We start from the raw sequence: 72,089 nt of genomic DNA on the forward strand, positions 1-72,089 counted from the left end.
ACCTTACAGTAATCCCACATGCCCTGCCACCTACCTACAGTAGGAGCAATTTATAACAGCCAATTTACCTACCACCTGCAAGACTTTTGGCAGTGGGCGGAAACCGGAGCACCCAGCGGTAACCCACGCAGACACAGAGAGAACTTGCAAACTCCACACAGACAGAACCCAGAATTAGACCCGGGTCCCTGGCGCTGTGAGGCTGTGGTGCTAACCACTGCTTCACTGTGTTATTAATGCTGTTACTGTGCATGTATTATCACACTGTTATCACGGTGTACATGCAGTTCTATTATGTTATTGACACTGTTACTGTGGGTGAATGATCACAGTATTAGCAAGATGCAAATGTAAGTTCTATTGTGCTATTGACACTGTTATTGTGGTGAAATATCACACTGTTAGCACGGTGTATATGCACATCTATTGTGTTATTAACACTGTGGTTGAATTATCACACTATGATCGCGGTGTAAATGGAATTCCATTGTACTTTTGACGCTGTTACTGTGGTTGAATTGTCATTACGTTAGCACATGTTGTAAATGCAGCACTACTGTGTTGCTGACATTGTAACTGTGGGTGAATTACGAACATACGAATTAGGAACAGAAGTAGGCCAGTCAGCCCCCCGAGGCTGCTCCACCATTCAATAAGAACATGGCTGATCTGTTTGTGTTTCGTATTCCACAATCCCATCTACCTCTGATAACCTTTGATTCGCTTGCCTGACAAGAATCTATCGACCTCCCCCTTAAAAATATTCAATGACCCCGCCTGCAACACCTTCAGAGGCAAAGAGGTCCAAAGTCGCACAACCGTCTGAGAGAAAAATAATTCTCCTCATCTCTGTCCTAAAAGGGCAACCCTTAATTTTAAAACAGTGGCCATTAGTTCTGGACTCAGGCAGAAGAGGAAACATCCTTTCCACATCCACTTTGTCAAGACCATTCGGGATCTTATATACTTCAATTAAAGCTCCCTTCACTCTTCTAAACTCCAATGGTGAAGGCAGAGGCAAAATATTTGTTCATTTCATCCATCCGCCATTTCCTTATTATCTACCATTAACTCCCCATTTTCACTCTCTGGAGGGCCAACAATCCCTTTACTTCATCTTTTTCTGTTTGAATACTTGTAGAAACTCATGCTATCCGTTTTAAATTTCTAGCCAGCTTCCTCTCACACTCTAATTTCTTTCTCCTGATTAACCTTTTAGTCATTCTCTGCTGCTCTTTATATTCTGGTCAATCATAAGACCTGCCACTCATCTTTGCCCAATTATAGGCTTTTTCCTTAAGTTTGGTGCTTTCCTAAACTTGTTTAGTTAACCACGGATGGTGGGTCCTCCCCATAGAATTTGTCTTTATAATAGGAATATACTCATTCTGACTATTCCTAAATATCCCCTTAAATGTCTGCCACTGCTTCTCTGTTGTTCTATCTCATAGCCTAGTAATCCAGTTCACTTCAGCTAGCTCAGTTTTCAAGACCACACAGTTGCCTTTATTTATGTTTAAAGTAATAGTCTTAGATCCGCTCTTCTGTCTTTCAAACTGTATGTAAAATTCAATCATATTGTGGTCACTTCGACCTAGAGGTGCCTTTACTCGGAGCTCATTAACTAATCCTGTCACATTACACAATGCCAAATCTAATATACCCTGCTCTCTGGTTGGTTCCAGAACGTTGTGTTGTAAGAAACTAACTCGAAAGTATTCTATGATCTCCCCATCCAGGTTGCTGTTGCCAATCTGATTTTTCCAGTTGATATGTAGATGAAAAGCACCCATGATTATTGCCATCCCTTTATCGCAAACACCTAATATTTCTTCTTGTGTACTTCGTCCTCCATTCTGTTTACTGTTAGGAGGCATGTAAATCATTCCCACCAGTTATTGTCTTCCCCTCGTATTCCTCATCTCCACCCAAACCGATTCTATATCCTGATCTCCTGAACCAATGTCATCTCTAACCATTGCACCAATGCCATCCTTGATTTACATTGCTACCCTCCCGCGCCCCCACCCCCCCCCCCCCCCCCCCGCAACCATTACCTAGCTTCCTATTCTTTCTCGAATGTCATATAACCCTCAATATTCAGGACCCAATCCTTGTCATCCTGCAGCCACATCTCCATAATGGCTATCAGATCATATTTATCAATTTCAATGTGCACTATCAGTTCGTCTACTTTGTTATGAATGCTACATGCATTCAGACTGTTATCATGGTGTAAATGTAATTCCGTTGTGTCAGTGTAACTGTTACTTTGGGTGAATTGCAGTTGTATTGTATTGACACTGGTGCTGCAAGTGAATTATCACATTGTTATCACGGTGTAAATATTTTTCTATTGAGTAATTGTCGGTGGTACTCTGGGTGAATTGTCACACTGTTATCATGGTGCACATTGAGTTCTACTGCATTAACGATATTGACAGAGCCTGTCAGATTTGCAGAAATGGTTGGCTGATTGAAATTATTCAAAAAATAAATAATCCCTGACTAAATGTAATGAATGGATTCATTGAAGGAATATTATCAGGCATCGAGCTGTCAAGGGAAATATAAGGAATGCTACAAGTGGCCGTTTTGTGAATGCATCTGCACTTACCCCAAACTAACAGCATGCAGTGTTTCTGCTCTCAGTCTCTAACTCGCTCAGTTGGGTGCTCCTATTGCACATTAGCTGCTGCTGACTTTTTAAAATTCGTTCATGGGATGTGCTGTCGCTGGCTAGGCCAGCATTTATTGCCCATCATTAATTGCCCTTGAGAAAGTGGTGGTGAGCTGCCTTCTTGAACCACGCCTGTCCTGGGGATACAGGTACACCAACAGTGCTGTTCGAAAGGGAGTGCCAGGATTTTGACCCAGCGACAGTGAAGGAATGGTGATATGGTTCCAAAACAGGATGATGTGTGGCTTGGAGGGGAACTTGCAGGTGGTGATGTTCCTTGCAGCTGTTATCCTTGTCCTTCGAGGTGGGAGACGTCGTGGGTTTGGACAGTGCTTTCGAAGGAGCCTTGGTGAGTTGCTGCAGTGCATGATATAGATGGTACACAGTGCTGCCACTGTGCATCAGTGGTGAAGGGAATGAATGTTGAAGGTGGTGGATGGGGTGCTAATCAAGCGGGATACTTTGTCCTGGATGGTGTCGAGCTTCTTGAGTGCTCTTGGAGCTGCACCCATCCAGGCAAGTGGAGAGTATTAAATCACACTCCTGACTTGTGCGTTGTATATGGTGGACAGGCATTGGGCAGTCAGGAGCTGAGTAACTCGCCACAGAATTCCCAGCTTCTGACCTGCTCTTGTAACCACAGCATTTCTGCGGCTGGTCCAGTTCAGTTTCTGGTCAATGGTATCAGCCCATGATGTAAATTGGGGGATTCAGCGATGGTAATGCCATTGAACATCAAGGGAAAATGGTCAGATACTCTCTTGTTTGAGGTGGTCATTGCCTGGCACTTGTGTGGTGCGAATGTTACTTACCACTTGTCAGCCCAAGCCTGGATGTTGTCCAGATCTTGCTGCATATGGACACGGGCTGCTTCAGTATCTGAGGAGTCGCAAATGTTGCTGAACATTGTGCAAATATCAGGGAACATCCCCACTTCTGACCTCAGGGTCGAGGCAAGGTCATTGATGAAGCAGTTGAAGATGATTGGCCCTTAGGGCACTACCTTGAGGAAGTCCTGCATCGATGTTCTGGGACTGAGATGATTGACCTCCAACAACCACAACCATCTTCCTTTGTGCTAGGTATGACTCCAACCAGAGGAGCATTTTCCCCCGATTCCCATTGACTTCAGTTTTGCTCCTTGATGCCTTACTCAGTCAAATGCTGCCTTGATGTCAAGGGAAGCACTCTTACCTCACCTCTGGTGTTCAGCTCTTTCGTCCTGGTTAGAACCAAGGCTGTAATGAGGTCAGGAGCTGAGTAGCCCTGGCGGAACACAAACTGACTCTCACTGAGCAGGTTATTGCTGAGCAAGTGCCACTTGATATCACTGTTGATGACACCTTCCATCACTTTACTGATGATCAAGAGTTGCCTGATAGGGCAGTAACTGGTTGGATTGGAATTGTCCTGTATTTTTTGTACAGGACATACTTGAGCAATTTTCCACATTGCCAGGTAGATGCCAGTGTTTTAACTGTGCTGGTACATCTTGGCTAGTAGACACGGGCAATTCTGGAGCACAGGTCTTCAGTATATTGACGGAATGTTGTTGGGGCCCATAGCCTTTGCAGTATCCACTGCCTTCAGGCAATTCTTGATATCACGTGGAGTGAATCGGATTGGCTGAAGACTGGCATCTGTGATGCTGGGGACTTCAGGAGGAGACCGAGTTGGATCATGCACTTGGCACTTCCAGCTAAAGATGGATGCAAGTTCTTCAGCCTTGTCTTTTGCACCGATGTGCTGGGCTCCCCCACCGTTGAGGATGGGAATATTTGTGCAGCGTCCACCTCCTGTTAGTTGTTTAATTGTCCACCACCATTCACGACTGGATGTGGCAGGACTGCAGAGCTTGGATCTGATCCATTAGTTGTGGGATGGCTTAGCCCTGTCTGTGGCATGCTGCTTACGCTGTTTGGCATGCAAGTTGTCCTGTGTTGTAGCTTCACAGCATCACAGTGACCACTACTGAGTGCAGATATTCCTTCTTCTCTAAGCCCCTGACAATGTCCTGGACTGTTCCTGTCTTCAATCGTTTCTGCATATTTTGTATTACTTGTGGCATCTCTCGCATCTGAGTCAAAAAGTTTTAATTTCAATACCCACTGTAGGACTAAGCTGATCATCCATGACAGACAGCACAGATCAGTACTGAGGAACTGCTGCACTGTCAGAAGGACCTTTCTTCGAATGCGACCTCATAATCCACCACTTGTGCGAGTCCAGATCAACAAGAACGTTCATAGCTGAGGAACGGGAGAATTGGCCAGAGTTAAGACCACACCTTCAACAACATCCCCTCCACAGTCAGGAAACACTAACTGTCCATTGCTCAATTTCTATGTCTATTCCAAACAAGTTGACCTTCCAATCTAACAATAATTTTACAGTAATTCTTTGGATGAGGGTCTTTTAGGTCCTCAGCAGGTTATAATCCATTGTAAATGCATGTCTTCTCTAATTCCCTGTTAGTTTCCGCTTTTAATATCGGTTATTGCATTATTTACCCTCCTAAATATCTTTTAGAATATGTTACTGATGTCATTTTCCTTGTCTGTTTGATGTTCCCATTTTAGGTTTCAATGGATTTCCGATGTCTTCTTGCTCTCCATTATGTTTGACTGCATGATTTTACATTCCGATGTTGTTGACATGTCATATTTTCAAACTGGATGATTATTTTAAACACAGAAACAAATGCCCGGAGGTTAAGAGAGGTTCTCCACTCTGGATCAGGTGTCAAAACTGAATTTCACACAAAATCCTGTGAAATGAATGATTTTGTTGGATCTTGGACCAGTAACTTTCCTGTTCACAATTGCTCACATAAATGCCTCTCCACGGGTCGGCAACATGCTGGTACACCAGTGTCCCTTGTAAAAATAGTGAGGTCCCCGATTGGTAATTTCAGGAATGAGAAATTTCCCATTGAATTCTTTGCAGACAAGTCCAACTTTAAAATAAAAATTCACAGTCGTCTGTTTTCCAGCTGACAGGGGCGGTAACAGCGGCTTCCGAGCTCAGGACAAGTTATTGGCTTTTTGGCAGGCTGAAAAACAAATCGGAACTCGCCGGAAAAACCCGTTCGGAAGACACGGTTCCAGATCCTGTCAGCTGTGAAACTAATGGATGCGATTTTCCTTACAAACTGACCAATCACAAAGCTGCATTGGGGAGAGTTCCCGCTCTCTGCAACTGTCACAGGGAGAGAGGAAGGGAGAGGGAGAGTGTGGGAGGGGGCGGAAGGGAGGGGGAGGGGGGAGGAGAGAGAGAGATGGACAGAGGGGAGAGAGAAGGAAGAGGGATGGACACAGAGACGGGAGAGAGAGCAAGAAGGGAGAGAAAGAGATCAAGATCACACCTGACAGATGGACATCTATCTGCATTCTCTGCATCGTTACATTAAGTGTGTAGACAGACATTGACTGCTTGTGCAAGCACAAACAATGCCAGGTACTCACTAAGTAGGGAGAAATGCGTTTTAAATCGGACTGTGTTTTGATGGTATGAGGTTGGCAATGCACTTTACATACAAATTAATTGCCCCCATGCCCGTGGCTGAGTCAATAACTTTGTCAAATGTCCACGATGCAGCAAGTTGGTGCCTATCCCTGGCACACTCCCTCTTTCTCTTACTCTCTCTGTCTCTATTACAGCTAACTTGGCAGTGATTGTGATCCTGCCCCGAAGAAGATGCGGTCTCTCCACATGCATCACTTACTACCTGGTGTCCATGGCAGTGTCGGATCTCCTGCTCATGATCACTACTGTGATATTAAACCGAATTGTTGGTATTTATTTCCCAGGCAGTTTCATGTCTATCACACCGGTATGCAGACTCCATCTTGCAATAAGCTATGCGATTATAGACTGTTCTGTCTGGTTAACGGTCGCTTTCACCTTTGATCGATATGTGGCCATTTGTTACCAGAAGCTGAAAATAAAATACTGCACCGAGAAAACGGCAGCACGGGTTATAGGAACGGTGATCACACTGTGCTGTGTGAAAAATACTTTCTGGTATTTTATATATGAACCTTTGTACATAATTAACAATATACCCTGGTTCTGCAGTGTAAAATTAACATTTTACACGTCATCTGCATGGGCCACATTTGACTGGATTCACCGCATTTCGACCCCTTGTCTCCCGTTCTTTCTGATTTTGATGCTCAATGCTCTGACCATCAGACACATTCTGGCGGCCAGTAGAGGTCGCAGGAGACTCCGGGCCCACAGCAATGCAGAGAGTAAGAGTGACCCAGAGATGGAGAAGCGGAGAAATTCCATTGTTTTACTCTTCTGTATCTCGGGCAGTTTCATCCTGTTATATTTGTTATTTGTTATAAATTTCATGTATGTGCGAATTGCGAAATTTCGTTATTTTTCCGGTTCCAATTTCAATAGATCAAATTATATTCTGGACCAAAGTGGATTTATGCTTCAGCTTTTGAGTTCCTGCGTCAATCCATTTATTTATGCTGGGACCCAGAGAATATTCAGAGAGGAGTTAAAAAATGGAATGAAGTATCCACTGAGTCTAATCGTTAAATTGTTTAAGTGATGAACATAGTACAATCCAACATCAATTGCACATTTTTTGCCAAACATTGCTGTCCTTGTGCTTTTCACAAACTGCCTCCCCTGCCACATTCCCACAGTTCCTCCATTTTGAGGGTGTCCTTGTGTCTCTCCACGTTGGACATCAGTTGAAACCTCATCCACACACAGAACACGTGCACGGGTTCTCCCTGTAGTATATGTGTTTCTTGGTGCTTTTCCAGTCACACTGATGCTTGAATTCTTTTCCCACAGATAGAACATCCAAACTGCTTGGTTCAGTAGTACACTCAGGATTCCCCTCCATCTCCTTCCCCTGAAGGTACTGTTATGAAGGAACATAGGAATAGAAGGAGGCCATTTAACCCCTAGAGCATTCAATTAGATCATGGATGGTCAGTATATTAAATCGGTTTACAAGCCTTGCTTTCCTTCATATCCTGTGTTCAAATTTTCAATCGACCACCAGTCTCAAAAGCTGTTTGGAGAGAGAATTCCAGATATCCGCTACCTTTTGTGTGAAGGAGTGCTTTTGGAAATCACCCTTGACTGAGTTAACTTTAATGGTACATTAAGCTCCCTTATTGTGGACTCTACAATCAGAAGAACGAGTTTCTTTCTATCTACCCCATCAAATCCATGAATATTCTGAAACACTGTAGCTGGGTTCCGTTCAACGCTCAGTGATTCCCCTCTATTTCCCCTGAAGGTGCTGACTCTAACTGGTTTCAGTGCTGCACTCACTGGTTCCCCTCTCTCTCCTCCCCTGAAGGTGCTGACTCTAGCTGGTTTCAGTGCTGCACTCACTGGTTCCCCTCTCTCTCCTCCCCTGAAGGTGCTGACTCTAACTGGTTTCAGTGCTGCACTCACTGGTTCCCCTCTCTCTCCTCCCCTGAAGGTGCTGACTCTGACTGGTTTCAGTGCTGCACTCACTGGTTCCCCTCTCTCTCCTCCCCTGAAGGTGCTGACTCTAACTGGTTTCAGTGCTGCACTCACTGGTTCCCCTCTCTCTCCTCCCCTGAAGGTGCTGACTCTAACTGGTTTCAGTGCTGCACTCACTGGTTCCCCTCTCTCTCCTCCCCTGAAGGTGCTGACTCTAACTGGTTTCAGTGCTGCACTCACTGGTTCCCCTCTCTCTCCTCCCCTGAAGGTGCTGACTCTGGCTGGGTTCTGTTGCACAATCGCTATTTCCACTCCCTCTCCTCCCTTAAAGGTGTTGACACATAGAAAGAAACATATTATAGTAGGAGAAGTCCATTCAGCCCCTCCAGCCTGTCTCCCATTCAATCAGATCATTGATAATCTGCATATTATTTTCATCTACCTTCCTTCCGTCACCATTGATACACTTGCCTAACAAAAGTCTTCGTTTGGAATATTTTCCTTGACGCTCAGACTCAAAAGCTTTTTCTGTGAGTAGATTATGTAAGGGCGGTTATGTTAGTGGATGTGCAATCGTGACACCTGGATGAATGTTCCAAATGCATGAGATCAAATTCCTCCGTTCTATTTGACCTCGTCGTCAGAAATCTGTCTGTTAATTAAATAAAGCTGGAATTTTTAAAAAAAAACACAAAACGACGGGTTTGTTACCAAAAAAAAAAACCCACTTGTTCACTATGTTCTTTGGAGGAGAAAATCTGACGTCCTTAACCAGTCTGGTCTATGTGTGATTTCAGAGAAAGTGCAATGGGGTTGACTCTTCACTAATCTCGCAAATGGCCGAGCATGACGTTCACTTGCATCATATCTATGAATCAGTAATTCTCCATGTTGAACACCAGTCAGAGGAAGCACTGAGAATGGGGGAATTTCAATGTCTATCAGCAAGAGTAGCTCGGTAGTACCACTACTGGCGGAACCCTGAAGGACGTAACTACCAGACCGGGCTTGCGGCAGGTGGAGAATTAACTAATAAGAGAGAACTGTCTATTAGACCTCGTCCTCAGAAATCTGCCTGTCGTAGATGCCTCTGTCAGTGACGGTATAGGTAAGAGTGACCACCACACAGTTCTTGTGAGACAATGTCCGGTCTTCACATGGAGGACATCCTCCATTGTATTGTGTGGCAATACCACCATGCTAAATGGGATAGATCCAGCTCAGAACCGGGCACTGTGAGGCACGATGGGCCATCAGGAGCAGCAGAATTTTATTGCCCCACAATTTGACACCTTGTAATGCAGCATATCCCTGACACTACCACGACCCGGAAGACATGGCCCTAACCCTTGTTAAATGAGGAGTGCAGAAGAGAATGGCAGGTGTACCTGAAAATGAGATGCCAACCTGGTGAAGCTGCAACACATGACGACATTCATGCAAAACAATGGAAGCAATATGCTAGTGACAGAGCTAAGCGATCCCACAGCCAACAGATCAGATCAAAGTCCAGTCACATCCAGTTTTGAATGGTGTTGGACAATAAAACAACAAGTGGAAGGAGGAGAAGGCTCCAAGAACATTCCCATCATAAATGATGGCGGAGGCCAGTAAGTCTCCGCAATAGACAAGGTTGAAGCATTTATGCAACTATCAACAGCCATAAATGCTGAATGGATGATCCGTCTTCGCCTCCTCCTGAGGTCCCTACTACCATAGATTCCAATCTTCAGCCAGCTCAATTCGCTTTGCGTGATGTCAAGAAATGGTTGAAGGCACTGGATACAGCTAGGATTATGGGCCCTGGCAAGATCCTGGCAGTAGCAGTGACCACTCGTGGTCCATAACTAGACCCGCCCTTAGGAAAGATGCTCCAGAAAAGGTACAAGACCGGCATTTACCCGACAATGTGGAAAACTACCCAGGAATGTCCCAAACACAAACAAGGAGGACAATTTCAATCCCGTCAATTATCACCACATCCGTCTGCCCTCAAAGTGACAGAAGGTGCTATCGATAGTGCTATCAAGTGGTTCCTACTCACCAATAACCAATAACATTGCTGCCAATTGAATTAAATATCAGGTACTGCGTAGAAAGGGTGCCCGTTTTGTGCCACTGCTAAAAACGGATTTCTCGCCCTTTATCTCCTCTATATAACATGATTTGAACATTTAGTGTGGTCATTTTCATTTTAAGCATGCTTGATGGGGTTGCTTTGTCGTTTTTATTGTCTTTCTTCCTGCATAAGGTCTGAATCACTTAAGTAATTTAAGGGCAGCCGTATATTCTCGGCAGGTGTAAGTTCAGCTACAACAGCACTTCCATAAGCTCAATTAAATAGTTATTTTCCCTTTCAAGCGGAGACAATTCTAAATGTCAGCTTCTAGATGATTATTTTCACGCTTGTTTATTCACAGATATTTTACAGTTTGCTTATGAGCAATTCTACTGATATTTCTGTATTTAAGAACCTTTTCCGAGTATGAAAGCTCTCCCTTCCCTAATTCCTATGAATGGACTCGGGTCCAATCCTCCACCCGCCATCTCTCTAACAGAGTGAGATCTTTAAGGATGAACTGGAAGGTGTTGAAGTCAACCGCTGTGATTCGTGAATTAATTTGCTGATATCAGACTTCTGGGCTCAGGGAACACCGGCTCCAGCTCTGATATGAGGAGTTGGGTACAAGAGGGTTGGAAGCTGCGAACTGCGTTATATTTTATTGAAATGGCTCCATATGTTCCGAGTAGATTTTGGATGATGGGATTGATATTTTACAGCGATTAGTTTTGGGGTGTGGCAGAGACACAGAGAAATGATTCGACTTTTTATTTCCAACTGAACATTCAGCTAGTCACTGTTTCATCACCAACAACACAGCGATTTACAAGAATGTCATTGGCGATTGAATTCATTCCTACAATGAAAGCACTTTTTAAATATCAATGCATCGCTTCATCATAAAACAAACCGTATCGGCTAATAACTCCACCTGATAACGGTGCTGCTCTCCAACCACAGTCATTCTGTTTTATGACAAGGAGCTGTCAGTTGCAGAGGGAAGCACTGACCAGTTTAGTGCTGTACTAATCGAAGCTGTCACTGAGATGTACACGTGATCCTTGCCAGTGCTGGTTAGTCATTTAAGCGCTGGTCGATTTTAACTCTCCCTCACCCAGCAACACCCAAGCCAAATGCAACGCGTTTTTACGCCCCTTCCACTGGAGGAGATGAACTCAGCACAAATTTGGGATTTCACGTGTCAATTTGCCTTTCCTTTCCTTTTTGGCCTCCTTGTCTCGACAGACAATGGGTAAGCAACTGGAGGTGGTCAGTGGTTTGTGGAGCAGCGCCCGGAGTAGCTATAAAGGCCAATTCTAGAGTGACAGACTCTTCCACTGGCGCTGCAGATGAAGTTGGTTGTCGGGGTTGTTTTACAGTTGGCTCTCTTACACTTCTGTCTCTTTTCCTGCCAACTGCTGGGTCTCTTCGTCCCGCCTCTGTTCAGACCCGTCTTTATAGCTGTGGAGATCGCAGGCTCCCATGAATGGTGCTCATTGTCGCAGGACTCCGCGTTGCGTTGGCAAATGTCTTTAAAGTGGAGACATGGATGGCCGCTGGGTCTGATACCAGTGACAAGCTCGCTCTCCAATACGTCCTTGGGATCCTGACATCTTCCATGTGGCTCTCATGGCCAAGCTATCTCAAGCACCGCTGGCTGCTCGGGGGAACATGCTGGGGCTGTTGGCTGCCTCGAAGACTTCTGCGTTGGAGATGTGGTCCTGCCACCTGATGTCAATTTTCCATTCGTTCCTCAGTGGGGATCAAATTGCGGCAGTGGAAAGCAAGTCAGAATGGAGCTGAAGAGAAGCTGCTGAGTTTGGGTCCAAAGTTAAGAAAATTCCTCAACGTCGGCTGATACACCCCAGATGGGACTCGAACCCACAATCCCTGGCTTAGGAGGCCAGTGCCTTATCCATTAGGCCACTGGGGCCGCTTGCGTAGGTTGCAAGGATGCGAACAATAAATACCATCACCCTGCAGTTAGCCCATTGCACACTCTGAACGTGCTGGATGCTGCTCCAGGCATTAAAGTGTCTGCTCAATAATGTGTCAGTGCCTAAGTCTGCAGACCATAATAAGCTGAATCTATTTTCATATCTAAAATCAAGAAAATTAATCCCAGCTTCAACACCATAAAGACATTAAAATATTGTTATAGTACTTCAAATCCAAATCTGTGAAGTTTGCAACAGTCCAGCAAACACTTAGTGCAGCTGAATATTCGAGTTTAACCAGGCTAATATTGGAGAACACGAAGGACTAGATTGGAGAATTAGATGTGTTCATTAGATTGCAGTGTTGCCCCTGTGATGGAGCTTATGCTACATTTGAAGTCAATTCCAATCAGAATGTTTGCAGATTTGCAAGTTTAAATGTAGGAAAATACCGGGGTATGCTGCCTACAGTAAATGAATCTGGAGACCTTGAGAGTTATTGTGAGTCACATCAGAGTAAGAAGCAAAGACTGGACTGTGTCAGTAAATGTGTGTGTACGTTTGTGTGGGTGTGTGTATCTGTGTGTAATGTGTGTGGGTGGGTGTTCACATTTCCTACGCATGTTCCCTACAATTTATCATCCTCCATATAACCACTGGTGCAGGGAGCAAGAAACAAATCTTCCATCTACATGGACTCGAATTAGATAATGGCAGCAGCTCTCGTTTTGGCTTCCACTCGATCTTTCTGTATCCTCTATAACTCGGCCCTGAACCGTGCCCTGATCTGTTTTCTCCCATCATCATAAATGATGGGAATGGAGAGCGGGGGAGATAATATCGTGATAATCACAATCAACATGTGGGTATTGCGCGACAGCGATTTAAATCTGTCGGATACAACATTGAGACAAATGGACACAGAATATGGACAGGAAACACACATGTCCGAGACGCAGGTCTGGATCTTCAATCCGCCACCCGACCTATGAATTAATCTTCAGAGCAGCAAACCCGATCTTACAAGAACTGGAGGCAATGAAACAGAGAACAGCCGAGCAGTCAGTGACCGTCTCACATGTGTAGAACGTGCTCTTCAGTGAGATATCCCCACATGATAACCTGCCCACTGTCATGTGGGAGCAGATTATAATCTCAATCACCATTGATCTGTAAAAGGGCAGCCGCAGAGTGAGTCCAACGGGCGCTAAAGCAACGGAGCAGTTTATGTCGAGAGAATGAAGTGGCTCTTTTTCAGAATTTCTGCTGTGACTCTGGTTGAATATCGCAGTGGGTTGCAAAGAGCAACATCGCGATCATTAGCCATGATACATAAAGATATAAACTCGCCATTCAGGAGGCTGGGCAGGAAGAATGTTTGGCTCATGCAGTGAAAGTATGAAATGCTTTTCTCGTTGCTCACACTATATTCGCCAATATATTCGGTACACTGACTGTGATGTGACAAATATCCACAGCCGCCAGTATACAGATTAACAGGTACATGGGAGTGTGCAGGCTTCACTCCGCCTGGATAACCAATATAATGGCACCGTTACCAACCATCACAGTGATATCAGCCGATAAAAACAGAACGAACAACAGATTTAAGCATTAATCTGAACCGGTGAAACCAGGCAGAACAATCTCAGCGGGGCGGGGAGTCTGTGAGATTGGTAAGGGTTATGGTGTGGGGAGGAAATCCTCGAGTTCATCTCTGAGAGCAGAGAGTCTGGAAAAGAGAAGCGGCGGCACTCTTAATAGCACCAAAAGCTGCAGATGTGCAAGTTTCAATTTCCAAATTTCACCAACCTAATCAAAGTGGCTCCTGTGAAACGTGCAATGCAACATAAAAAATAGAAACATAGAAAATAGGAGCAGGAGTAGGCCATTCAGCCCTTCCATCCTGCACCGCCATTCAATGCGATCATGGCCGATTAACAAACTCAGCACCCTGTTTGCGCTTTCCCCCCCGTATCCCTCGATTCCTTTAGCCCTAAAAATTGCATATAATTCTTTCTTGAATATATTTAATGATTTGGCCTCAACTGCTTTCTGTGGTAGAGAATTCCACAGGTTCACTACTCTCTGGGTGAAGAAATCCCTCCTCACCTCAGTCCAAAATGGCTTGCCCCTTATGCTTAGATTGTGACCCCTGGTCCGGGACTCCCCCGCCATCGGGAGCATCCTTCCTGCATCTAGTCTGTCCAGTCCTGTTAGAATGTTGTAGGTTTCTATGAGAACCCCGCTCATTCTTCTAAACTCTAGCGAATACAAGCCTCATTGACCCAATCGCTCTTCATACGTCATTCCTGCCATCCCAGGAATCAGTCTGGTGAACCTTCGCTGCACTCCCTCCATAGCAAGAACATCCTTCCTCAGATAAGGAGACCAAAACTGCACACAATACTCCAGATGTGGTCTCACCAAGGCCTTGTATAATTGCAGCAAGACATCCTTGCTCCTGTACTCGAATCCTCTCGCTATGAAGGCCAACATATCATTTACCTTCTTAACTGCCTGCTGCACCTGCTTGCTTACTTTCAGGGACTGCTGCACAAGGACACCCAGATCTTGCTGCACCTCCCCCTTTCCCAATCTATCGCCGTTCAGATAATAATCTGTCTTTCTGTTTTTTGCCACCAAAGCGGATAACCTCACATTTACCCACATTATACTGCATCTGCCATGTATTTGCCCACTCACACAACCTGTCCAAATGACACTGGAGCTTCTCTGCATCCTCCTCACAGCTCACACCCCCACCCAGCAGTGTGTCATCTGCAAACGTGCAACCGTGCAACGCACGGCCTTCATACATCAACAGAAACAACTGGCACGCATAAAATTCTGCCCGATTCATGTGGCATCTCCTTCTGCTTCTGTCGCTGCCTCTACGCCATCTCTCTGCACTCGTCCCGTTCCCAGGTGAATTAGCTGCCCGATTCAAACACAGCGAATTCATGAAACCCAGCTTTACCACGAAAGCAGGGAGTGGAAATGAAAAATGCAGGACATTGAGAAGCGATGGGTTTTCAGTTAACATAATAAATAGGCTTCAGGATCTCACCTTCCTGCTTCTTCCAGATACTGAATGCATGAATGTGAAAGAGCTGTTCCCACTGTCCATTATCCACAGTCACACTCTTCTTCCAATCTGCTACACGTTGCTTAGCTTTGAAATTGTGCACATTTTCACACTGTGTTTCAATGTGAGGAAAGCAGAGGTTCGATACATTGATGTTGCTCAGCAGATATAGAAAAAGATGTGCCGGTCTTTAGGCAGAGTTTAGGGAACTAGAAAAGAAACAAGCAAGCAGAATCTCAAAGGTAATACCCTCCATAGTACTCATGGTAACACGTGCAAGTGAGGATCTAAATAGGAGGATAGAGCAGAGGAATATGTGGCTATACAGATAGTGCTGGAGGGAGGGCTTCAGATTCTGGGGCTAGTTCTGGAGACCGGTACTGAACTGGTTGGTTACGCTGAACAGAACTGGGACTAATGTCCTTGTGGGGCGATATGCCAGTACTGTTGGTGAAGGTTTAAACCTGGGGAGTGGAGACCTGGAGGCAATATTTGAAAATAAAGGTCTACAGAGAATTGAGAGAGACATACAATACACAGTGGCGCAGTGGGTAGCACCGCAGCCTCACAGGGACCCGGGTTCGATTCTGGGTACTGCCTGTGCGGAGTTTGCAAGTTCTCCCTGTGTCTGCGTGGGTTTTCACCGGGTGCTCCGGTTTCCTCCCACATCCAATAGACTTGCAGGTGATAGGTAAATTGGCCGTTGTAAATTGCCCCGAGTGTAGGGAGGTGATAGGGAATATGGGATTACTGTAGGGTTAGTATAAATGGGTGGTTGTTGGTCGGCACAGACTCGGTGGGCTGAAGGGCCTGTTTCAGTGCTGTATCTCTCAAATAAAGTAGGAAATAGCAAGATATTAGGTGGGATCAGAGTGATAGGGAATGTAATCATGGTCTCCATTCCGTTCACTATGCACGGTGCCAAATCGTACAGTATGAAAAATAAGGTGTGTTGATAGGTTCGGTGGCCGGCAGGCGCAGATAACAGGTGGAATTATGTTATTGTGGGGATAACGGATACCTGGCTCTGAAAAGGAGAGGACTGGGTACAGAATATTTCTGTATATAAGGTGCTCAGGAAAGGTAGGGAAGGAAAAAAAAGAGGAGGAGTGGCAGCACTGATGAAGGAGAACATAATTGTGCTGGCAAGAGAGGATGTTCTAGACATGTCAAGTGCAGAATCTATTTGGGTAGAGCTAAGAAATAATAGTGTACCTTTATATTGCTAGATGTATTCTATCGGCCACCAACTAGTGAGAAATATATAGAGGAGCAATTTTGCAGGGAAATTACAGAAACCTGTAAGAATTATAGAATAGTTATAATGTGGGAATTGATCCTTAAATAGACTAGGATAGTAATCGTGAGGGGGGGGGGCAATATTTTCGAGAGTGTGTTCATGAAAATTTACCACATCAATATGTTACAGTCCAATGAGGAAACAGACATTGTTAGATTGGTTCTGGGGAATGCGGTGGGTCAAGTGGAATCAATTGTCAGTCGGGGAATATTTAGGGGACAGTGATCACAGTAGCAGAAGGTTTACGTTAGCTATGGAAAAGGCAAAGGAGAAATGCAAAGTGAAAATAATCCATTGGGGGAGGGCCAACTTCACTGGAGCAAGAATGGATCAGTCCCAAGTAAATTGAAATCAAAGATTGACAAATCTGCAACCAAACAATGGGCTCCCTTGAAAGAAGGTGACAGTCAAAGTACCTTTCCGTGGGGGGGGGGGGGGGGCGGGGAGTCAGGCAAACGAATCCAGAGCTCCTTGGACAACGAATGCGATAGAGAGTAAGATGAAGCTGCAAAAGAACGCATGTGACAGCTGGCAGGTGGTAATACAAATGAGAACCATGCTCAATATAAAAGCTTCACAGGGAAATGAAAAAATAAGAGATACAAAGAGAGAGCACGAGAAGAGACCAGCAGCTAACATAAAGGGGAATCCAAAAGTCTTTCATTGGCATATAAATAGTAAAAGGGTGTTAAAACGAGGAGAGCGGCCAATTGGGAACTTAAAAACGGATTTACACATGGTATCAGGGGGATTCTTTGCTGAGATTCTTTGCATTTGATTATCAAAGGAAGAAGATGCTGCCCAAGTCATGGTGAAAGAGGAGGTAGTTGAGACATTGGATTGGGAAAAGCTTGATAAAGCGGAACTGTTAGATAGGGTGGCTGCACTCATAGTTGATAAGTCAGCAGGATTGGATGAGATGCATCCAAGGATACTGAGGGTGGAAATTGCTGAGGCACTAACCATAATCTTCCAATCCACATAGGTGAAGGGTATTGCCAGAGGACTGGAGAATTGCAAACGTTACACCCTTGTTTAAAAAGGGTATAAGGATAGTCCCAGCGACTACAGTGTAGTCTGTTTAACCTCTTAACGATACTTCAGGGCAAAATTAACATTCACTTGGACAAATGGGGATTATTTAAAGAAAGCCAGCATGGATTTTCAAAGGCTGAATCATGTTAAACTAAGTTGCTTGTGGTTTTTGATGAGGTAAAAAAGAGGGTAGTTGAGGGTAATGCAGTCGATGTGGTTTATATGGACTTCCAAAAAGCAGTTGATAAAGTGCCACATAGCAGGCTTTTCAGCAAAGCTCTCGCCCATGCAACAGAATTAACAGTAGCAGCATGGATGCGAAATTGACTGTGAAAAGAAACAGAGGGTAGTGGTGAACAGTTATTTTTCAGACCAGAGGAAGGTACAGCATGGTGTTCCCCAGTCTGGTTTTAGGACATTGTGATATATTATTAATCACCTAATTGGGGATAAAGGGCACAATTGCAAAATTTGAAACTGTGAACTGTGAGGAGAATAATGATAAACTTCAATATGGCATAGAGAGTCTGGCAGAATGGGTGGACAAATGATAGACAAAATTTAATGACAGAGAGAAATGTGAAGTGGTAAGACGAACGAGGCGAGGCAATATTAAATGAAGGGTACAATTCTTAATGTGGTTCAGGAGCAGAGGAATCTGGGGATATAGGCACATAAATCATTGAAGATGGTAGGGCAGGTCGAGAAAGGGGGTAAAAAAGTGTACGGGATCCTGGGCTTTATAAATAGCAGCATAGAGCGATAAAGCAAGGAAGTTATGATAAATCTGTATAAAACACTACTCCGGCCTCAACCTGAACACTGTGTGGTTGTGGGACTAGGTGAGTTACATTTGCAGGGAGCTGGGACGGACATGATGGGCCGGATGGCCTCCTTTTGTGCTGTAACCATTCTATGATTCTGTGATTCTAGGTATATTCTGTCGACAGGAAGCAGGACAAATGCATTCCAGACATTCCCGCTCCATCATCAACACAGCCCCAGGACATCGCTGCTGGCGTTCCACGGGGCAATGTCGAAGACCACCGATCTTTAGCTGTTTTATAAATGATCCTCATTCCATAATAAGTTCCAACAAGACAGAGTGTAACCATCTCCTTTGACATTCCACACTATTGCTATCGTCCTACTTCCCACATCAATATCATTGGCAACACCATTGGTGGCCGTGCCTTCAGCTGCCGGGGCTGTAAACACTGGAATTCCCTCTTTGCCTCTGTCACTGTCTTTCCACCTTGAGACCCTCCTGAAACATTACCCCGTTTAACAAGCTTCTGGTCATCTGCCCTAATATCTCCTAATGTGGGCCAGTGTCAACTTTTGTTTGCTAGTGCTCCTGTGAAGCGCTTTGGGACTTTTCATTGCGTTTTAAGTTCGTATATAATGTGCATTTATTATGTTTTTGCTTGGCTCGATACGATAGGAATGAATGGTGCTGAGGTCACAGAGAGGTTACATTTCAGTCACTGGGATGTTACCTCGTGTGTGGAAATATAGATAGGGTGCATTTACAGGCAGGAGAAATAGTTTTGCACAGAGGGTTGTGAGGCTGTGAAAGGTATGAGCAGATCCAGTGATTGAAGCAGAAACCATGTCAATATTGAAAAACTGGTTCGAATAGTGTTTGAATGACAGGGAGATAAATAGGGTGGGGAATTAGCGGGCGTGTGGGATTAGGACTAATTCTAATCTGGGTCATAAACAGCAAAATGGATTTGTTGGCTGACACAACCTTTCTCTACGTGGTAATATCTATGAAAATTCCAGGATGACAACAATGCATCAGCAAACAAGTGGCACCATTTAATATAAGAAAATAAGAAATAGGGGCAAGAGTAGGCCATTCGGCCCCTCAAACCTGCCCCGCCATTCAATAAGATCAGGGGTGATCTGCCCCAGACCTCAACTGCACTTTCCTGCCAGCTCATCATAGCCCTCAACTCCCCGATAGTTTAAAAATCTATCTACCTCCTCTTTAAATACTTTCAGTGATCTAGCCTCCTCAACTCTCTGGGGTAGAGAATTACAGACATTCGCTACCCTCTGAGAGAAGGAATTCCTTCGCATCTCAGTTTTAAATGAGTGTCCCCTTATTCTGTAACTATGTCCCCTAGTTTGAGATTCCCCCACTAGTGGAAACATCTTCTCAACATCTCCCCTGTCAAGCCCCCTCAGAATCTTGCACGTTTCAATAAGATCATCCCTGATTTTTCTAAATTCCAATGAATAAAGGCCTACCCTGTTTAGCTGTTCTTGATAAGTCAACCCCTTCATCCCAGGAATCAGCCTAGTGAATCTCTTTCAAACTGTCTCCAATTCCAGTCTTATCCTTTCTTAAATACGGGGACCAAAATTATACACAGTACTCCCGGCACAGCCTTACCAACACCCTGTACAGTTGTAACAAGACTTGTCTATTTTTAAACCCCAACCCAATAGCAACAAAGGCCAAAATTCCATTTGCCTTCTTCATTACTTGCTGCACCTGTCTGCTAACGTTTTGTGTTTCATGCACAAGAACACCCAGATCCCTCTGTGCTGCACTTTTTTGGAGTCTCTCTTCATTTAAATAATGTTCTGCCTTTTGATTCTTCCTACCAAAGTGCAGGACCTCACAGTTTCCTAAATTAAATTCCATCTGCCAAGTTTTTTCCCACTTACTCAACCTATCAATATCCCCTTGCTGATTCCTTTTGTGCTCATCACAACATGCCCTCCCACATATTTTTGTATCGTCAGTAAATTTGGATATATTACACTCTGCCCCCTCCTCCAAGTCATTAATATAGATAGTAAATAATTGAGGCCCGAGGAGTGATCCTTGTGACACTCCACTAGTTACGTCTTTCCGACCTGATAAATACCCATTAATCCCAACTCCCTGTCTTCTGTGAGTTAACCAATCCTCAATCCATACTAATACATTACCCCCAATACCGTGAGCTCCTATCTTGTGCAATAATCTTTTATGTGGCACTTTATAGAATGCCTTCTGGAAATCCAAATACACTACATATACCAGTTCCCCTTTATCAACTCTGCTTGCTATATCCTCAAAGAAGACTAGAAAATTTGTCAAACATGATTTCCCTTTCACAAAGCCATGTTGACTCTGTTTGATTTGCGTTAAGCTTTTCTAAATGACCTGCTATTTCTTCCTTAATAATGGACTCTAGCATTTTCCCAACAACAGATGTTAGGCTGACTGGCCGATAGTTTCCTGTTTTTTGTCTCCCTCTCTTCTTGAACAGGGACGTCACATTAGTGATTTTCCAATCCGTTGGGACCCTCCCGGAATCCAATGAGTTCTGGAATATTTCGACCAATGCCTCCACTATCTCTGCAGCCACTTCCTTTCAAACCCTTCGATGCAGGTCATCAGGTTATGGCGACCTGTCTGCCTTTAGTCCCATTAGTTTGTCAAATACTTTGTCCCTCGTGATAGAGACTGTTACAAGATCTTTCCCATTAGCTCCTTGCTTATCTGATATCTGTGGGATGTTTATCGTATTCACTGTGAAGGCCAATGCAAAATATTGATTTAAATTATCTGCCATTTCCCTGTTCCCCGTTATCAATTCTCCAGCTGCATCATCCAAGGGTCCCACGCTCACCTTAGTTACTCTCTTTCTTTTTAGAAACATAGAAACTAGGAGCAGGAGTGGGCCATTCGGCCCTTCGAGCCTGCTCCGCCATTCATTATGATCATGGCTGATCATCTAACTCAGTAACCTGTTCCCGCTTTCGCCCCATAACCTTTGATCTCTTTAGACCCAAGATCCTTCGTGAAAACATACAAAACATACAATGTTTTGGCCTCAACTGCTTTCTGTGGTAGTGAATTCCACAGGCTCGCCACTCTCTGGGTGAAGAAAGTTCTCCTCATCTCAGTCTTGAAAGGTTTACCCCGTATCCTTAGACTATGACCCCCTGATTCTGGACTCCCCCACCATCGGGAACATCCTTCCTGCATCCACCCTGTCAAGTCCTTTTAGAATTTTATAGGTTTCTATGAGATCCCCCCTCACTCTTCTGAACTCCAGTGAATATAATCCTAACCAGCTCAATCTCTCCTCTTACGTCAGTCCCGCCATCCCAGCAATCAGTCTGGAAAACCTTCACTGCACTCCCTCTATAGCAAGAACATCCATCCTCAGATAAGGAGACCAAAACTGCACACAATATTCCAGGTGTGGCCTCATTAAGGCCCTGTATAATTGTAGCAAGACATCCTTGCTCCTGTACTCGAATCCTCTCGCTATGAAGGCCAACATACCATTTGCCTTTTTTACTGCCTGTTGCACCTGCATGCTTACATTCAGCGACTGGTGTACGAAAGCACCCAGGTCTCGCTGCATATTCCCCTCTCTCAGTTATAGCCGTTCAGATAATAATCTGTTTTCCTGCTTTTGCTGCCAGGGTGGTGCCATAGTGGTATTGTCACTGGACGAGTAACCGAGAGACCCAGGGTATTTTTCTGGGGACACCGGTTCGAATCCCACCACAACAGAAGGTGGAATTTGAATCTAATTAATAAATCTAGAATTAAAAAGCTAGTCTAATGATGGCCATGAAACCATTGTCGATTGTTGCAAAAACCCATCTGGTTCACTGATGACATTTAGGGAAGGAAATCTGCTGTCCTTACCTGGTCTGGCCTACATGTGACTCCAGACCTGCAGCAATGTGGTTAACTCTTACATGCCCTCTTAAATGGCCTAGCAAGCCACTCATTTATATCTAACGCTACAAAGTCTATAAAAAGGAATGAAGCCGGTCGGAACACCCGGCACCGACAACGGCAAGCCCAGCCCTGTCGACCCTGCAAAGTCCTCCTTACTAACATCTGGGGGCTTGTGCCAAAGTTGGGAGAGCTGTCCCACTGACAGCCTGACATAGTCATACTCACGGAATCATACCTTACAGACAATGTCCCAGACACTGCCATCACCATCCCCGGGTATGTTCTGTCCCCACCGGCAGGGCAGACCCACCAGAGGTGGTGGCACAGTGGTTGGTATACAGTAGGGTGGGAGTCCTCACCATCGACTCCGGACCCCATGAAGTCTCATGGCACCAGGTCAAACATGGGCAAGGTAACCTCCTACTGATTACCACCTACCGCCCTCCCTCAGCTGATGAGTCAGTCCTCCTCCATGTTGAACACCACTTGGAGGAAGCACTGAGGGTGGCAAGGGCACAAAATGTACTCTGGGTGGGGGACTTCAATGTCCATCACCAAGAGTAGCTCGGTAGCACCACTGCTGGTGCTAATGAGGAAGGAAGGGAGTGACAGGGAAAATGCAAAGTTTGCAGCGAATAATGCTGTCACCTAATCACATGAGTCTAACAGTGACCTTGTAAGTGAGAACTCAGCCTAAAGCTGATCTTATAACGAATACCCCGCTGTAGTGATGACCCTGTATTTGATGCTCCCACTTTATAGTGACCTTGTAACTTCTACACCGCTTTAATGATGACCCTGTAATTGATACCCCTATCGCATTGGAACCTTGTACGCACGACCCCGGACTGGTAATTGATTTCCTGGTGGTATTGTAACCTGCAAATAACCGTGTGCGATATCATCCTACCAATATTTATCACAGTACTATGACAACCCAGCTTGCCCAACTCTACCTCAGTCCACTTTAAGAATAAATTGAATTGCCTCTTCATGACAATAATGGGAGGCTAATTTCGTAGTGAAGCTTCATATTCTGTACCCCAACTCAAACAACATAGGTAAGAAGAAAAAGTTCTTGAAAGCGGGCTAGGAAACTAGACTCAGAGGAATGTCAGTGGATGAGCAGTGACAGACATTTAAGCAGATATTTCATAACGCACAGCAAAAATTTATCCCAGTCAGAAAGTAGGAGCCGATGGGAAGCATGAACTACCTGTGGTTAACAAAGGCGGTCAAGGGGAGTATCCAATCAAAAACTAAGGCAAACAAAGTAGCAGAAACTAGTAGTAGGCCAGAAAATTGGGAATTTTTAGGAACCAGCAACGAATGACTAAAATGCTAATAAAGAGGGAGAAAAATGATTATGAAAGTAAATTGGCAAGAAATATAAAAACAACAGCAAGAGCTTCTATGGGTATATCAAAAGATAGAGAGTAGTTAAGGTGAGCGTGGGACCCTTGGATGATGCGACTGGAGAATTGATAACGGGGAACAGGGAAATGGCAGCTAATCTAAAACAATATTTTACACTGGTCTTCATGTTGGACACTATAAACATCCCACAGATATCAGATAAGCAAGTAGCTAGTGGGAGGAAAGGTCTCGTAACAGTCACTATCACGAGAGACAAAGTATTTGAGAAACTAATGCGACTAAAGGCAGGCAAGTTGCCAGGTCCTGATGGCCTGCATCAAAGGGATTGAAAGGAAGTGGCTGCAGAGATAGTGGAGGCATTGGTCGAAATATTCCAGAACTCACTGGATTCCAGGAGGGTCCCAGCGGATTGGAAAAGCACTAATGTGATGTCCCTATTCAAGAAGAGAGGGAGACAAAAAGCAAGAAACTATCGGTCAGTCAGCCGAACATCAGGTGTTGGCAAAATGCCAAGTCCATTATTAAGGAAGAAATAGCAGGATATTTAGAAAAGCTTAATTCAATCAAACAGAGTCAACATGGTTCTGTGAAAGGGAAATCATGTTTGACAAATTTTCTAGAGTTCTTTGAGAATATAACAAGCAGAGTTGATAAAGGGGAACTGGTAGATGTAGTGTATTTGGATTTCCAGAAGGCATTCGATAAAGGGCTCCGTAAAAGATTATTGCACAAGATAGAAGCTCACGGTATTGGGGGTAATGTATTAGCATGGATTGAGGATTGGTTAACTCACAGAAGACAGAGAGTTGGGATTAATGGGTCTTTTTCAGGTCGGAAAGACGTAACTAGTGGAGAGCCACAAGGATCAGTCCTCGGGCCTCAATTATTAACTATCTATATTAATGACTTGGCGAAGGGGGGCAGAGTGTAATATATCCAAATTTGCTGACGATACAAAATTAGGTGGGAGGGCATGTTGTGATGAGGACATAAGGAATCTGCAAGGGGATATCGATAGGTTGAGTAAGTGGGCAAAAACTTGGGAGATCGACTTAACTTTAGTAGGGTGGCACAGTGGGGCAGTGGTTAGTACTGCAGCTTCACAACTCGAGTGACCCAGGTTCAGTTCTGGGTACTGCCTGTGCGAAGTTTGCAACTTCTCCCTGTGACTCTGTGGGTTTCTGCTGGGTGCTGTGGTTTCCTCCCACAGCCAAGGTTGGTAGATAAATTAGCCATTGTAAATTGCCCTTAGTGTAGGTAGGTGGTAGGAGAATGGTGGGGATGTAGTAGGGAATATAGGATTAGTAAAAATGGGCGGTTGTTGGGCAGCACAGACTCAGTGGGCCGAAGGGCCTGTGTCAGTGCTGTACCTCTAAATGAATAAATTTAGGAATGTGTGAGGTCATGCACTTTGGGAGGAAGAATCAAAAGGCAGAGCATTATTTAAATGAAGAGAGACTCCGAAAAAGTGCAGCACAGAGGGATCCGTGTGTTCTTGTGCATGAAACACAAAAAGTTAGCATGTAGGTGCAGCTAGTAATTAAGCAGGCAAATGGAATTTTGGTCTTTATTGCTCGGGGGTTGGAGTTTAAAAATAGACAAGTTTTGTTACAAATGTACAGGGTGTTGGTGAAGCCGCACCTGAAGTACTGTGTACAGTTTTGGTCCCCGTATTTAAGAAAGAATATACTGGTATTGGAAGCAGTTCTAAAGAGATTCACTAGGCTGATTCCTGGGATGAAGGGGTTGACTTATCAAGAACGGGTAAACAGATTAGGCCTTTATTCATTGGAGTTTAGAAGAATGAGCGGTGATCTTATTGAAACATGCAAGATTCTGAGGGGGCTGGACAGGGTCGATGTTGAGAAGATGTTTCCACTAGTGGTGGAATCTCGAACTGGGGACCTAGATACAGAATAAGGGGACACTCATTTAAAACTGAGATGCAAAGGAATTTCTTCTCTCAGAGGCTAGCGAATGTCTGTAATTCTCTACCCCAGGGAGTTATGGAAGCTAGATCACTGAAAGTATTTAAAGAGGAAGTAGATAGATTTTTGAAATATCGAAAGAGAAGTTGAGGTCTGGGTCAGTTCAGCCATGATCTTATTGAATGGTGGGGCGGGCTTGAGGGGCCGAATGACCTTCTCCTGCTCCTATTCCTTATGTTCTCAATTCCACTTAAAGGCACACGACAACACAGGCCACCTGCAGGGATCTGTGCGCATGCATTCCAAGCTCCCTTTGTTTCTCTCTACTGCTACCTTTTGTTGTATATTCCTTGCCTTGTTACTCTTCCCCAAATACATTACCTCACACCTCTCCAGATTGAATTCCATTTGCCACTGCACCACCCCTCTGACTAGCCCGTTGATATACTCCTGCGGTCTACAGCTTTCTTCAACTACAAAGCCAAGGCTCCTTCAACAGTGGTTTCCAAACCCGTGACCTTTACCACTTTGAAGGCCAAGGGCAACAAAAGCTTGGGAACTCCACCACCTACACGTTCCCCTCGACGCCACGCAGCAACATGACGTAAATATGTTACTGTTCTTTCACTGTCACTGGGTCACAGGCCTGGAACTCCCTCCTTAACATCACTGGAGGTGTACCTATACCACATGGACTGCAGCGGTTCAAGAAGGTCTCAAGATCAATTATTGATGAGCCAGCGATGCTCATATGATTTGCTGATTTGAGCAAGCAGAGGTAATCCAGCAAAAACAAGCAACGCATTTTCAGAATGGACTCCAGAATGTTTTTTTCTTTCATAGGATATGTGCAGCACTGACAAAGGCAGCATTTGTTTTCCATCCCGATTTGTTCTTGACAAGTGAGTGGTTTGCTAGGCCATTTTAGAGGGCAGTTAAGAGGACCCACATTGCTGTGGGTCTGGCCTCGAAAACAGCTCAGGATCCCTAATCCCGAATCCAGCCGCTGCTGGTCCAGGTCTCAGCTGTTTTGGGAGCTGCCGAACTGAAGGGAAAAAGGGGTTGGTCGATTCTGAGTCATCAGAGCGAAATATTGCAAAATCCCTCTGTGGTCTACCTGTACAGTCCGGTTTCTAAAACCAGTCTAATTGTCAGTCTCTTGCAGAAATGGCGAGAAGTGAGGGTTTGCTGTTCATCCCTGAATTAGCATCACTTAAAAAGAAAACTGATTATCTGGTCATCACATTGCTGTTTGCAGAATATTGCTGTGTGCAAATTGGCTTCCGCATTTTTTAAATTAACACAAGTGACCACATTCAAAATTACATCATTGGCTGTAAAGCACTTTAGGATGTCCTGATCTGATGAAAGACAGTATACCAATGCACGTCTCTTTATATATATATCGTGCCTCTGCCAGGTTGTCCCATGCACCGTAGAGCGTGCATCGAAACAATCCATTCAGATCAGAGGTTTTATGTTCTCTACATTTATTGCTATATCAACCAACCCTCTCTTTTTATCTTCATTGCCTTCATTTATTGTTGACCCTGTCATTTAATGTCATGCCCACACTGTTAATGTCCCTGGTAAACACGGATGGAAATTAATTATTCAATATTTTGGCCATTTTGATTTGGAGATACAGCACTGAAACAGGCCCTTCAGCCCACAGACTCGGTCTGTGCCGACCATTAACCACCCATTTATACTAATCCTACACTAATCCCATATTCCTACCACATCCTCACCTGTCCCTATATTCCCCCACCACCTACCTATACTAGGGGCAATTTATAATGGCCAATTTACCTATCAACCTGCAAGTCTTTTGGCTGTGGGAGGAAACCGGAGCACCCGGAGGAAACCCACGCAGACACAGGGAGAACTTGCAAACTCCACACAGGCAGTACCCAGAATTGAACCCGGGTCGCTGGAGCTGTGAGGCTGCGGTGCTAACCACTGCGCCACTGTGCCGCCCCACATTACCTGAAAGGTAATGCTACCATTACCTTTCAGCTTATCCTGTGCTTGCCCGAGTGCCCTTATCCCTATCCTGACTTTTCATATATTGTTTAAATGTGTGTAGAGCAGTTTACAATTTTTAGTTATCCTCCTTGTTCAGAACCCCGCAATTTTCTGTTATGCTGAGACCCCCTAACTCAGCCTTGTGGGGGCTAAACCCGATAATTCCTCGTGTACAGCGTTTACTTTCACCATTTCAATTGCCTTTTTTATTTTTTAGCGCGTTTTATGAAGAAATGCAACTACGATCATATTGTAGTCTCTGCGTATTTCATTTTAGCTCCGTGTCAGATCACTTTAAAAACACGTCCTTCCATTTAAACATAAACATAAACCCGACTTCAACTTCACTAATGTGACTGTTTCAATTAGAGTAATTAATGTAAGAGATTAAACCATCTAATTATCTCCCTGGAGCCTGACATCAGGTATAAATATGACAATCTTTCTGTGTAGTGCAGAAGGCGCTCGGAGCTTGTGACAGAAATGCACGTATCACCAACAGGTTTGGCGCTTGCCATTTACTATCCCATCCTCGCTGCTATCGGAGTCCCAGGTAAAGTATTGTAGTTGGTTATTAATTACAGTGAACATTTTATAGCTGTGTCACTTCTCCTTTTACCCTTCGTTTTTCTGTAGCATTAAATATCCTTTCTCTCATTTGATGTCATAATTTCTCCATTTTAATGGGGTAGTTTCTATCATTTAATTTCTTCCCTTTGACAGTATAATTTCTTCCCTTTTAATTGCATAGCTTTCCCCTTTAGCGGGACAATTTTTACCTTTTAACTGGTTGAATTTTCCTCTTTTACAGTATTTCCCCACTTTTACAGTATTAATTCTCAATGTTAACGATATAATTTCTTCTCTTTACTGATATAATTTCTCATCAGTAATGCTGAAATTTTTTCCCTTTAGTGGTGTAATTTCTCCCCTTTAACGGTAAGCTATCTTACAATTTCATCCCTTTAATTATATAATTCCTCTCATTTACCCCACTACCATCACAGTGTGATGCAGATCAATTCAGTTACCGATATTGGCAGCGAAAGATTAATTCCCACAAGTAATTTATTTATTGAGAGTATTGAACCATTGAATAATTACTCACTGAATTTAATGAATGAATTTACTGCAGGACATTATTAGGCATCGAGTTGTTGACACAAATATCAGCAATGTATCGGTGACAATTTTATGAATGGTCTGCATTTGCCACAAACTCACAGAGCACAGTTTTTTTTCGCTCTCAGTCTCTAACTCTTATTGCTGGAGCCCGGCTCTGCTCTTCCACCTCAGCTGCTATGTATCGGTTCCACAGTGACAGCTGCTGAGTCTGGACTTTCCTTCTGTTTCTTGCACCTGGTAACGTCCCGGGCTGTTCCCATCTTTACTCTGTTCTCCACATTGAGTGAAGCCGCATAATTGGTGCCATCTCTCGCATCTGAGGCATAAGCTTTACTTTCAATATCCACTATAGGACTAAGCTAATCATTTATATCGAAGGCACACCGCAGGACTGAGGAAGTGCTGAATTGTCTCAGTGACTTTCCCCGAATGAGACCCCGTCTTCTGCCAGTTCCGATGGTTCAGATTGATGCTGATGATCACAGGTAACTATCAGGAGAAGCGCACGAGTGCCCTCAGCAACATCCCCTCTGCAAAGTCAAAGAATGCGAATTGTCTGTTCACTCCTCTCTGAGGATCTTTTTGAGCAAGTTGACTGCCGAATTTGTCAACAGCGAATAGTTTTACAGTAGTTCATCAGATGACTGCGTTTATGATGCTCAGTGGAATATAATCCGTTTTAAACGCATTTCTTTCCTACATACTTTTTAGTTTCCACACTTAATGGGGTTTTTTTTGCATTATTTACCCTCTTAAATATCTTCTGTGATAGGTTACTGTTGTTACCTTTCTTCATTTGATGTTCCCACATTGATTTTGATCCGTTTCTGATGCCTCATTGATCTGTTTCTTTCTAATTTAACATTTCGATGTCATTTGGCCTGATTTATTTTTCATCCGGTTTACTACTTTAAGAATAGAAACAGAGCAGATCATTTCCAACCCAGTATCACTTGTCAAAGCTGTAAATTTAGCAAAAACTGCTGTAAAGAGGAACAGTTTGTTGGGAGTCAGACAGTAACGATCCCGTTCTCGCTCTGTCTCGCACGCACACACAATCTCCCTCGTTTCATTTTCTCTCTCAACCTCTTCTTTCTTTCTCTATTACAGCTAACCTGGCAGTGATTGTGATCCTGCCCCGAGGAAGATGCGGTCTCACCAGATGTATCACTTACTACCTGGTGTCCATGGCTGTGACGGATCTCCTGGTCATTATCACCGCTGTGATATTAAACCGGATTGCTGGTATTTATTTCCCGCTCAGTTTCCTGTCCATCACACCGTTATGTAGTCTGCGTGTCGTCTTGAACTTTGCAGCCATAGATAGTTCTGTCTGGTTAACGGTCGTTTTCACATTTGATCGATTTGTGGCGATTTGTTGCAAGAAGCTGAAAATAAAATATTGCTCCAAGAAAACAGCAGCACGGGTTATAGGAACGGTGTGTGCACTGAGCTGTTTAAATAATATCTTCTGGTACTTTATATTTGAACCTTTGTATATCATTGAAAATATACCTTGGTTCTGCCGCATAAAATCAATATTTTATACGTCACCTGCATGGGACATATTTGAATGGATTCACCGCATTTTAAACCCTTGTCTCCCATTCGTTCTGCTTTTACTGCTCAATGCTCTGACCGTCAGACACATTCTAGTGGCCAGTAAAGCTCGCAGGAGACTCCGGGCCCACAGTAATGGAGAGAAACAGAGTGACCCAGAGATGGAGAAGCGGAAAAACTCCATCATTTTACTCTTCTGTGTCTCTTGTAGTTTCATCCTGTTATATTTGTTACATCTTATAACTTTTCTTTACGTCCGAATTGCGAGCATTAATTATTTCTCCGGTTCCAATTTCGACAAATCAAATGTTATTCTGGAGGAAAGCGGATATATGCTTCAGTTTTTGAGTTCTTGCATCAACCCGTTCATTTATGCAGGGACCCAAACACAATTCCGAGCCGAGTTAAATAAGGGGGTGAAATATCCAATGAGTCTAATTGTTAAATTATTTAGAGGATGAAGATAATAAAATACAGCATATACTGCACATTATATTCCATCAATTGCTTTTCTTGTCCATAACACAAACGGCCTCCACTTCCTGGTACACTTGTCCACTGCGCATGAGGAACTCTGCGTCAGTTGTTGCGACATGTTCTCAGTTAGTATCCAGTTTTCTTCCTCAGGTGTGGTGCAGACCCACCAGCTCCAAGGGCCCCGGCATATCTCAACATTCATGCGGGAGACAGAAACTCTGACTCCTGATCTGTTATTGGATGCGAAGTTTAACTGTTCACTGAAGGAACCACAATATTCCTCCTGGGTATGGTTTGGATCATGAGGGTAGGATATGGTCTGAAATAAGAATATCGTCCCCATGTATTTTTCACGGCTCACTGGGCACCGCCTCCCAGCCGCACTCCTGTTCCCATAAACAGATGAACAAAGGGATTTCTAGTGCGAAAAGACAAAGCACCTGATAGTCCGCCTTCTACTCTTTGAATTGGCCAATTAGGACAACATGCTTGTGTCACAAGACAAGTCAGTCTAACGAAAGACCCCAATCGTGAAGTGATACAAACAATAAACACCCAAACCATTAAAAAAACTCATCAAATTGAATGGGAATATTATCTTCACTGTCGACTGTGCACTCCTGTCTAGTTTATCATCAATGATCCTGGTTGTCGCATGATTCAATGATAATAAAGTTGTTGATCAAAAATAACGACTATCAATTAGTCTGCAACAGACCCAGGCAGAAGGCGAGGAAATTCCCAGTGGCGGAGACCTTTCGGAATCAGGGGAATGAAGATAATTGCAGCGGTGATGCAGAGGTCCAGCGTCACTTTGCTGGGGCACGATTCACCGTCACTTGCTGCCTGTGTGGCCCGTCAGGCAATCCAAGAGGAGGCGTCCCCCGCAAGTGCCGGAAGTCGACGCTATCCTGACCGGCCGATGTGACCCAGATTCCGAATTTGGACCAGGCAAGTCAAGATAATGTACATCACCCTACAAGCAACAGAGGCGGAGATGCAAAATGGACCCCACACTCGAGTTCCTTTTTGGGCCAGGAACCCAAATTGCAGGTAAAGTATTTTTTTCAGAACTTCTGCGATTGCCAAGTGTCTGGATGTACTCTGTGTCATTGTTGGAAGAGTTGTGATGAGTTTTTAAATTTTCCAGAGAGTCCTGCTACATTCTCAAAGAGAGATGAGCTGATTGGATAACATGACCGCACAAAGGCTGCAACAAGTGTGCAGGCAGTCCTGTCACAGCCTCTGGGTCTGCAGCATGACATCGTAGCGTCTACTGACAGCTCTCTGACATGTATGCAATCTTTCACGAATGGAATGCACGGCAGGCCGCACAGGAAACAGCTGATGGTGCATCGCACCCCAGCAAAGCAATGCAAGATGTCTGTGGCAGCACAGCAATTAATTTCACAGACCTGATATTCCTCGCCTCCTGTCTGTGTCTGTTATAAAATACTTGATAGAGTTTGATTGCTGCGGTTCATCAACAACACCGTTATCATCGTATCATGCGTCAACCAGGATGGCCAAAGTCAAACTAGACTGGACTGCACCATCGATACTGAAGATAATATTCCAATTCAATTGGACAAGTTTTTAAAATGTATATTTTCAGAATTTATGGTTTCTAGATCTTTTAGATTTGTTTTATTTGATGACACTGCGGGAGTCTTCTTAATTGGAATTATCCACTCAACAGAGCAGAAGGCGGCAGAGAGGAGAATCTCTGCACCATGTCCTCTATCAATTTGGACCCAGACTTCTTAACAGGGACAGAAGGCACAGGCCAGCCAATGCATCCAGCATCCATTCTAAGAAGCGCACTCGTATGCTGCCCAAGCAAGTTCCCTTGCAGTTGATTCATCTGTGACTCTTCCTGTCGGGGAGCTGGCAAATGAACCATATGCTACCCATTCGCTTGCTGCTCCCCACTGATGACCAGTAACTCACGACATGATGGTCCCAACTCTAGTCTCCCCGGGACATGCAGTGCTAGTATTTGAACTGGTGTTTACCGATGTTAGGACAAATGATGGGGCCTCTTCATTAGTTGTGCGGTTTTATTCATCTCTCTCTCTCTTTCTCTCTCCCTCCCTTCTTCTCTCCCTGCCTCTCTTCCTCCTTCGGAGATTGCGGTCATGGCTGGGAAGACTGGAAATACTGGGTGTCTGAAAACAGGAAATCAGAAGTGGAATATTACGGTGAAGGAAGGGGAGTCGGGCGGCCAAGGAGCTGTCGATGGTCACACCATCTTCAGCTTGCATATCATGTCAGATAGCAGGATGATGATGAGCTGGGTATTGAGGAGGGGAATCACGCAGAAACATAGCATCACCCTAAATGTTCCCAGCTATGCTGGAGGACATAGACCCTGGAGATGCCAGCCCCATGATTCTGAGAGCCAACTCCTGTAGGGGTTTGGGGTTGCCGGCGTTCTTGTACTTTGGCTGTTCTGCTCTGCTCCCTTCTATTCTGTGTTCCCTCGTCCTGTAGGGTGGAGGGCAGAATGTCAGTGATTTTGCAGCACTATGTATGGGTGGGGCAGAATGGCTGGACATTTACCTGCCATGCAAATGTTCCCATTCCGTTCGCAGGTTGGTCCAACAGGGCCTGCAGGACCCATTCAGAACCATGACTACGCTCTCCTTCTCCCCAGTACCATCATTAGTGCCTCTAACCATCACCCTGGAACCGCGCTCTGCGTTGTTATTTCCTTTTCCATCATTTAAATTCCTCCATGATTATTCAGTGCACCTTTGCTTTAAAAGGGACAGGCTGCCTTTAAGAGGAGCTGGCTGGCTTCGCCACGTGGTGCCTGAACAACACTACTCAGTCACCTGATGAGCGCAGAGGCAGCCAGCAGCATGAAGAAGAAGGCAGCAGTGCTGGACCCGTTGGGTGACACTCTACAATCATGCACATGAGGTCATGAATCATTACATCACAGAAGGATACAATTCGGCCAATCAAGTGCATGTTGGCTCTCTGCAGAGAAATGTAGTCAGTCTCATTTCTCCGCTCTATCACCATAGTTGTGCAGCTATAATTTCCTCAAGGTCTATCCAATTTCCTTTTGGAATCAATAATCAGTTCTGATTCCACTATCAGCAGCAATTTCCACGTCATAACCACTCACTCCCTAAAAAAAATGTTCTTCCTTATATCCCACAGCACCTAATTCTCTTGCCCAAAACCTTAAATCTGTGCCCCCTAGTCCTTCTACTATCATTCAGGGAACAGTTGCTCTTTCTCTATCTTACCTAAACCTGCCATAATCTTGTACACTTCTATTAAATCACCCGTCAAACTCCTTTTCTCCAAGGAATACAACCCCTGCTTCTCCGACCTAACCTTTTCGCTTAAAGCCCTCATTCCTGAAACCATTCTGGTAAATCTCCTCTGCACCCTCTCAAGGACCCTCATATCCTTCCTAAAGACCCAGCACTCCAGTTGTGGCCTAACTAGAGCTTTATGAAGGTTCAGCATATCTTCCCGCTTTTACACTCATAAACTCTATTTATGGCGCCAATGTAGGAATAAACTTATTCTGTGTATTCTGAAATATCCCCTTAAATGTCTGCCACTGCTTCTCCATTGATCTATCTCCTAGCCTAGAAACCCTGTTCACTTCAGCCAGCTCGGCTTTCATGCCTAAGTAGTTGCCCTTATTTAAGTTTAAAATACTGGTCTTGGACCCACTATTTCTCTTTCAAACTGGATGTAACATTCACTCATATTGTGGTCACTGCTACCTAGAGGTGACTTTACTCTGAGGTCACTAATGAATCTTGTCACATTACACAATACTAAGTCTAATATAACCTGCTGTCTGGTTGTTTCCAAGAACGTGCTGCTCTATGAAGCAATATCGAAAGCTTTCTATGAATTCCTCATGCAGGCTATTACTGCCAATCTGATTTTCCAAGTTATATGTAGATTAAAACCACCCATGATTATTGCTGTTCCTTTATCACAAGGACCCAATATTTCTTCTTGCATATTTCGTCCTACATTGTGATTACTGTTAGGGCGTCTGTAGACCACTCCCACTAGTGACTTCTTTCCCCTACTATTCCTCATCTCCACCCAACCCGATTCTAAATGCTGATCTCCGGAACCAAGGTCATCTCTAACTACTGCACAAATGCCATCCTTGAGTAACAGTGATACCCGTCAATATTTACCTCGCTTCCTCTTCTTCTTGAATGTCATATACCCCTCAATATTCAGGACCCAATCCTTGTCATCCTGCAGCCATATCTCCATAATGGCTATCAGATTATATTTATTTACTTCAATGTGTGCTATCAGTTCGTCTACCTTGTTATGAATGCTCCATGCATTCAGATACAAAGGCTTTAGCTTTGTATTTTTGTTATCTTTGTAACATCTAGTCTTGATTGCTGGTGTGATCTTAGGATTTGTCTCTCTGTCCCTTCCTGCCATTCTCTGACTTTCATTTCCCATATTACCATTCTGCTTTCTTGCCTTAACCATTGATTTGCTATATCTACCGAAGTTTGATCCCTCTCCCCCCTTGTCTGCGCCCCTAGTTACATTGTTTACTAGAACACTGGTCCCAACGTGGTCCAGGTGCAGACTGTCCCAATGGTACAGCCCCCACTTGCCCCAGTACTGGTGCCAGGGCCTGATAAACTGAAGCCCACTTCTCCCACACCAGTCTTTGAACCACGAATTCATTTCACTAATCATATGTGCTCTCTGCCATTTGGCAGGTGGTTCAGGTAACAATCCAGAGATTATGACCCTTGAGGTTCTGCTCTTCAATTTGGTGCCTAGCCCCTCATACTGTCTTAGCAGACCCTCTTTTCTGGTTTTACCTATGTCGTTGGTACCTACATGGACCACGACAACTGGATTCTCCCTCTCCCACTCCAAGTTCCTGCCCAGCCCTGAGCAGATGTTCCGAACCCTGGCACCGGGTAGGCAACACAGCCTTCTGGACTCACGCTCTCGGCTGCACAGAACAATGTAAATCCCCCTCACTATAGTATTCCCTACTACCGCTGTATTCATTTTTGCTCCCCTTACTTGAATGGCTTCTGTACCACAGTGCCATGGCCAGTCTGTTCATCTACCTTGCAGAGCTCGCTATCGTCCGCACAGTTTGAGAGCACCTCAAACCTGTTCGACAATTGCCAAGTCTGAGAATCCTCCACTACTGACTGCTCGGTCCCTTTACATGCCTCACTCATAGTCCCATCCTGCTATTCCTCACTGCTGACCAAAACAGACGACCTTGTCCGAAGAGGTGTGACCATCTTCCATAACAAAGTATTCCTCCCTCTTCCTTCTGTTGTGAAGTGTGGCTTCCATATCATTATTCCTGATTCAGAATTCCTTTAGCTACAGACGTGTTTGTCCTGGATCGTCTTGGCATCCAGGAGCTCCCACTTACCACAGCTGCAACATAACATGCCAAAGACTTGCCGGTTGATAGGTAAATTGGCCATTAGCAATTGCCCCTAGTATAGGTAGGTGGTAGGGAAATATAGGGACAGGTGGGGATGTGATAGGAATATGGAATTAGTGTAGGATTAGTATAAATGGGTGGTTGATGGTCAGCACAGACTCGGTGGGCCGAAGGGCCTGTTTCAGTGCTGTATCTCTAAAAAAAAAAATTGTTACTTATGCTATTGGGTGATTTACTTTAACTACTTTCTTAATTAACTTAGAATAATTCCTATTTTTGGTAGAATTTACTGTGCTTAGTAAATGCTAGTATTACCTACAACTAAAGTTTTATTTTTCTTGATTACACAGCTATGCAGACCTTCCTACTGATAATAGACCTTACCAATACTAATAAAGCTTTGCCAATAGCAATTAACCTTACTACTGTCAATGAACCTTACAAGTGCTGATAAACAATAACATTACTTAATTAAAAGCAAAATACTGCAGATGCTGGAAATCTGAAACCAAAACAAAAAGTGCTGCAAATACTCAGCAAGTCTGGCAGCATCTGTGGAGAGAGAAGCAAAGTTCACGTTTCAGGTCTGTGACCTTTCATCAGAACTGGCAAAGGTTAGAAAAGAATTAGGTTTTAAGCAAGTGAAGGGCAGAACAAAGGGGGAAGGTGTTTGATAAGGCATGAGAGGTTAAATAACAAAACTGTCCTAGGACAAAGGCAAAGTGTGTGTTAATGCTTGTGGTGAAACACAAAAATTAGCCCAGAGAGAGTGTTAATAGCAGAATAATGAGCTAATAATACTTAGTACTGTTTATTTATTAAATTGTTCTAATTTGAACTAATGCACTCCCTGCTGGTATTTCTCTCATTCTGTATTGTAAATCATAAAATCCACCCTAGTTTTTAGTACATATACTAATGAATCGATCAAGTCTTATTTCATATTTGATTGATTGAGATTAATTTCAATTAAAATATTATTGATATACTGGCTGCTTTCTGTTTCTCTGCTCTCTCTGTTGATTTTGATGTCACTCTGATGTGGCTCTTTCTCTCTGGCCTCCAAACTTTTGGCTTGTTTTTCAAATCTCCACACCACTGCACTCTCTCTCTCCTTCACTTTGTTTCGAAATTTCAACAAATCAAATTAAACTTTTGAGACATCAGCAACATTCCTTGCAGGAATGCAATTTTATTTTCTTTATCAAAACTGCTACACTCCCCTTTTCCTTCCCTTTCTTTCCTGAATGCCTTGCATCCATGAATATTAAGCCTGCAATCGTCCCCTACTTGTGCCAGGTCTCAGACAACGCTGCAACGTCCCATTCCCACGTGGCTATTCGTGCCTGAAGCTCACCAATCTGATTCATCACACTTCGTCTTTTTCCATACATGCACTCAGAAATAGTTCAATGTATCTTTACTCTGCCCCAGGTTTTTGGTCAATCGGATACAATGTGCAGGTAATAGACGATTACCCGTTCAAAGTGCCTTTAACCGGTCCCTGGTGTTTGGTCAATGGGATAAAATATACAGGTCATAGGAGATTGACTGATCAAGATAGCTTCCCCCTTTCCAGGTGTTTGGTCAATGTGATAGAATAGTGGTAATCGTGGATTAGCTGATCACAGTATATTTCACCGGATCAAGATGTTTGGTCAATGGGATGAATTGGGGGTTGGCATCCTTCCTTCTATGAAGGATGATGGACATGAAACAAACAATCCATTTAGGTGGGCTGTCTTTTTTTGGTGTGCATTTTCTGATGGTTGTGAAGGTCAATCCTTGAGACACAGATTCCTCTACAAATCTTGCACGTGAAGCTGCCAAATGACGCTGTGAGTTGTTTCTTCGGACGTTGGCGCCTGTTGTCAAGCTGCTGTAGCCACTGACCAGTGGTTCCTGCGGTGCACGTCAGTTCACAGGATGTGTCACTATTTCCCTCTTTCACCAGCTGGTGACTCCCAGGTGTGATAGTCGACCAATGAAGACTTTCATGTCACGCTTGCGAGCATCTTTGAAACGGAGCTTTTGGTGCCCCAATGCTCATCTGGCCCCGGCTACCTCACCATAAATAAGGTCCTTGGGTATGCAACCATCCTCCATCTTGCAGATGTTCCTGATCCACTGAAGCCCCTTCTGTTTGATGAGTGTCAACACACTTTGGAGATCTGCCTTTGTGATTCTGTCCTGTCATGCTGTGCCCATAATGTGCTGCAGACAGCAGAGATGGAAATTATTGATCTTCCTTTCCTGGTTACTGCAAGTCTCCCAGATTTCACAGCCATATCGCAAGGTGTTGAGAACGCAGGCCTTATAAACAAGCAGTTTGGTCCTAAGGGACGGCTTGGTGTTATCCCATGCGCGTTTCACAAGTCTACCAAAGGTAGCAGTTACTTTCCATACGCGCGTATCGAGCTCTGCAGCATAGGACAGATTGTCTGTCACCGTGGACCCAAGGCAGCAGAATTTGCGAACAACTTCCAGTGGGGTGCTACTTAACGTGATCAGAGGCGGAGATACACCACTTTGTCCCATTACCACGGTTTTCTTGAAGCTTATAGTCAAGAACACGTTACAAGCATGGGACCGTCTGGAGCTGAGTTTCTGTTGAGCGACTCGTACATTATCAACGGCATAGAGGAATTCCCTAAACAGGACACAATGTATTTTCGTCTTTGCTTTCATCCTTGATAGATTGTAGAGCCTGCCGTCTGACCTAGAGTGCAAGTAGACTCCTTCCATATCTGAAGGGGAGGCGAAGTTTAGGAAAATGGAGAAGAAAATTCCAAACAGAGTGCGGCCTAGGACAGATAATAGGGGATTGACTGATGAATGTAGCTTTACCCTGACCCAGGTTCTTGGTGAACAAACAGAATTATAAGCTAACTGCTGAAATTATTTCCCTCGGACCCCAAAGTTTTTGGTGAACTGGACCGTATGTCCAGGTATTAGAGGAACAGCTGCTCAATGTTATGAGTTGAAAGCGTGGATCAAACAGTGATGTGGGAGACAGGCATTTCTATCCATGGATCATTGGCTCCAGTATTGGGGAAAGAGGGAGCTGTCCTGTTGGGATGCGGTCCAAGCGAATCCAATCGTTAGCGCTGTCGATAGGGCTTTAAGATAAAAAGTTGGCGAGGCTGAAAGTGACGGGGAATTTTAAAATGTAAAGTGAAAAGTCAAGGGCACAGAGCAGTGTAGTGATCTGGATAAAGTTAAGCACAATGTGGCAGGAAGGGACGGAGAACATAACGTTAATAGTCTATCAGCAAATAAGGTAAAATCAGAGGAAAATGACAGAAAGATAAAATTAAACCATTTTATCTGAATGCCTGCAGGGTTTGTATCAAGATAGACAAGTTGGTGGCATAAATAGAGATAAATGGCTTGACCCAATAACATTATTGAGACGCAGTTGCATTGTGACCAAGGTGGGGAAATACATATTCCAACTACTTGACATTTCGCACAGACAGGTAGGGTAACCCTGATACTAAAGAATCTGGTAAGCACAGTAGTAAGGAAGGATCGTGGCTCGAAAGAGTAGTAAATAAAATCAGTGTTTGTCGAGGTACGAAATAACAAGGAGAAACTCAGACTTGTGAGAGCAATTTGTTGGCCTCTGAGTACAAGCTATACTGCTGGATATGGTATTAGTCAACAGCAATTCAGATGGGCAACAAATGCCTGCCTTTCCAGAGATGCACATTAAGAAATAAAGGGATCTGTTCACACCGAATAAAACCTAACTTAATTGGAACTGTACACACTAAATATAGGTATGTTGAACTGGACTTGTCCAGACTGTTTGCAGCTGTGCGAAACTGAGCATTGTTACAATAAATGTAACCCTGATGAACTGGACACCTCCACGCCGGAACTAACTGTGCAGTACCGTACCTGCTCAGGGTGGCACGAACCGTCATAGAGTCAGAGAGTTATACAGCACAGCAACAGGACCTTCAGCTTAAAGTGTCCACGCCGGCCATCAAGCCTGTCTATTCTAATTCCATTTTCCAGCACTTGGTCCATAGCCTTGCATGCTGGCGTTTCAAGTGCTCATCTAAATACTTCTTAAATGTTGTGAGGGTTCCTGCCTCTCCCACCCCTTCAGGCAGTGTCTTCCTCTGGGTGACTTTTTTCTCCTCAAATCCCCTCCAAACCTCCTGGCCCTTACTTTAAATCTATGCCTCCTGGTTATTGACACCTCCACTAAGGGAAAATGTTTCTTCCTATCTACCCTATCTATGCCCCGCATAATTTTGTATATCTCTATCAGGTCTCCCATCAGCTTTCTCTGCTCTCAGGAAAACAACCCTAACCTATCCAGTATCTCTTCATAGCTGAAATGCTCCAGCCCAGGTAACATCCTGGTGAATCTCCTCTGCACCCTCTCCAGTGCAATTACATCCTTCCGACAGTGTGGTGACCAGAACTGTACACAGTACTCCAGCTGTGGCCTAACTAGCATTTTATACAGCTCCATCATAACCTCCCTGCTCTTATATTCTATGCCTCAGCTAATAATGGCAAGCATTGCATTTGCCTTCCTAACCACCTTATCTAACTGTGCTGCTGCCTTCGGTGATCTATGGACAAGTACACCAAGATCCCTCTGACCCTCTGTACTTCCTAGGGTCCCACTGCCTATTTTATATTCCATTGCCTTTTTAGACCTCCAAATTGCATCACCTCACACTTCTCAGGATTAAATTCCATTTGCCACTGCTCTGCCCATCTTACCAGCCCATCTATATCGTTCTACAATCTAATCGAGTGGAGCTCACAGGAGACTTCCGGCTCACAGCAGTGGGAGAACTCCAATGACCCAGAGATGGAGAAACGAAGGAAATCCACCATCTTCCTGCTTGTTATATCGGGGAACTTTATCCTGTTATGAGCTGCGTTTCTGTTGTCTTCTGTACGTAGCCAATTGCATTTGTTAGACGTTATTCCTGTATATGTACCTGTATTTGTACCAGAAGTAAGATTTATGTTTCAGCTCCTGAGTTGCTGCACCAACACGTGTATTTATGCAGTGACCCAGACTAAATTCAGAGACGAGTTGAAGAATGTGGTGAAATATCCTTTTATGGTAATGGTTAAATTCATCAAATAATGAGCAGACTTTCTATCATCACGTGTTGGTTTCGTGTCCGAGCCAAACCTCTCATCTCTGTGATGTACATACATTGAGGCTGGTTTTCATTTCTCACCACCTGAATTCAGTGACTACCTGAAATGGTTGATGTGGGAAGTCCGCAGAGACCAGTCGTGCTGGATTCCTGCTGGTTTTAAGCCCATGTAGTCCTCTGCTGTGGCCTGTTCCGGGTTCCTAAGGGTCAGTCCGCCAGGCTTGTCTTTCATGTGTTTAAGCAAAGGGGGCTGGGCGACGCTGTTCACTCAGCCAATGTATCGTCCATGGGCGGACCGGCCACTGAGTCCCCAGTACACCAAGGAAAACCTCGCGGGAAAGACATCAAACCAATATGCAGAATGGGAGGGAGGCTTTGAATGGTTCCAAGGTCAGTGGTATCCGCCTTTAAAAAGCTCATGTGCATTTATATAAAGTGGCTTTAAAGCGCAGCAGTCCCTGGACCTGGCGAGGAGGTAGTGGCTAGATTCTGTTTAAAGGTGAGTTGAGATCATAGTGAAATTCAACAAATAAAATGTCCCTTTCAACGCAGCCAGATCAAGCACCTTCAGCGAAGGGGAGAGAAGGTAATCAGAGAGAGTGTAGTACAGAACCCAGACAGAGTCAGCAACTTCTGGGGAGAATGAGGGAAGCAGTTAAGTGTCGACTCAACCCAGCCAGAGTCAGAACCTGCTGGGGAGAATGAGGGAATCCAGTGAATGGAGCACTGAACCCAGCTAGAGAAAGAAACTTCAGGGGAGGAGAGAGGGGCGAAACCGTCAGTGTAGAACTGAACCCAGTCAGAGACTGCACCTTCAGGGGAGAAGAGAGAGGAACCAGTGAGTGTAGAACTGAACCCATTCAGAGTCAGCACCTTCAGGGGAGAAGAGAGAGGAACCAGTGAGTGTAGAACTGAACCCATTCAGAGTCAGCACCTTCAGGGGAGAAGAGAGAGGAACCAGTGAGTGTAGAACTGAACCCAGTCAGAGACTGCACCTTCAGGGGAGAAGAGAGAGGAACCAGTGAGTGTTGAACTGAACCCAGTCAGAGTCAGCACCTTCAGGGGAGAAGAGAGAGGAACCAGTGAGTGTAGAACTGAACCCATTCAGAGTCAGCACCTTCAGGGGAGAAGAGAGAGGAACCAGTGAGTGTAGAACTGAACCCAGCCAGAGTCAGTATCTTCAGGGGAGAAGAGAGAGGAACCAGTGAGTGTAGAACTGAACCCAGCCAGAGTCAGTATCTTCAGGGGAGAAGAGAGAGGAACCAGTGAGTGTAGAACTGAACCCAGTCAGAGTCAGCACCTTCAGGGGAGAAGAGAGAGGAACCAGTGAGTGTTGAACTGAACCCAGTCGCAGCCCGCACGTTCAACGGACGGGAGAGAGGGGAACCAGTGAGTGTAGAAATGAACCCAGTCAGAGTCAGCACCTTCAGAAGAGGAGAGAGAGAGGGAAACCAGTGAGTGTAGAACTGAACCCAGCCAGAGTCAGTATCTTCAGGGGAGGAGAGAGAGGAACCAGTGAGTGTAGAACTGAACCTATTATCTTGAACTACCAGGTAATTATCAACCATGAACAGAACTTCAGACCCTATACCTTCAAGTCCATCGCTAAGATTTAATAAAGGTCCCTTGCTAATGGAAGACTCACTATGGGTCACGATGGTGTCCTCCTGTATTTTTTACAGATATCACATTTTTCACTGATAACTTCGATAAGTTTAGTGCAGTCAACATCTATCAGCTTTTAACAGAATCTTCAACCTATGACAAGATGGATGTGCAAACTGTCGATGTAGTTTTGAAATAATTTGCCTTTTCTCCTTTAAATCCTTACCCCTGGACGCCATTAATACTTCTTTGACATCCTGCTTAGAGATGTTAGGTAGCACTAAAGGAATACAATAATGTCCTCACTGTGTAAACTGCAAAGCTACGGATTTTCCAAAGACAATCACCTTATCCTGTCCCATATCCAATTTCATCCGAGTCTTTTTCATAGATGGTTTATTTAATAGCAAAGGTATTTCACTGGATACTGCATCCATACTAATAAAATGGTTTACCTCTGCTATTTTTCATGGAATTGCAATTCTTTTTCGTGATTTGAACGTGTTGTCATCCCCAAACCTGAAACAGGTAGAACTGCTTCGGTCTTCCTTACTTAAAGAATCCATGCAACATCTTAACCAGTCCACTCTTCATACAGTGGACATACACCCACTATCCAGTACTGCGCAATTGAATGAATCTGCAACTAAGACACTCATTACCGGACTGAAGCTTCTCATGAGCAATACAATTCCTTCTGATCAGTAGTGTCATCCTCGCCTTTTGAACCTTCCATCTCATGTGTCATTGCAAAAACAGTTATTCCTTTTCGAACAATGCAACGCATAGTGATACTTTGAGTCACATCAGAAACACCCATCGACCACCCCTTTGTTCCTCCTGGGATTAATTTTTCTGGCATAATTACCCAATTCCTGCCATCTGTTAAATCTGCCAAAGAGCCTCTATTGTCATTCGTTTTGTGTGTGTTTTTCCTTTAGTACTGACATTTGGGCCCAATACTTGAATGGCCTCAAAATGCTGCTAGCCTCGATGTCACCACTGAAAGGTCCATCCGTGGCATGAAAGTGGCCGGAAAGGATCTTTTACCCCAGCATTTTTTTTTTTAAGGACGTCAAACATCTGATCAAAAAACATATCTCTTTCTTTGAATCTAACTCCGGTTAATATCAAAAGCCTCTCCATGTTCAATATGCTAGCACAATCCAACAATTTGAAGGCAAGTACTGATCTTGGAATTTCCAAGCAGAATCGCTGCAACCTTGTGTATAGTCGGTTAATATAATCTTCCACCGAAGATCCGTCCATTTTTCTAAATTTATCAAAGTCCTACCACACCTCACAGGCACTCAATAAGTCATCTTTCATGTAAATTTTATTCATAAATTTCAAGAGATTGTCCAAATCTTCCTCATTGTCCAAATGATCAACTTCCAGCTCTGAAAACACTTTGTCCCTGATCTTGCTTCTGGCGGGAAGTGAAAGTGCAAGAGCTATTCCTTGCTTCCTATTTGGTAAAGAATAACCCTTGTCCATATATCAACTTCATTCTTCCATTGATAATAAGGTTCGGCTTCACAAAACAGCGGTGTAAAATCATATCCCGTACACCTGGTTTCAGTCATCTTTCTTCAAAGAAAAAAGCTCCATATACAGCTTGCTCTAAAAAAGAAACCTCCAATTCTAATCTCTTGTCTGGAAAAGAATCTTAGTCTCCAATCTTCACTTTCAGGTAACCATTCTCTGCTACCAATTTCAGAGTAACTTCCAAGCCTGTTTCAAAAGACGACACTGAGACTAGGATGCTTTGGTGGAGATTGTTTATTGCTTGCCACAGAGCTTACTTCTGCTCTCCTAACAACAATCACAGCCAGTGCTGGCTGGGTCTTCTTTATATATACACATTAGAACACAATTAACACCCAACACTTGTTCACCCTGTTATCTTGAACTACAAGGTATTTATCATCCATTAACAGAACTTCAGATACATATACTCTGCACCAATTCCATTAACTGAAACTTTAACATTCAAGACGCTCTCTGGTGGAAACCTTATATCTTTCCCCTGAAAGAGGGTTTGGATTGCTCCTGTACCCCTGAATATAATGATTGGTTTTCCTGCCTCACTTAAAGAATATGGAGTTACTGTCCCCTTTGACAAAAAATCATTATAACTTTTATGTATCTTATTCCTAACATCGACACTCATTGTAGTTTTTGTATCTGGTTTAACAGCTACCGTTAAAGCAATAACCTGGTCTGCTATACTCTCAGTCAGAGTCTTTTCCTCTGCAGTAGCTTTGCATACCCCAATAAGTCCTATGGATTTACCTCGCAATTTCCAGTATTCTGAACGAAGATCATCCGTTTTGTGGCAATGATAACACTTCGGCTTGCAAACTTCACTTCGACACTCAACACCTCCTTTTCTGGTTTGAGGAGGTGATCCTGGGGCATTCCCAGTTGTTCCTTCTTGCCCCCAGATACTTGCTTTCCTTTCGATCTCCCAGTTTCTATTCCTCTTGTGTGTACTAGGGTGATGGACAAAAGATTTTGGCTTATTTACAAGTTCAAAATCATCAGCAATTTCCGCTGCTTTCCTAGTTTTCAAAGACTTCAGGTTATCTACATGAATTCTCACTACTGAGGGAATGGAATTTTCAAACTCTTCTAAGAGAATCAATTCTAGAACGTTCTCATATATGGTTTCTATATTTAATGCCCGTTTCCAACGGTCAAAATTAATTTGCTTCAACCTTTCATATTCGAGATATGTCTGCCCATCCAATTTCCACAGGTTCTGAAACTTCTGACGGTAAGCTTCAGGGACTAGCTCATATGCAGCAAGAATGGTCTTTTTGCCATTTCATAATCTGAAGAAGCGTCTTCAGGAAGCATGGCATAAACTTCCTGAGCTCTGCCTACCAACCTGCTTTGCAAAAGCAGTGTCCAGCTTTCTTTGGCCAATTCATTTGTTTGGCTATTTTTTCAGAAGATGTGAAAAATGCCTCTACGTTCCTTTCCTAAAACGTAGGAAGAGCTTGTATAAAAGACGTTATAGCAGTGCATTTCGAAAAGTTCAAGGTAATCAGGCGGAGTCAACATGGTTTTGTGAAAGGGAAATCATGTTGAACCAATTTATTGGAGTTCTTTGAGGGAGTTACATGTGTTGTGGACAAAGGGGAACTGATGGCTGTATAGTACTTAGATTTACAGAAGGCATTTGATAAGGTGCCACATCAAAGGTTATTGCAGAAAATAAAAGTGCATGGTGCAGGGGGTAATATATTGACATGGCTAGAATATTGTCCAGCTAACAGGAAACAGAGAGGAAGCATAAATGCGTCATTTTCTGCTTGGCAAGATGTAACGAGTGTTATGCCACAGGGATCTGTGCTGGGGCCTCAACCTTTCACAATTTATATAAGTGACTTAGATGAAGGGACCAAAGGTATGGTTGCTAAATTTGCTGATGACCCAAAGATAGGTAGGAAAGTAAATTGTGAACAGGACATAAGGGGGATGGAATGGGATATAGATAGATTAAATGAGTGGGCAAAGATCTGGCAAATGGAGTATAATATGGGAAAGTGCGAAATTGTCCACTTTGGCAGGAATAATAATAAAATGAGGCATGTTATCTAAACGGTGAGAGATTGCAGAGCTCTGAGATGCATAGGGATCTGGAAGTCCCAGTGCATGAATCGCAAAAGGTTAGTTTGCAGGTGCAGCATGTAATTAGGAAAGTGAATAGAACATTATCGTTTATTGCGAGGGGAATTGAATACAAAAGTAGGAAGGTTATGCTTCAGCCAAACAGGGCATTGGTGAGACCACATCTGGAGTACAGTGTACAGTACTGGTCTCCTTATTTAAGGAAGGTGTGAATGCTTTGGAGGTAAAGCCTGGCTACCCGATCTGAACCCTTCGAGAACCGACTACATGTGTGCGGATCGGGTCGGGTCGGGTCTATATTCGGAGTCCAGCATTTGGGCTCGGGTCAGGCCAGGCTGGACCGTGCTGCTTCTGGGAAGTCACGGGATCAGGCTTAGCCATTATTCCCCACAACTCCCTCTTCAGGGATAGCCTGCTGCCGGAAAGGATGAACCATATTCGTGTCGGGCAGGATAAATAATGAAAGGTCTTGGCCCGGGTTGGATTCGGTTTCGGGTTGGCTGTTGTCGGGTCGGGCACGGGTGGGGTTTTAATTTTATACCTGAGCCAGGCTTTAAGAGAAGGTTTACTAGACTAATACCTGGAATGGGCAGGCTGTCTTATGGGAAAGATTAGACAGGCTTAGCTTGTATCTGCTGGAATTTGGAAGAGTAAGAAGCAGCTTGAGTGTGAAAAGGATATTTCCCCTTGTGGGAGAATCTGGAACTCGGGGTTATGGTTTATAAATAAGGGGCTTCCCATTTACGACAGAGATGAGGAAAAATGTTTTCTCTTAGAGGGTCGTGAGGGTCTTTCGAATTCTCTTCCTCAAAAGGTGGTGGAAGCAGAGTCTTTGAATATTTTTAAGGCAGAGGTAGATAGATTTTTGATTAGCAAGGGGGTGAAAGGTTATCGGAGGTAGGTGGAAATGTGGTGCAATCAGTTCAGATATGAACTTATTGAATGGCGGAGCAGGCTCAAGGGGCCAAGTGGCCTACTCTTGCTCCTAATTCGTATGTCTGTTTATTCGGATGTTCGTAAATTTAAACAGCTTTTCGCTGGTTCCTGAACTGAATTCAAATTCTTCCTGACCTGAATATCCCTGGAGCCAAGACCACCCCTTTGTCTTAGTTCCATCTCTCTTAAACTAAATTCCCTCTCTTTCTCCATCTCCTCTTTTTCAAGTTCAAGCATCGTTAATCGTTTTCAGCCTCAAGTTTCCTTATTGCTATTTCTTTTTCCTGTTCAAGTATTATCGTTTCTAGCTGAATCTCAGCAAGTACAGAAGTACAGAAGGTCAGAGCGACCCAGTGTACTAGTCCATAGATCACTGAAGGCAGCAGCACAGGTAGATAAGGTGGTTAGGAAGGCAAAAGGAATACTTGCCTTTATTAGCTGACACATAGAATATAAGAGCAGAGAAGTTATGATGGAGCTGTATACAACACTAGTTAGGCCACAGCTGGAGTACTGTGTACAGTTCTGGGCACCACACTGTAGGAAGGATGTGATTGCCCTGGAGAGGGTGAAGAGGAGATTCACCGGGATGTTGCCTGGCCTGGAGCGTTTCAGCTATGAAGAGAGACTGAAAAGGCTTGGGTTGTTTTCCTTGGAGCAGTGAAGGCTGAGGGGGGACATGATTGAGGTATACAAAATTATAAGGTGCATTGATAGATTAGATACGAAGAAACATTTTCCCTTAGCGGAGGGGCCAATAACCAGGGGGCATAAATTTAAGGTAAATGGGTAGGAGGTTTAGAGGGGATTTGAGGAAACGAAAATTCACCCAGAGGGTGGTTGGAATCTGGAACACACTACCTGAAGAGGTGGTGGAGGCAGGAACCCTCACAACATTTAAGTATTTAGATGAGTACTTGAAACGCCATAGTAAACAAGGCTATGGGCCAAGTGCTGGAAAATGGGATTAGAATAGGTCGGTGTTTGATGGCCGGCACAGACACGATGTTACTGTGCTGAATGACTCGATGACTAATTCCACTGCATCACTCTTTTCTTCCTCTTCTTCTCCTTCTTCTTCGAATTTAAGATGTTGGGCCAATAGGTCAATTATCTCTGCTTTTTAGGCCTTGATTTCAACCCTATTCCCAATTTTACTGTCAATTCTTATAGTTCTATCTTAGTTAAAGTTGTCAAGTCACCGAGGGACACATTCTCCTTTCCCAGAAACTCTGTTTCAATTACAAATGGCATTCCAGTGGTATAGACTGCACCTTATTACATCAGAGATAACAAAGGAGAAGATGTCGATAGGACGAGGTCACAGAATAGCTGACCAGTAGGTCGTGGAGCAAAGGCAAACAATATGTTAATGGTGTGTTGAAAGGCAAAGCATTAGTACAGATAGGGTGTTAACGGACTGAAAATCGAACAGCCACAAGTACAAACATGAAACAAAACAGTAGGTAAGCCAACTGAACAAACTAAAATGAAATAAAATAAAATAAACACAAAAAAATATATAAAAAAAAGAAAAAAGAAAAATATAACTGAAAATAAAAGTAAAATGGGGGGCCTGTCATGCTCTGAAATGATTGAACTCAATGTTCAGTCCGGCAGGCTGCAGTGTGCCTAATTGGAAAATGAGATGCTGTTCCTCGAGCTTGCGTTGATGTTCACTGAATCACTGCAGCAATCCCAGGACAGAGATGTGAGTATGAGGGTCGGGGTGTGTGTTGAAATGGCAAGCAACCAGAAGCTTGGGGTCCTGCTTGCAGACTGAGCGGAGGTGTTCCGCAAAGCGGTCACCCAGTCTGCGTTTCGTCCCCCGCCACCCCCCCCCCCCCAATGTAGAGGAGACCACATTGTGCACAGCGAATACAGTATACTACATTGAAAGAAGTACAAGTAAATCGCTGCTTCACCTGAAAGGAGTGTTTGGGGGGGCTGGGATAGTGAGGAGAGAGGAGGTAAATGGGCAAGTATTACACCTCCTGCGATTGCAGGGGAGGGTGCCATGGGACGGGGACGAGGTGTTGGGAGTAATGGAGTTCTGGACCAGGGTGTCGTGGAGGGAATGATCCCTTCAGAATGTTGATGGGGAAGGGAGGGGAAGATGCATTTGGTAGTGGCATCACGCTGGAGGTGGTGGAAATGGTGGAGGATGATTCTTTGGATAAGGAGGCTGATGGGGTGGAAAGTGAGGACAAGGGGAACCCTGTCGTGGTTCTGGGAGGGAGGGAAAGGGGTGAGGGTAGAGGTGTGGAAATGGGCCGGACACGGTCAAGGACCCTGTCAACAACAGTGGTGGGGGGGAATCCTCAGTTGAGCAAAAAGGAAGACATATCATAAGCGCTGTCATGGAAGGTAGCATCATCAGAGCAGATGCGTTGGAGACGGAGAAACTGTCCTATCTACACCTTCTCCTTTGTTCTCTCTTGTCCCACCCCTGCTTTACTTGCTTATAACCTTTCATATTTCTAATATTTGACAGTTCTGAAGGGTCACTGACCTGAAATGTTAACGCTGTTTCTTTCTCCACAGATGCTGCCAGACCTGCTGAGCATTTCCAGCATTTTTTCTTTTTATTTCAGATTTCCAGCATCTGCAGTATTTTGCGTTTATCACCCGCTTATAATGTTGCGTCTGAGGCAGGAGCAATGCATTATCAATTCAGTCCCATTACTCCAGAGGTCGCAGCGTAGTAGTAAAGCTTTCCCACCCAACTGTAAAACAGCCAAATTAAACACTCTTGTACCTCCCAGAATAAAACAAATCAAACCAGGTATCTTTACACAACGACAAATGGAACTATTTATTAAACATAAAACCTTAAACAATATTCATATAAACCTATGCCTAAAGACCTATCATATTCTAACTCCCCCATTCACACAAATACACTCAAAAATCACGTTTAACCAGTTTCTTAAAAAACTAAACAGGTGTTTTAAAAATTAGCTGTTTCTTAAGAATAAATAAAGAATTAAGTCGATGTGGGTTATGTTCCGAATGGGTGCGGTATTCTAATTTGAAAATTGTCAAATGCTGCTCGACGTCTCCATGTAAATTTGATGAAATAGTCTGTTCTTAATAGGTTCAAAACACTTTGGCTGTCGCAGGCATCAAACATTTCGTTCAACGATGAACTTGAATTTTAAAACTGACAGTATCTCATTTGAAGCTTTACTTCGAATTCCAGCAAACACAATCAGTCAAAAGAGATTTAATCTTGAAGCAAAGACTTCTCGGCCTGTAGTTCCTTGCAGAATTTCTGCCGAGAGAATAGACAGCTCTTATCTTCAGTAGCGGGCCTCGCTGGAGAGTCTCTCAAAAAACTGGTTACAGCCGGTTTTGCCAGCTTCACACACAGTCAAATCAGAACAATCGGAAGTGTCCTCAGACCAACCATCTTCAGCTGCCTCATCAATGAACTTCTGCCATCACCATTTGGGGTGGCACAGTGGTGCAGTGGTTAGCACCGCAGCCTCCCAGCTCCAGCGACCCGGGTTCAATTCTGGGTACTGTCTGTGTGGAGTTTGCAAGTTCTCCCTGTGTCTGCTCCGATTTTCTCCCACATGCCAAAGACTTGCAGGTTGATAGGTAAATTGGCCATTATAAATTGTCCCTAGTATAGGTAGGTGATCGGGAAAATGTGGGGATGTGGTAGGAATATGGAATTAGTGTAGGATTAGTATAAATGGGTGGTTGTTGGTCGGCACAGACTCGGTGGGCCGAAGGGCCTGTTTCAGTGCTGTATCTCTCTATCTACCAGATCGCTCTATCGTGATTCTGCCGTGTTTCAGAGCCGTTTACAACTCCTCCTGTAGCAGGATCTGCATAACACCCACGTTTGAACTGATACCCGGCAAGTAACTTCCGAGCTTCATAAGTACCAAGCATATTGATCAAAACAAAGACCACCCACCTCCGCTTGAATGGGGATATTTGTGGAGCCACCTCCTCCAGTTAGTTGTAGCTTCACAAATATCCCCATCCTCAATCCCCAGCACATCAGTGCAAATGATAAGGCATTTGCATTTGCAACAATCTTCAGCTAGAAGTGCCGACTTGAAGATCCATCTCGGCCTCCTCCTGAAGTCCCCAGCATCACAGATGCCAGAACTCAGCCAATTCAATTCACTCTGCGTGATATCAAGAAACGACTGAAGGCACTGGATACTGCAAAAGCTGTGGGCCCTGACAATTTTTCGGCAATAGTACTGAAGACCTGTGCTCCAGAACTTGCTGCGCCCCGAGCCAAGCTGTTCCAGTACAGTTACAACACTGGCATCTACCCTGCAATGTGGAAAATTGCCCAGGTATGTCCTGCACACAAAAAGCAGGACAAGTCCAACCCGGCCAATTACCGCCCCATCAGCCTACTCTCAACCATCAGTACAGTGATGGAAGGTGTCATCAACAGTGCCATCAAGCGGCACTTGCTTAGCAACAACCTGCTCAGTGACGCTCAGTTTGGGTTCCGCCAGGGCCACACAGCTCCTGACCTCATTACAGCCTTGGTTCAAGCATGGACAAAAGAGCTGAACTAAAGAGGTGAGGTGAGAGTGACTGCCCTTGACATCAAGGCAGCATTTGACCGGGTATGGCATCAAGGAGCCCTGGCAAAACTGAAGTCAATGGGAATCAAGAGGAAAACCCTCCACTGGCTGGAGTTATACCTAGGGCAAAGGAAAATGGTTGTGGTTGTTGGAGGTCAATCATCTGAGCTCCAGGACATCACTGCAGGAGTTCCTCAGGGTAGTGTCCCAGGCCCAACCATCTTCAGCTGCCTCATCAATGACCTTCCTTTAATCATAAGGACAGAAGTGGGGATGTTCGCTCATGATTGCACAATGTTCAGCACCATTTGTGACTCCTCAGATACTGAAGCAGTCCGTGTAGAAATGCAGCAAGACCTGGACATTATCCAGGCTTGGGCTGATAAGTGGCAAGAAACGTTCATGCCACACAAATGCCAGGCAATGACCATCTCCAACAAGAGAGAATCTAACCATCTCCCCTTGACATTCAACGACCTTACCATTGCAGAATCCCCCACTATCAACATCCTAGGGGCTACCATTGACCAGAAACTCAACTGGAGCAGCCGTATAAATACCGTGGCTACAAGAGCAGGTCAGAGGCTAGGAATCCTGAGGCGAGTAACTCAGCTCCTGACTCCCCAAAGCCTGTTCACCATCTACTAGGCACAAGTCAGGAGTGTGATGGAATACTCTCCACTTGCCTGGATGGGTGCAGCTCCAACAACACTCAAGAAGCTCAACACCATCCAGGACAAAGCAGCCCGCTTGATTGACACCCCATCCACGAACATTCACTCCCTCCACCACTGACGCACAGTGACAGCAGTGTATACCATCTACAAGATGCACTGCAGCAACTCACCGATGCTCCTTAGACAGCACCTTCCAAACCTGCGACCTTTACCACCTAGAAGGACAAGGGCAGCAAATGCATGGGAACACCACCACCTGCAAGTTCCCCTCCAAGTCACACACCATCCTGACTTGGAACTATATCGCCATTCCTTCACTGTCGCTGGGTCAAAATCTTGGAACTTCCTTCCTATCAGCACTGTGGATCTACCTACCCCAAATGGACTGCAGCGGTTCAAGAAGGCAGCTCACCACCACCTTCTCAAGGGCAATTAGGGATGGGCAATAAATGCTGGCCTGACCAGCGTCGCCCACATCCCATGAATGAATTTTTTAAAAAAGTGGATAACCTCACATTTATTCACATTATACTGCATCTGCCATGCAGTAACCCAGTCACTCAACTTGTCCAAATCATCCTGAAGCCTCTCTGCATCCTCCTCACAACTCACCCTCCCACCCAGTTTTGTGTCGTCTGCAAAATATTCCCATAGAGGCTCTTGCTGTTGTTTTTAGATTTCTTGCCTATTTACTTTCATGATCATTTTTCTCCCTCTTTATTAGCATTTTAGTCATTCGTTGCTGGTTCCTAAAAATTCCCACTTCTCTGGCCTATCACTAGTTTCTGCTGCTATGTAGAGCTTAGTTTTTGATTGGATACTTTCCTTGACTGCCTTTGTTAACCACGAGTGGTTCATCCTTCCCATCAGCTCCTACTTTTTGACCGGGATAAATGTTTGCTGCACGTTATGAAATATCTGCTTAAATGTCTGCCACTGCTCATCCACTGACCTTCCCCTGAGTCTATTTTCCTAGCCCACTTTAGAGAACCTTTTCTTCCTACCTCTGTAATTACCCTTGTTTGAGTTGGGGTACAGAACATGAAGCTTCACTACGACATTAGCCTCCCATTATTGTCATGAAGGGGCAATTCAATTTATCCTTAAAGTGGATTGAGTTAGAGTTGGGCAAGCTGGACTGTTCTAATTCTCTTCTTCTTTGGCCTCCTTATCTCGAGAGACAATGGGTAAGCGCCTGGAGGTGGTCAGTGGTGTGTGGAGCAGCGGCTGGAGTGGCTATAAAGGCCAATTCTAGAGTGACAGGCTCTTCCATAGGTGCTGCAGAAAAATTTGTTTGTCGGGGCTGTTACACAGTTGGCTCTCCCCTTTGCGCTTCTGTCTTTTTTCCTGCCAACTGCTAAGTGTCTTCGACTCGCCACACTTTAGCCCCGCCTTTATGGCTGCCCGCCAGCTCTGGCGAACGTTATAGTAATGTGTTAAATATTGGGAGGGTAATATCACACACCGGTTATTTGCAGGTTATAATACCACCAGGAAATCAATTACCAGGCCACTATCAGTCCGGGGTCGTGCTTACATGGTTACAATAAGACCAGGGTATCAATTACAGGATCATCATTACAGCGGTGTATAAGTTACAAGTTCACTATAAAGTGGGAGCATCAAATACAGGGTCATCACTACAGCGGGATATTAGTTATAAGATCGCCTCTCGGCTGAGTTCCCACATACAAGGTCACTGTTCGACTCACGTGATTAGGTGAAAGCATTATTCGCTGCAAACTCTACATTTTCCCTGTCACTCCCTTACTTCCCTCATTAATATTTATCTTTATTTCAATCTCTGTATTACCCTACCTTCACTCACTGTTGTTGGGAAGCCTTTCTTTTCTTAACTTCAATATCTGTAACTCTGTACCTGAACTGCTCGATTTATCAGTCTCTCCTTCCTAATTGACAAACCTTCTCAAAACCTTTCTGTTTGACCAGGCCTTTGATCAGCCTTCCATGGTGAGGTTTTCAATCTCAGTCTATTTTGATTTCACAGAGACCTTGTGAGATTCTTACATAAATGTTCAAAACTTATTCAAAAGCTGTTCAAAAATCTGAGCCAGATATTCTTCAACAGTTACCACTCAGATAAGTCTTCTGATGTGGTTTTATTTGCAGACAGCGCAGATTTTTAATTTACTGCAGGAAAAGGGGGACCTGATTTTTATAAATTCCACCTATTCTTTTTTATTCGTTCTTCGGATGTAAGAGTCATTGGCAAGGCCAGCCTTTATTTTGCAAACATATAGCTCATTCATAAAAAAATTGCAAAAATGGCTTACAAAACAATTCAAATTGGCCATTTCATAAAGTGCAATAAACATCAGTCTCTTTCAATGGAGCACATCAGATACCTCACTGCTCTTGTCATTCCAGATAATAGTTACAATGTGATCAACTGCAACTGGGTAGTTCACCAGGCCTTCACAAAGCGCCAGTGTGTGGAGTCAGATTTTAGGCTAAACGATGTAAGGCTGGAAGGTTTGTTTCCCTAAAAGTAAATGAACTAGATGAACTAGGGTTGTAGTGGTGGGTGATTTTAACTTCCCCTATATTGACTGGGACTCACTTAGTGCTAGGGGCTGAGATGGGGCAGAATTTGTAAGGCGCATCCAGGAGGGTTTCTTGAAACAATATGCAGATAGTCCAACTAGGGACGGGCCATACTGGACCTGGTATTGGGGAATGAGCCCGGCCAGGTGGTCGAAGTTTCAGTCGGGGAGCATTTTGGGAAAAGTGACCATAATTCCATAAGTTTTAAGGCACTTGTGGATAAAGATAAGATTAGTCCTCGGATGAAGGTGCTAAATTGGGGGAAGGCTAATTATAACAATATTAGGCAGGAACTGAAGACTTTTGATTGGGGGCGGCTGTTTGAGGGTAAATCAACATCTGACATGTGGGAGTCTATCAAATGTCAGTTGATTAGAATCCAGGACCAGCATGTTCCTGTGAGGAAGAAGGATAAGTTTGGCAAGTTTTGGGAACCTTGGATAATGCGGGATATTGTGAGCCTAGTCAAAAAGGAAAAGGAAGCATTCGTAAGGGCTGGAAGGTTAGGAACAGACGAATCCCCTGAGGTATATAAAGACAGTAGAAAGGAACTTAAGCAAGGAGTCAGGAAGGCTAAAAGGGGTCATGAGAAGTCATTGGCAAACAGGATTAAGGATAATCCCAAGACCTTTTATACATATATAAAGAGCAAGAAGGTAACTAGGGAAAGGGTTGGCCCGCTCAAGGACAGAGAAGGGAATCTATGAGTGGAGCCAGAGGAAATGGGCGAGGTGCTAAATGAGTACTTTGCATCAGTATTCACCAAAGAGAAAGACTTAGTGGATGATGAGCCTAGGGAAGGGAGTGTAGATAGTCTCAGTCATCTCATTATCAAAAAGGAGGAGGTGTTGGGTGTCTTGCAAAGCATTAAGGTAGATAAGTCCCCAGGGCCTGATGGGATCTACCCCAGAATACTAAGGGAGGCAAGGGAAGAAATTGTTGGGGGCTTGACAGAAATATTTGCATCCTCATTGGCTACAGGTGAGGTCCCAGAGGACTGGGAAAAAACCAATGTTGTGCCTTTGTTTAAGAAGGGTAGCAAGGATAATCCAGGATATTATAGGCCGGTGAGCCTTACATCAGTGGAAGGGAAATTATTAGAGAGGATTCTTCGGGACAGGATTTACTCCCATTTGGAAACAAACAAACTTATTAGCGAGAGGCAGCATGGTTTTGTGAAGGGGAGGTCGTGTCTCACTAATTTGATTGAGTTTTTTGAGGAAGTGACAAAGATGATTGATAAAGGAAGGGCAGTGGATGTTATCTATATGGACTTCAGTAAAGCGTTTGACAAGGTCCCTCATGGCAGACTGGTACAAAAGGTGAAGTCACACGGGATCAGAGGTGAGCTGGCAAGATGGCTACAGAACTGGCTCTGTCATAGAAGACAGAGGGTAGCAGTGGAAGGGTGCTTTACTGAATGGAGGGATGTGACTAGTGGTGTTCTACAGTGATCTGTGCTGGGACCATTGCTCTTTGTAGCATATATAGATGATTTGGAGGAAATGTAGCTGGTCTGATTAGTAAGTTTGCGGATGGAACAAAGGTTGGTGGAGTTGCGGATAGTGATGAGGTTTGTCAAAGGATACAGCAGGATATAGATCGGTTGGAGACTTGGGCGGAGAAATGGCAGATGGAGTTTAATCCGGACAAATGTGGGGTAATGCATTTTGGAAGGTCTAATGCAGGTGGGAAGTATACAGTAAATGGCAGAACCCTTAGGAGTATTGACAGGCAGAGAGATCTGGGCGTACAGGTCTACAGGTCACTGAAAATGGCAACGCAGGTGGATAAGGTAGTCAAGAAGGCATACGGCATGCTTGCCTTCATCGGTCGGGGCATAGAGTATAAAAATTGGCAAGTCATGCTGCAGCTGTACAGAACTTTAGTTAGGCCACACTTAGAATATTGCATGCAATTCTGGTCGCCACACTACCAGAAGGATGTGCAGGCTTTGGAGAGGGTACAGAAGAGGTTTACCTGGATGTTGCCTGGTCTGGAGGGCATTAGCTATGAGGAGAGGTTGGATAAACTCGGGTGGTTTTAACTGGAACGACGGAGGGGGAAGGGCGACATGATAGAGGTTTACAAAGTTATAAGTGGCATGGACAGAGTGGATAGTCAGAAGATTTTTCCCAGGGTGGGAGAGTCAGTTTCTGGGGGACATAGGTTTAAGGTGCGAGGGGCAAAGTTTAGAGGGGATGTGCGAGGCAAGTTCTTTACACAGAGGGTGGTGAGTGCCTGGAACTTGCTGCCGGGGGAGGTGGTGGAAGCAGGTATGATAATGACGTTTAAGAGGCATCTTGAAAAATACATGAATAGGATGGGAATAGAGGGATACTGTCCCTGGAAGTGCAGAAGGTTTTAGTTTCGGCAGGCATCAAGATCGGCACAGGCTTGGAGGGCCGAATGGCCTGTTCCTGTGCTGTACTGTTCTTTGTTCTTGATTTTTAAAAAATCTGGCAGTAGCATGGTTATCATTATGGGCGGCACAGTGACGCAGTGGTTAGCACCGCAGCCTCGCAGCTCCAGAGACCCACGTTCAATTCTGGGTACTGCCCGTGCGGACATTGTAAGTTCTCCCTGTGACCATGTGGATTTTTGCCGAGTGCTCCGGCTTCCTCACGCTGCCAAAGACTTGCAGGTGACAGGTAAATTGGCCATTGTAAATTGCCCCGAGTGTAGGTAGGTGGTAGGGAATATGGGATTACTGTAGGGTTGGTATAAATGGGTGGTTGTTGGTTGGCACAGACTCGGTGGGCCGAAGGGCCTATTTCAGTGCTGTATCTCAAAATAAAATAAAAATTACTGAAAGTAGCATTTTATTCCAGATGTACTATTTGAGTAAATTCAAACTCCACTCCGTGCCGTGGTGGAGTTTGACCTCATGTCTTTATGAAATAAATTGTTATCATCCTCCTTTTGCTCCAACATGATACAGCAACTGATGAACGACTTCGTTGCATCTGGAAATTTGTATCAGAGTGATAGATGGCTGTTCAATTCAGGATGTTTCTCAAACAACAGCCAATTATTTTATAAATTACATTCAGATATTGTATCTGTTCCAATCATTGTATCAGTCTGGAATGGACTCCTCAGCTGGCTGTGCAGACTCAACACCAGAAGTGAAATCATCAATTTCTAGCCAAGACCTATCAGCCGACAAGTTACTGTGTGATTCATTGTTGCTGGGCAGAACATCCATCCATTCATTGCCAAGAGATTGTCCTTCAGCGCTGGTGCCTGGTGCAGCCAGGTTCAGAATAGTGCAGGCAACGGTAACTAAGCGGAATTCAATTTCTAAAGAGTTTGTAATCAGATGTCTGTATTATTAATAGTATAACACTGCATATCAAGACATGCTCTGGCTAGTTAGCGATATGATATGAATATTGCATTGCATGAATATTGCTCCACGACAGAAATTAAAACCATCGCAGTGAAATGCAACTGATACTCAGAATAAGAATTCTCCGTTTCGGCTGAAATTCTGGTTTGATTATAAAAGTCCTGCATTATTTTACAATGAAGGTAACTCTGAATTGAGTAAGTGACTTCAATCCAGTTGTTTGTCAGAAGGTCTTATTCAGAGAGGGTGAAACCTCCTAAATTTCCCTCCTCCATTTCTTCAGGAATCGATGCCATTCAGGGACACTTTTCTCTGCCTGAGAGAATTTTATTCGATAATGCTCCCATGAAGGGCCTTGGGACTTTTTACTACATTAAAGGTGAAATATAAATGAAAGTTGTTGTTGTTTATAGTGTGCTTGCAACCAATAGAATTAGAATTAGAATATTACAGCGCAGTACAGGTTCTTCGGCCCTCGATGTTGCGCCAACCTGTGAAACCATCTAACCTACACTATTCCATTTTCATCCATATGTCTATCCAATGACCACTTAAATGCCCTTAAAGTTGGCGAGTCTACTACTGTTGCAGGCAGGGCATTCCACGCCCCTACTACTCTCTGAGTAAAGAAACTACCTCTCACATCTGTCCTATATCTATCACCCCTCAACTTAAAGCCAAGTCCCCTCGTGTTTGCCATCACCATCCGAGGAAAAAGACTCTCACTATCCACCCTATCTAACCCTCTGATTATCTTATATGTCTCTATTAAGTCACCTCTCCTCCTCCTTCTCTCCAACGAGAACAACCTCAAGTCCCTCAGCCTTCCCTCATAAGACATTCCCTCCATACCAGGCAACATCCTAGTAAATCTCCTCTGCACCCTTTCCATAGCTTCCACATCCTTCCTATAATGCGGTGACCAGAACTGCACGCAATACTCAAGGTGCGGCCTCACCAGAGTTTTGTACAGCTGTATCATGACCTCGTGGCTCTGAAACTCGATCCCCCTACTAATAAAAGCTAACACACCATATGCCTTCTTAACAGCCCTATTAACCTGGGTAGCAACTTTCAGGGATTTATGTACCTGGACACCAAGATCTCTCTGCTCATTTACACTACGAAGAATCTTCCCATTAGCCCAGTACTCTGCATTCCTGTTACTCCTTCCAAAGTGAATCACCTCACACTTCTCCGCATTAAACTCCATTTGCCATCTCTCAGCCCAGCTCTGCAGTCTATCTATGTCCCTCTGTACCCTACAACACCCTTCAGCACTATCCACAACTCCACCGACCTTAGTGTCATCCGCAAATTTACTAACCCACCCTTCTATACCCTCAACCAGGTCATTTATAAAAATGACAAACAGCAGTGGCCCCAAAACAGATCCTTGCGGTACACCACTAGTAACTAAACTCCAGGATGAACACTTGCCATCAACCACCACCCTCTGTCTTCTTTCAGCTAGGCAATTTCTGATCCAAAGCTCTAAATCACCTTCAACCCCATACTTCCGTATTTTCTGCAATAGCCTACCGTGGGGAACCTTATGAAATGCCTTACTGAAATCCATATACACCACATCCACGGCTTTACCCTCATCCACCTGTTTGGTCACCTTCTCGAAAAATTCAGTAAGGTTTGTGAGGCACGACCTACCCTTCACAAAACATTACATTCGAAAATTCAATAGTAATCCCCTTCAAGTGTTCTAGTTTACAGCATGTGCTCTCACTAATGTGATGAAAGGGTATTAAAATTCCACTGACTGCGGTTAAGCAATAACAAAAGGAAGATTCTTTGGGTAGAATTCCCCTCCGATGAAGTGGAAGGTGACTCGCCGCTTCCACCTCAAAAAAAAAAATCATAGCATGGCCTCTGAATGGGAAAATCAAATGTACAAGACCTCATGTATCTTTACTGACCTTTGTACTATCCGTCCCAGATATCCGTACTGACCATTGTACCATCAGTCCCCAGATCTCCTTACTGGCCATTGTATTATCAGTCCCCTTGCAACCTTACTGACCATTTCAATATCATCCCTCAGGTATCCTTCCTCACCATTGTATTCCCAGCTCCCATTTTTCATTACTGAGCATTACTTAACCCGCCACTATCCATTCATTTTTGCCTTTCGTGCTTTTTCTAAGCTCGTCCTTGAGAAGTCAATTGAAAGACTGGCATTCCAGGGTGACCTTCCAAAACAGAAATAATGGCACTCTGTAAATGAAGCTGCTCACTTCAGATTAGTGCTGTAAGACTGCAGCATTCAATATTACAAAATGCATTTTAAGTAACGTTCTTGTTTTGGATGAATTTATTTGGTATGAAAGCCACGTTGTTTTTACTAGGTTTCACAATACAAATTGATGGAATTAAATGATTAAGTCATTTGTTTGTTCAGTGACTGTTACTAATATTGTCAAGAGCATAGTTTAATCGTTTCACTGGTGAGTTCCCTTGGGCTATAAATAGGGAATGTGTTGAATGTTGAATCAGTGTTCAGTTGAGTTTGGTCCCCAGTCAAACAGCGATCATTGGATTTCACAGATACTGAAATCATGTTCTGGCAGATTCCAACTGAGCTTTGGATTAAGTGGGCACTGTTTGATATACAAATGTTTTATTACCCGCTCCTCGCTGCTGTTGCCGTTCCTGGTGAGTCACTATTTCAGCAATCAATTCTGTAAACCATGTTTCATTACATTTATTGACCTTTTTCTTTGTACCCAATTGTTAATTTTATTCTGTGTAATTTTCTTGTTCTGTGTCTAGTAGTGAGCTGTGTTTCTGTTGTGTCATATTTGTTCAGTTGCCAAATCACATGCCCCAGTTTCGATGAACAGTTTGTGTTTTTTTCAAAACGTGTACCCAGCGATAGTCTGTTTTAGAATTGAACTATTATTTGAATTTCTTACACAAAAAATGTCAGCAGTCTTCTCTCTTAACTACTATCGAATCAGAAATGTGTTTTCAGAAGTATCGTGAGTTTTAAGGTCCCCTAGATATAATAAATGACACTGATCTGTGTAAATCAGCGCTGACAGATAGATCACAAATATACTCTGAAGTGTGAGACAATATCCATGAAGGATTCAGCTCCAAACAGTTGTCTTAATTTCCAATGGCACCCATTCTACCTTACCGTCATTGATTCTAGATGGTCAGGAGAGGATTGAAACTGTAATACATATTCCAGTAAAATGTTTATCTGTCATATTGGAATAATTTATTTCCATTGTTCAGCCACAGATCAGAAGTTCTGTGTTATCCACATTGATTGTCCAACACCTCCAGTTGGTGGATATTATTCCAGCTGATTGGAAACAGAGGATCGTGACTCGTGAAATCTTTAGATATTTCCTGTCTCATAATCGCTCTCTCAATTATTGATCTGTTCAGATCTCACAAGGAGGCGAAAGGTTAACAATGTTACAAATGTGTTCAAACAGTTTAGAAAACTCCCACATGACATTTTATATCGTCGCTCATATTATCAGTCTACATAAATTGACGATCCGGTTATTAAAGTGCAAATTGTAATGTACTTGGAAATTTCTCCTTTAAATAATGTTAGAATTCAATACATTGGTTGTGAAGATTCTGTTTTCAACAAATAATTCAATTATTCCATCTCCACAATCTCCGTACCCTCTTGAGAGAATCTATTTTCTTCTCTGTCACAGACTCTATTCCTCACCCTGGTAACAGGCTCCACTACCCTGCTCACAGAGTCCATTCCCCTGCCTGGTCAGAGACTCCATTCACCTGTTCACAGACGCCATTCCCCTGCCTGGTCACAGGCTCAATTCCCCACTCAGGTCGCAGACCCGATTTCCCATCCTGGTCACAGACTCCATTCCCCGTTCTGACTGTGGCCTCTATTTCCCTCCCTGGCCAAAAACTTCTTTCCTCAACCTTGTTCGTAGACTCCATTCCACTCCCTGTCCACAGACTCTATTCTGCTTTCCATCCACACACTCTATTCCTTCCCTGCCACCTCCTCAGTTTATTCACAACTGCACTTCATAATTCCACTCCCATTTAATTATTTGTCTAGGTTTGTTTCTGGGTTGTGGGTGACTCCAGCAAGATTCCATTTATTGTCTATCCCGATGTGAGCTGAGAATCTGGTGATGGATCTTCTCCCTGAGCTGAAGTAATTATTCTGCTGACGGTGTTGCCCCATGGTTTTAGGGAATTCTGGGACTCTGACTGAGCACTGATGAAGGGACTGGGATATATGTTCAAGTCAGTATCGTCTGTTAGAACTGATGGTTCTCACGGAATGTCTGTTCTCCTTCATGATATAAATCTCCAAGGGAGGTGATTTCGAACTAACCTCGATGTTTTGCTGCAGTTCATTCTGAAGACATACTTACTGCATCCACAGTGGTGGAGGAGGTGAATATTGACTGCAATGGTGCACAGTTACTGATGAATACAAACTGTTGTGTCCCAGTTTGTGCTGAAATTATTGTGATGCCCATCCAGATGAATGTTGAATATTCCATCACCTGGGACGTCGAGGTGTTTGATAGGCTTTGGGGTAATCAGACAGTGAGCCACTTATCTCAGTCTGCCCAGCCTCTGCCCTGTTGCTGCAATCACAGTGTTGATGTACCTGGTCACGTTCAACTTTCAGTCAATCGTGATCACCAGGTGTTTAATGTTGGGGACTGGGTGAGGTTCAAGCGGCGGTGGGTGGTCTTTGTTTTGATCAATATGATTGGCACTTATTAAGCTCGGAAGTTACTTGCCGGGTACGAGTTCAAAACCGGGTGTGATGCAGATCCTGCTGCAGGAGGAGTTGTAAACGGTCTGAAACACGGCAGAACCATGAGAGAGCGATCTCATGATGGCAGAAGTTCATTGATGAGGCAGCTGAAGATGGTTGCTCTGAGAACACTTCCATCAGGTAAGACAACATCCACTTCCCTTATTCCTGTTACAACCTCAGCCACTGCGAATTTCCCCTTTGACTCCGATTGAAACGATGTCTGCATCAAGACTGCGATGAGGTTTGCATCCGGTGCTTCTGGAACACAAGCTGAGTGTCCGTGACCAAAGTACTGTTGAGGAGATGCAACTTTACGGCACTACTCAAAACTCAATCACTTTTCTGATGACTTGAGACTGTTGTCTGTGATAGGATAAACCGAGACAATCTTTCACCTTGTCTGGTAGATGTCAGTTTCAGCATCAGAGCAGCTGGGTGAGTGGGAGCGGCTAGCTCTGAATTTCCAATTACTAACTGGCTAGCCTATGGACCTCCATTCACTACAGCATTTCTACACCTACTGATCTGCTCATACACCGCGCTATCTCCAACTTTGATTCTCTTTGCCAACAGTCTCTCTCGCCCTGGCCGTTCACCCTAGTACAGCCCTCATCTACGCTCTCTGTTATCTAGGTACACAGAGTTAATGTCCATGGCAAATGACTGTTTTTACCGGTCAACACCAGAACTGGCTGGACCATGTAAAGTACTATCGATTTCTGCTGTACTCAGCTAAAATTGCTCATATTCACGGATCATTCTGGAATGTAAAGACAAACCACAACTTGTTTTCTCAACTATAAAGCATCTTCTTAAACCCTCTCCACTGTGTCCTCCACCCTCACCTCCAAAAACAAGTGTGAGGAACTCATGAACTACTTTGTCACCAAGATTGAGACCATTCACCTGCGGCTGCCAATTCGCTCCCTTTCCCGAGACAATTGGGCCAAACCTAAGACCTACCCTGAACTTGCATCCTTCTATCGTTTCTCTACCTCATGCCCTCACTTCGGCCACAAGCCCCATCACCTGTTCCAGCAATCCTACTCCCACCAAACTGCAAAGCATCCAACTTCCTTACCTGCACTCCATGTCAGCTGATGTAGTTACTAGTTCCCTCTGCTCAAGCACTGTTCCCCTCCTGTTCAAATCTGCTGTCATTACACCTCTCCTCGAATAACCCATCCTTAACCCCTCGTCCTTGTAAACGACCACCCCATTCTCCAACCTCCATTTCCTCTCCAAAGTCTTTGACTGTACTGTTGTCTCCCAAATCTGTGCCCATCTTTCCCAAACATCATGTGTAAATTCCTCCAAGAATGTTCCCACTCTTACCACAATATCTAAACACCTCTTATCAACGACACAATTTATATCCAATGTGACCGTGCCGATGTAAAACTATCTCTCCTTATCCTTCTCAACATGTCTTCATCCTTTGACATGGTTCATCACACAATCCTACTGGAACACATCTCCTCCATCGTCCAGGTGGGTGGGGGTCCCTTGGTCTGGTTCAATTCTTATCAATCCAGTCTTAGACAAGATTTTTGCTTCACACTCCTGCATGTCTACCTCTAGAGTCCCACAAGCATCTATCTCTGATTTGTCACACTGATTGTCCACTGCATGGTAACGTTCTCCAACTAAATATTGGGAAATTGAAGCTATTTTCTTCAGTCCCAGACTCAAATTCCATTCCTTCGCCATGGACTCCATCCAGCTCCCTGGAAAATATCTGAGGCTGAACCAGACTGTTCACAAATCTGGGGTCGTATTTGATCCCAAGATGAGCTTCTGAGCACATGTTCAGGCCATCACCAAGACTATCTATTTCCACTTCTGTAACAGTTGTGAATAGTAATTAAACAACTAACTGGAGGAGAAAGTTCCACAAACAGCCCCATTCTCAATGATGGGGGAGGCCAGCACGTCAATGCAAAAGACACGGCTGAAACATTTGCAATCATCTTCAGCCAGAACTGCCGAGTGGATAATCCATCTTGGCCCCTTCCTGAGCTCTCCACCATGACAGATACCAGTCTTCAGTCAATTTGATTCACTCAACGTGATGCCAAGAAACACTTGAAGGCACAACGGCTATGGGCCCTGACAACATACCGGATTTAGTATTGAAGACTTGCCTTCCATAACCAGCTGCAGCCCGAGACAGGCTGTTCCAGTACAGTTAAAGCACTGAGTTACCCAGTAATGTGGAATATTACCAGGATATGTCCTATCTACAAAAACCCGGACAAATCGAATCCAGTCAATTCGCACCCCATCAGTTTACTCTCAATCATTAGCAAAGTGATGGAAGGTGTCAATGACAGTGCTGTTAACCGGCACTCACACAGCGATAACCTGCTCATCGTAGCACAGTTTCGGTTCTGCCAGAGTCACTCCGCCCCACATCTCATTACAGCCTTGGTCCAAACATGGACAAAAGAGCAGAATTAAAGAGTCAGGTGAAAGTGACTGCCCTTGACGTCAAGGCAACATTTGACTGAGTACAGCAAAACTGGAATCAATGGGAATCGGGGGGAAACTCACCACTGGTTGAAGTCACACCTCGCACAAGCAAAGATGGTTGTGGTTGTTGGAGGTCAATCATCTCAGTCCCTGGACATCACTACAGGAGTTCCTTAGGGTGGTGTCCAAGCCACAACCATATTCAGATGCTTCATCAATCATCTTCTTTCAATCATCAGGTCAGAAGTGGAGATTTTGGCTGATGATTTCTCAGTGTTCATCATTCACCACTCCTCAGATACTGAAACAGCCCGTGTCCATATACAGCGACTCCTGGACAACATTTAGACTCGGTCTGATAATGGAAAGTTACATTCACACCACAAAGGTGTCAGGCAATGATCATCTCAAACAAGAGAGACTCTAACCATCTCCTCTTGATGTTCAATGCCGTTACCATTGATAACTCCCCCACTATCAACTTCCTGGAAATGATTATTGAACCGAAACTGAACTGGACCAGTCATATGAATACAGTAGCTATAATAGGTGGTCAGAGGCTGGGAATTCTGTAACGACTGACTCAACTCCAGACTCCATGATGCCTGCCCACCATGTACAAGGCACAAATAAGGAATACAATAGATTACTCTCCACTGACTGGATAAGTGCAACTCCAACAACACTCAAGACCTTTGAGACCATCCAGTACAAATCAGCCCGCTTGATCGGCACCCCATTCACCACCTTAAATATTCACTCCCTACACAACCTGCACATAGTGGAAGCAGTGTATATGATACACAGCATGCAGTGTAGCAACATGACTAGGCTCCGTTGACGGCACCTTCTAAACTCGTGACCTCTACCTGCAAGACCAAGGGCAGCAGAGGCATGGGAACACCACCACGTGCAAAATCTCGACAAAATCACTCTCCATCCTGACTTGAAAGTCTAATGCCATGGATCAAAATGCTGCAACTTCCCGCCCAACAGCAATGTGAATGTGCACGCACCACATCGACTGCACTGGTTGAAAAAGGTGGCTCACCAACACGTTCTCAAAGGACAATTACGGATGGGCACCAAATATTTGTCTTACCAGCGACACTCACATCCCATGAGTGAATAAAAAAGGAACACTGTTTGACTCTTCTCATTTGATGCTGAAACCCTGATCCATGCCTTTGTTCATTCCAAACTTGTCTCTTCCAATGTTCTCTTGGCTGGTCTCTCATTTTCTACACTGCATAATCTTGAACTCATCCATATATCTGTTGCACGTTTCCAATCTCACACCTTTCCACTTCACCAATTAGAATTCTGCTCACCAGCCTACATTGGCTCCCGGTCCAGCATCACCTCAATTTAAAAATTGTCATCCTTGTTTTCAAATCCCTCCATTGCCTCATCCTGCCCAATCTCTGCTGCTTTTTACAGATATGCAAACCTTTGCAATCTCTGCACTTCTCCGATCTTGAGGCTTCTGTGTGTCCCTAATTTTAATCACTCCTCCCCTGGTGGCCATGCTTTCAGCTTTGGCCCCAGATTGTGGAATTCACTGCCTAAACTTCTCCGGTCCCAGATTTGGAGAAAAACTCAAAGTTAACAGAAAAATACTTCATCAGTTTAAAATTGTGATTCCATATATAGAATAGAGAGATTAAGTGATAAAGAGATAAATTGTTGTTGTTGCTATTACAGAGACTTGGTTGAGGGAAGGACAGGATTGGCAGCTAAATGTTCCAGGATTTAGAAGCTTCAGGCGGGATAGAGGGGGATGTAAAAAGGGTGGAGGAGTTGCATTACTGGTTAAGGAGAATATCACAGCTGTACTGCAGGAGGACACCTCGGAGGGGTCATGCAGCGAGGCAATATGGGTGGAGCTCAGAAATAGGAAGGGTGCAGTCACGATGTTGGGGGTTTACAACAGGCCTCCCAATTGCCAGCGGGAGATAGAGGAGCAGATATGTAGACAGATTTTGGAAAGATGTAAAGGTAACAGGGTTGTAGTGGTGGGTGATTTTAACTTCCCCTATATTGACTGGGACACACTTAGTGCTCGGGGCTTGGATGGGGCAGAATTTGTGAGGAGCATCCAGGAGGGCTTCTTGAAACAATACGTAGATAGTCCAATTAGGGATGGGGCCGTACTGGACCTGGTGTTGGGGAATGAGCCTGGCCAGCTGGTCGACGTTTCAGTAGGGGAGCATTTCGGGAACAGTGACCATAATTCCATAAGTTTTAAGATACTTGTGGATAAGGATAAGAGTAGTCCTTGGGTGAAGGTGCTAAATTGGGGGAAGGCTAATTATAACGATATTAGGCAGGAACTGAAGAATTTAGATTGGGGGCGGCTGTTTGAGGGTAAATCAACATCTGACATATGGGAGTCTTTCAAACGTCAGTTGATTAGAATCCAGGACCAGCATGTTCCTGTGAGGAAGAAGGATAAGTTTGGCAAGATTTGGGAACCTTGGATAACGCGGGATATTATGAGCCGAGTCAAAAAGAAAAAGGAAGCATTCATAAGGGCTGGAAGGCTAGGAACAGACGAATCCCTTGAGGAATATACAAAGAGGAGGAAGGAACTTAAGCAAGGAGTCATGAGGGCTAAAAGCGGTTATGAGAAGTCATTGGCAAACAGGATTAAGGATAATCCCATGGCTTTTTATACATATATAAAGAGCAAGAAGGTAACTAGGGAAAGGGTTGGCCCGCTCAAGGACAGAGAAGGGAATCTATGAGTGGAGCCAGAGGAAATGGGCGAGATAATAAATGAGTACTTTGCATCAGTATTCACCAAAGAGAAAGACTTGGTGGATGATGAGCCTAGGGAAGGGAGTGTAGATAGTCTCAGTCATCTCATTATCAAAAAGGAGGAGGTGTTGGGTGTCTTGCAAAGCATTAAGGTAAATAAGTCCCCAGGGCCTGATGGGATCTACCCCAGAATACTAAGGGAGGCAAGGGAAGAAATTGCTGGGGCCTTGACAGAAATCTTTGCATCCTCATTGGCTACAGGTGAGGTCCCAGAGGACTGGAGAATAGCCAATGTTGTTCCTTTGTTTAAGAAGGGTAGCAAGGATAATCCAGGAAATTATAGGCTGGTGAGCCTTACCTCAGTGGTAGGGAAATTATTAGAGAGGATTCTTCGGGATAGGATTTACTCCCATTTGGAAACAAATGGACTTATTACCGAGAGGCAGCATGGTTTTGTGAAGGGGAGGTCGTGTCTTACTAATTTGATTGAGTTTTTTGAGGAAGTGATGAAGATGATTGATGAAGGAAGGGCAGTGGATGTTATATATACGGACTTCAGTAAAGCCTTTGACAAGGTCCCGCATGGCAGACTGATACAAAAGGTGAAGTCACATGGGATCAGAGGGAAGCTGGCAAGATGGATACAGAACTGGCTGGGTCATAGAAGACAGAGGGTAGATGTGGAAGGGTGCTTTTCTGAATGGAGGGATGTGATTAGTGGTGTTCCGCAGGTATCAGTGCTGGGACCTTTGTTGTTTGTAGTATTTAGATGATTTGGAGGAAAGTGTAGCTGGTCTGATTAGTAAGTTTGTGGATGGAACAAAGATTGGTGGAGTAGCGGACAGTGATGAGGATTGTCAGAGGATACAGCAGGATATAGATCAGTTGGAGACTTGGGCGGAGAAATGGCAGATGGAGTTTAATCCGGACAAATGTGAGGTAATGCATTTTGGAAGGTCTAATGCAGGTGGGAAGTATACAGTAAATGGCAGAACCCTTAGGAGTATTGACAGGCAGAGAGATCTGGGCGTACAGGTCCACAGGCCACTGAAAGTGGCAACACGGGTGGATAAGGTAGTCAAGAAGGCATACGGCATGCTTGCCTTCATCGGACGGGGCATAGAGTATAAAAATTGGCAAGTCATGCTGCAGCTGTACAGAACTTTAGTTAGGCCACACTTAGAATATTGCATGCAATTCTGGTCGCCACACTACCAGAAGGACGTGGAGGCTTTGGAGAGGGTACAGAAGAGGTTTACCAGGATGTTGCCTGGTCTGGAGGGCATTAGCTATGAGGAGAGGTTGGATAAACTCAGATTGTTTTAACTGGAACGACGGAGGTGGAGGGGCGACATGATACAGGTTTACAAAGTTATAAGCCGCATGGACAGAGTGGATAGTCAGAAGCTTTTTCCCAGGGTGGAAGAGGCATCTTGACAAATACATGAATAGGATGGGAATAGAGGGATTCGGACCCCAGAAGTGCAGAAGGTTTTAGTTTAGGCAGGCATCAAGATCGGCGCAGTCTTGGAGGGCCGAATGGCCTGTTCCTGTGCTGTACTGTTCTTTGTTCTTTGTTGAAATTGTGCAAGTCAGGAGTGTGATGAAATACTCGCCACTTGCCTAGTTAAGCGCTGCAAGACGTGGACAATATCCAGGCTTGGGCTGATAAGTGGCAAGTAATATTCACACCACACAAGTGCCAGGCAATGGCTATCTCAAAAAAGAGAGTCTAACCCTCTCCCCTTGACATTCAATGGCATTATCAACATCCTGTGTGTTACCATTGACCAGAAACTGAACTGGAGTAGCCATATAAATACCATGGCTACAAAAGCAGGTCAGAGGTTTGGAATCCTGCGGTGAGTAACTCAGCACCTGACACCCCAAAGCCTGTCCACAATCTACAAGGCATAAGGCAGGAGTGTAATGGAATGCTTTCCACTTGTCTGGATGGGGTGTCGCTCCAACACCATTCAAGAAGCTCAACACCATCCGGGGCAAAGCAGCCCGCTTGATTGGCACCCCGTCCACAAACATTCACTCCATTTACCACAGCCATACAGTTTCTAGCAGTGTGTACTGTCTACAAGATGCACTGCAGCAACAATCAAAGGCTCCTCTGACAGCACCTTCACGATCGTATTGAATGGCAGAGCAGGCTGGAGGGGCTAAATGGCCTACACCAGTTCTTATTTCTTATGTTCAGATGTGTGTAGTTTGCTGCAAGGTCACAGAACATTTATCAGGAGTGGAAACACTGAGTTATTTTCCCTCCTGTGCCACGGTCATTAAGGACATTTTAGGTCCCAACTGCCAAGCAGTAGAAACCGGGAAGTGGTGCTGAGACCTGCTAGTGGTTTTGGTTTGCTGCTGCAACAGAGCTGCACTTTACTCTCAATGCTCTTTCCTGCTGAAAGATCAGTCACAGGAAAAATAATTAGATTCTGTCCCTGGATTCAATTATAACGCTGTACGGTTGACCCAGAATTCCATCAGAAGGGCTGCTGTTGCTCTCAGTCTGAAATATAATTTCTTTTTTTTCTTCCTTACAGTGAATTTAGTGACGATTCTGATCCTGTCTCGAGGAAGGTGCAGCCTCTCCAAATGTGTCACCCACTACCTGGTTGCCATGGCAGTGGCGGATTTATTGGTCATTATCACTGATCTAATACTCAGACAGATTCCTATTCGTTTTCCGGCCCAGTTTCAGTTCATGTGGAAGATTAAAGTCTGTAATATCCACGCCATCCTGCTTTATGCAGCCACAGACTGTTCTGTCTGGTTCACAGTCACTTTCACCTTTGATCGATTTGTGGCCATTTGTGGCCGGAAGCTGAAAGTAAAATATTGCACTGAGAAAACAGCGGCTGTGGTTCTCGGAACAGTGAGTGTGCTGTTCTGTGTGAAGAACATTTTCTGGTTCTTTATGTATGGAAGTGAATATAAGTTTTCCAATAATCCCTGGTTTTGTTATGTAACAGATTATGTCATTTATTCACCAGTATGGGCAATAATCGAATCCTTTCATTACATTTTAAACCCATTTGTTCCTTTTGTATTAATTCTGCTGCTCAATGCTTTAACCGTCAGACACATTTTCGTGTCGAGCAGAGCTCGTAGGAGACTCCGGACTCACAGCAGTGGAGAGATTCCCAGTGATCCAGAGATGGTAAAGCGAAGGAAATCCATCATTTTACTGTTTGTTATATCAGGGAATTTTATCCTGTTGTGGGCTGTGTTTCTGTTGGATTCTGTGTCTAACCGATTGTATTTCTTAGATGTTATTGCTCTACGTCTACCTGTATTTGTAGGAGAACTAGGATTTATGCTTCAGCTCCTGAGTTGCTGCACCAACACGTGTATTTATGCAGTGACCCAGACTAAATTCAGGGTGGAGTTGAAGAACGCGG

At 44.3% G+C, this 72,089-nt stretch overlaps 3 protein-coding genes and 1 non-coding gene across 4 annotated transcripts in view; 3 read left to right on the top strand and 1 right to left on the bottom strand.

The window, feature by feature from the left end:
• Nucleotides 1-5,454: 5,454 nt before the first annotated feature.
• On the top strand, nucleotides 5,455-7,247 carry LOC137348691 (probable G-protein coupled receptor 139). The gene is made up of 2 exons (XM_068013948.1): nucleotides 5,455-5,584; nucleotides 6,340-7,247. The coding sequence occupies exons 1-2, from the start codon at nucleotides 5,455-5,457 to the stop codon at nucleotides 7,245-7,247; spliced, it is 1,038 nt and encodes a 345-aa protein (XP_067870049.1).
• Nucleotides 7,248-12,047: 4,800 nt separating this feature from the next.
• Nucleotides 12,048-12,120, bottom strand: trnar-ccu (transfer RNA arginine (anticodon CCU)). The gene has a single exon. It is a non-coding gene; the product is annotated as a tRNA-Arg (tRNA).
• Nucleotides 12,121-26,724: 14,604 nt separating this feature from the next.
• LOC137348692 (probable G-protein coupled receptor 139) lies at nucleotides 26,725-30,731 on the top strand. Its single transcript, XM_068013949.1, has 3 exons — nucleotides 26,725-26,826; nucleotides 28,039-28,138; nucleotides 29,821-30,731. Exons 1-3 carry the CDS (start codon nucleotides 26,725-26,727, stop codon nucleotides 30,729-30,731), a joined length of 1,113 nt encoding a protein of 370 aa, XP_067870050.1.
• Nucleotides 30,732-66,517: 35,786 nt separating this feature from the next.
• LOC137348693 (probable G-protein coupled receptor 139) overlaps nucleotides 66,518-72,089 on the top strand; it is a 5,613-nt gene continuing 41 nt past the window's right edge. Inside the window, exons 1-2 of the mRNA XM_068013951.1 lie at nucleotides 66,518-66,731; nucleotides 71,232-72,089. The exon at nucleotides 71,232-72,089 is cut by the window's right edge and continues 41 nt beyond it. Of these exons, the coding sequence (XP_067870052.1) occupies nucleotides 66,518-66,731; nucleotides 71,232-72,089 (1,072 nt within the window). The remainder of the gene's footprint in view (nucleotides 66,732-71,231) is intronic.

This window comes from Heterodontus francisci, chromosome 34 (genome assembly GCF_036365525.1).
Source record: "Heterodontus francisci isolate sHetFra1 chromosome 34, sHetFra1.hap1, whole genome shotgun sequence".
NCBI lineage: Eukaryota > Metazoa > Chordata > Chondrichthyes > Heterodontiformes > Heterodontidae > Heterodontus > Heterodontus francisci.

Excerpts from the sequence above, each read along its gene's own strand:
- LOC137348692 (XM_068013949.1), top strand. The coding sequence starts at position 26,725 with ATGGCGAGAAGTGAGGGTTTGCTGTTCATCCCTGAATTAGCATCACTT. Across the intron at positions 26,827-28,038 it reads TGTTTGCAGAATATTGCTGT|TGCAGAAGGCGCTCGGAGCT; the intron begins GTGCAAATTGGC and ends CTTTCTGTGTAG. Across the intron at positions 28,139-29,820 it reads CGCTGCTATCGGAGTCCCAG|CTAACCTGGCAGTGATTGTG; the intron begins GTAAAGTATTGT and ends TCTCTATTACAG.
- LOC137348691 (XM_068013948.1), top strand. The coding sequence starts at position 5,455 with ATGAATGATTTTGTTGGATCTTGGACCAGTAACTTTCCTGTTCACAAT. Across the intron at positions 5,585-6,339 it reads AATAGTGAGGTCCCCGATTG|CTAACTTGGCAGTGATTGTG; the intron begins GTAATTTCAGGA and ends TCTCTATTACAG.